Source organism: Heptranchias perlo, chromosome 18, assembly GCF_035084215.1.
Source record: "Heptranchias perlo isolate sHepPer1 chromosome 18, sHepPer1.hap1, whole genome shotgun sequence".
In the NCBI taxonomy this organism is placed as follows: Eukaryota; Metazoa; Chordata; class Chondrichthyes; order Hexanchiformes; family Hexanchidae; genus Heptranchias; species Heptranchias perlo.
In genome coordinates this window covers 41,950,494-42,022,582 of record NC_090342.1, presented here as the reverse complement: position 1 = coordinate 42,022,582, position 72,089 = coordinate 41,950,494, and the positions used below count along the sequence as shown (strand labels likewise).

The 72,089-nt window shown below is 43.3% G+C and overlaps 1 protein-coding gene across 2 annotated transcripts; it reads right to left on the bottom strand.

Annotated features, from left to right (window-relative positions):
• Nucleotides 1–25,680: 25,680 nt before the first annotated feature.
• Nucleotides 25,681–70,137, bottom strand: LOC137334808 (uncharacterized). 2 transcript variants are annotated; one of them, XR_010966250.1, is made up of 6 exons: nt 70,073–70,137; nt 49,711–54,249; nt 48,073–48,141; nt 45,582–45,665; nt 34,334–34,905; nt 26,511–26,590 (listed from the first exon to the last, which is right to left on the bottom strand). XR_010966250.1 is itself a non-coding variant. In XM_067999797.1 (5 exons), the coding sequence occupies exons 2-5, from the start codon at nt 54,140–54,142 to the stop codon at nt 26,439–26,441; spliced, it is 4,737 nt and encodes a 1,578-aa protein (XP_067855898.1). In that variant the 5' UTR covers nt 54,143–54,249; nt 70,073–70,134; the 3' UTR covers nt 25,681–26,438. The 2 variants fall into 2 exon arrangements, 1 of the variants encoding a protein (XP_067855898.1); XM_067999797.1 differs by lacking the exon at nt 34,334–34,905 and having other exon boundaries at nt 25,681–26,590; nt 70,073–70,134.
• Between the last annotated feature and the right edge of the window lie 1,952 nt (nt 70,138–72,089).

Sequence of the window (72,089 nt, the reverse complement as noted above, 5' to 3'; positions counted from 1 at the left end):
AAGGTAAAGGCAAACTTGTACTGATCCTCTCTCCTTAAAGGGATGGACCAAAACCCGTTGGAGATATCCAGCACCGTGAAAGTGGTCGCGGATGCTGGGATACTTCCTATCAGGTCGGCAACTGCTGCTACCATGGGTGCACAGGCTGGGATGTTACTGTTGAGCACCCGATAGTCCACTGTGGCCCTCCAGGAGTTGTCCGGTTTTCTAACCGGCCACAATGGAGAGTTCACGTGGGTGGCTATCGGTCTCAGGATGCCCTGTTGCACTAAAGACGACATGGCTGCTTCCATGTCTGGCTCCGCTTCCCTGGGGAAGTTATATTGCTTTTGTGGTCGGGCCATAGGGTCCCCATCTACACTGACCTCGAACCTGTTGACCCTCCCACAGTCGTGTTTGTGTGTGGCAAATGTGGCTAGGTGGGCTCACACAAATGCCTGGAACTCCCTTGGGGTATTGCTGGCCATGACTTCGAGGTTATAACCCACTTTAGGCTTCATGGTGCACAGGGTCCCCTTCCCCTGTTTCCCTGGGATGACGACTACTCCGCCTTCCTTTCCTGTATTAGCTCCCCACAGGCAGTGATTCCTCAAGTCCACTAGGATCCCGTGGCCTACAATAAAGTCGGCTCCCAGGATCCCTTTTCCACCCTCCACTTCCCACTTCATTAGGATACAGGTCCACTTACAGCGGAGTGTTCCTAAACGAATGTTCAGCGGGATGGAAAATGAGCCAGCCTGTTCTTTACCTGTGAATCCCGACAGACTGTATGGGACCCCGTTAGATAGAGGTGAGGTGGTGGGGTGAGCTGAATGGATCACGGTACATGATGCTCCCGTGTCCAACAGATAGGTCCCCTTTACCTCTTCTACCTCCATCTCAACGAGGGGTCTCTTCCATAAGTCGTAGGTAAGGGAACACAGGTAAACAGGCTGCGCTGGCTCTAGTCAGGGTTGTGGGTTAGATGGGGCTGATGGGGTCAGAGCGCCGGTGGTGGCTGCTACCTTCCCTGGGCCAGTCAATAGGGTTCTCATGGCGTCCAAAAATGACTCGACCGTGGCGGGAGGGATTCCTGTCTCTGCCTTTTGGGCTGGGGTTGAGGAATTCTTTCCCTTGTTATCTTTCCAAGGATTCTTACACTCCTTCCTCCAGTGTCCATCCTTCCCACACCCATAACAGTTGAGCTTTGTGCTGGAAGGGTTAGTCCCTTCCTGATGCCACTCCTTCCTACCCTGGCCAGGTTTCATTTCATGCACTTTCCCTTTAGGTGTGTGTGTATCGGTTCCTTTACTATTACGGTAAGCTATGGTCAATTGTCTGACCACTGTGAGTTCGGTAGTCATGGGAATCTTTGGGTCAAACCACATTCCTGCCGCGGCCCTGACCTGTGGCAAGCTGTTTGCCACCAGGCAACGGAGCAAGTGGGCCCGCTGATCCTGGTCCAGGTTAGCTCGGTTAGGCGTCCCACTGCATGCGCTCCTATACACCGGCCACAACCTGTCTGCAAAAGCCTGCAGGGTTTCTCCTACGAGCTGCACTGTTTTTTCCACCCGGGAGAAAGGACTTCCCTCATTCATCCCCATGGCCTCAAGAACTTCCTCCTTGAGCTCCCCATAATCACACTGTCCCATCTTACATTGGTCAGAGGGACTGGAAGAGCTTACTCTCCAGGGAGAATTGTAAGGAATCTTACAACACCAGGTTATAGTCCAACAAATTTATTTTAAAATCACAAGCTTTCGGAGATTATCCCCTTCGTCAGGTGAATGAGTGAAAGGTTCTCAAATCGCATATCTTATATTAGGCTGGTGTCGTTGGTGTTCAGACAGATTAGCCACGGAGAACAGTACGTCCCTGTACATTGAATATACATTGTGTCAAATTACACAGACAGAGAGAAAGAGACCCAAATGGCAGAGAGAGAGAGAGAGAATATTAAAAACTGATAACTTTTTTTTCCCCTTGCTGGTGGGGTTACGTGTAGTGTGACATGAACCCAAGATCCCGGTTGAGGCCGTCCTCATGGGTGCGGAACTTAGCTATCAATTTCTGCTCGACGATTTTGCGTTGTCGTGTGTCTCGAAGGCCGCCTTGGAGAACGCTTACCCGAAGATCGGTGGCTGAATGTCCTTGACTGCTGAAGTGTTCCCCGACTGGGAGGGAACCCTCCTGTCTGGCGATTGTTGCGCGGTGTCCGTTCATCCGTTGTCGCAGTGTCTGCATGGTCTCGCCAATGTACCATGCTCCGGGGCATCCTTTCCTGCAACGTATGAGGTAGACAACGTTGGCCGAGTCACAGGAGTATGAACCATGTACCTGGTGGGTGGTGTCCTCTTGTGTGATGGTGGTATCCGTGTCGATGATCTGGCATGTCTTGCAGAGGTTGCCGTGGCAGGGTTGTGTGGTGTCGTGGACGCTGTTCTCCTGAAAGATGGGTAATTTGCTGCGAACGATGGTCTGTTTGAGGTTGGGTGGCTGTTTGAAGTCGAGTAGTGGAGGCGTGGAGATGGCCTTAGCGAGGTGTTCGTCGTCATCGATGACATGTTGAAGGCTGCAGAGAACATGGCGTAGTTTCTCCGCTCCGGGGAAGTACTGGACGATGAAGGGTACTCTGTTGGATGCATCCCGTATTTGTCTTCTGAGGAGGTCTATGCGATTCTTCGCTGTGGCCCGTCGGAACTGTTGATCGACAAGTCGAGCGTCATATCCCGTTCTTACGAGGGCGTCTTTCAGCATCTGTAGGTGTCCATCGCGTTCCTCCTCGTCTGAGCAGATCCTGTGTATTCGTAGGGCCTGTCCATAGGGGATGGCCTCTTTGACGTGGTTGGGGTGGAAGCTGGAAAAGTGGAGCATCGTGAGGTTGTCCGTGGGCTTGCGGTAGAGTGAGGTGCTGAGGTGCCCGTCTTTGATGGAGATTTATGTGTCCAAGAAAGAAACCGATTCTGAGGAGTAGTCCATGGTGAGTTTGATGGTGGGATGGAACTTGTTGATGTTATCGTGTAGTCTCTTCAGTGATTCTTCGCCGTGGGTCCATAGGAAGAAAATGTCGTCGATGTATCTGGTGTATAGCGTTGGTTGGAGGTCCTGTGCAGTGAAGAAGTCGTGCTCGAACTTGTGCATGAAAATGTTGGCGTATTGGGGTGCGCATTTGGTCCCCATGGCTGTTCCATGTGTTTGGGTAAAGAACTGGTTATCGAAGGTGAAGACATTGTGATCCAGGATGATGCAGATGAGTTGTAGGATGGCGTCTGGAGATTGGCTGTTGTTGGTGTTGAGTACTGAGGCTGTTGCAGCGATGCCGTCATCGTGGGGGATCCACCGATCTTCGGGTAAGCGTTCTCCAAGGCGGCCTTCGAGACACCGAAGGGCCTGTTTCCATGTTGTAACACACGACAACGCAAAATCGTCGAGCAGAAATTGATAGCCAAGTTCCGCACCCATGAGGACAGCCTCAACCGGGATCTTGGGTTCATGTCACGCTACACGTAACCCCACCAGCAAGGGGAAAAAAAAGTTATCAGTTTTTAATATTCTCTCTCTCTCTCTGCCATTTGGGTCTCTTTCTCTCTGTCTGTGTAATTTGACACAATGTATATTCAGTGTACTGGGACGTACTGTTCTCCGTGGCTAATCTGTCTGAACTCCAACGACACCTTTTGATTGGTGTGATGGTGTCCCAGCCTAATATAAGATATGCGATTTGAGAACCTTTCACTCATTCACCTGACGAAGGGGATAATCTCCGAAAGCTTGTGATTTTAAAATAAATTTGTTGGACTATAACCTGGTGTTGTAAGATTCCTTACATTTGTCCACCCCAGTCCATCACTGGCATCTCCACATCCAGGGAGAATAGCAGCATTTTGGCCTGTTCAGCATCATTGCACTCGTTGATGCTTGCTGCTTGTTCCACTTCCCTGAAGTGGACCGAGGGATCCCCATTTGCAGCAAGTTTAGTTAAATGGCTTACCATGGCCCTAAGCTGTTGGGTGCCGTGGGGAACTACGAACTGGTTTTGGAGGGGTCCCTCATCCCCGTTATCAGCGGGCGGGCCGAACCTTTGCTGCCGGGCCGGGCACATCGGCCCCAGTCCCAGCCTCTCTTGCTGGGGGTTTTCCTCCTCAGCTTCTGCCCCTAATTCCACCCCCCTCTCCTGCCAGATTTCGCTAAAGCTTGGTGCTTCGGGTGGTGGTCGTGGGCCCTCCTGCTCCTCAACCGGCTCGTCCCTTGGCACTACCTGTGGTGTCTGAATCGTTCTCCCCAGGTTCCCTGTGAAGTCGACCTGGGCTGCACTAGGGCTTATAAGGCATATCATGCCTTTTGCCATCCTTAGAGCAAGGTTCAGACTCTCTATCTGCTTCTGGCAGGGGCCATGGTCTGCATCCTCAAACCCCTGTGCGCTCACTATCTTATAGGCTGCCTGTAAGCCTTTTACTTTTTCCTACTGCTCTCTTACTTGACTTGCCAGGCGGGCATTCTTTTCCCGCAACCTCAGCTCGTTGTTCTTGGCCTCAGTGACCTGACACTGTAAGTATTCCTGCTGGGTCTTATGCTCCCCCACTAACTGCACCCTTTCCTGGTTCAGAGCCTGCAATGCTAACAGTAACTTCTCCCCTGCTAGGGCCTTCGTTTGGACTTCAAGGGCTGACTGCCGAATCTCAGCTGCCTGTGCTTCAACGAGCCTGTCCAAAAGCTGGATCTGTTTCTTGAAGCACAACAGCCAGACTGCCTTTTCTATGGATTTCTTATGATCCTTCCCTTTTGTCCATTTAACTGCAGCATCTACCGGGCACCCAGCCTCTAACAGATTAGTGACCCATTTTTTTCCCATATCCACCTTACTGAACACATAATTTGAGATTCTCTCTTCCATTACAGTTCTCTCTTCCAAATCAGTGTCCACTGTGTCACATCCCTTTTGCCAAGGTCCCATCTGGGTCGCCATTCTGTAGGGGGTGTGGTGTGTGTCAGCTTCACCTCTGACTTCTGAGCGGTCCGAATCGCTCCCACTCCCTGGGTTCTAGACCTTGGACTTATTTGGGGGTTGTGACAAAGTGCAGCAGACAACTGGTTTTGGTACTAGAAAAGAAACTGGGTTTATTGAAGTCACAAATGAACTTATAACATTATGATAACACTGAGATTATACAGACATACAAAGTACACTTAGTTAAGAATGGGGAACACACGGCATAATGAGGGAAAATCACCCTACTAATCCCCTTACCCTTGTCCCACCCCCAAAACCTAACTAAATTGAACTAGGAGAGGTCAGGGATCATGCTCACCAAACCAGGGTTCCTTGACAGTTCGAAATCCAGCCAGGTAAGCCGGTTGCAGTTTTGGGGTACGCTCTTTGTGTCCTCTGGGCCCTGCCGTCCCCACGTGGTCCTTGTCTGTGGAATCTGCGAAGGTTCTTCAGTTGGATAGAGTCTGTTGGTGCGGTAAGGCGCAGTTGTGGGTGGGCGATCTTCGTGGAGGGCTGCAGTTGCCTTGTTGCTGCTCCAAAACTGCTGTTTAAAACTGAACTGCTTAGAACCTGCTCCAAAACGAATCCCCCCCTAGATTCGTAACTGGTGGCCCAGTTATACTGTTTTTCGAATTTCTTATCTGAATCCAAAACAAGGTTAGTTCTTTGGTTAGTTCTTTGTCTGATTATGGTGGGCTTCTTCAGGTGATTGTTGGCTTCCTGTCCCCGTAACTAGTCTTGAACTGAAAGCCATTGTATTGTTGGGTTTGCATAATTGCATTGATTGCTACCTTCCTGCTTTTAGTAGTTAGTAGCGATAATTTATGCAAGGTTTTGATGGGCTTTAGTTTCGTGTAAGCTGAAGTCTTTCTCTGGGTTGATTGTTTTAAAGGGAAGAATGCGTATTCTGTCTCCTCTCGTTGTCTGGTTTCAGGCTACAATACACACTGCACCCAACAAGCCCGGGCATGTCCAGTCCCAGGCCCTCATGGGCCTAACCTCTTGTCTGCAGGGATCCACATTTAACCCAGCAGTTGGGTCCTCTGCCATAAAAGTCCAAAAGTCATATCCTCGTTGATGATATGATGATATGAAAAAATGTGGGAATTTTGAGAACCCTTCAGTCTGGCCTACACATGACTCCAGTCCCACAGTCAGGCCATTGAGGTTGACTCTTAATACCATTTGAAGTTGCAAGCCACTCAGTTGCAAAACAATCACCATGATGAAGGCGGCCCATCAACTTGCCAATATCATTGACATCCCAAGAACAAATAAAAAATATAAAGAGCTGAAGGTCCCAGGTTAAATTCTTGGCCTATGTGGAGTTAGCTCATCTCAGCTGGGATTGGCAGGAAGGCCAGTATAACTGGCCTCAGCACTATCCACAGACCTTTCCCGTGACCCGTGATGGAAAGTGCATGCACGTGGACACGAAGCAAGAACAGAACTGGCTTCAGGTGTGATACTCCCTATAGTCTAATAGCCTGCCAACACTCATGAAAAAGAAGGGCACTTGGGTGAAGTCTGTACTACAGCAGGAGTCAACGTTTTCAGGTGAGGAGGATGGGAGAAAATTGTTGGGGGGAGGATTTATTGAAATAATGAACAGTTTTAAGACGTTCCAAGAAATAAACTCTCTTCATAGAAAGTGCTATGACCCAAACTCAGGCCAAAGTATTTCAATTTGTACTGAATCTGTGTGTTCATTTAAGTGTAGGAATATTGGAAATAGAGACAAATTGACACTTTTCTTAATGCTACTAACCATCATGCTTTGCAGGCTGTGCTGCGTATTTTGCTGAGTGTGCAGCCTATTTTCTTGAATTGTATACAGTTAATCTTTGACTAGTGACTGACCCTTGCTACCCTCATTGTGAGGCAAGGCAGCTATGTGGTAAAAGAGGAACAATGACCCAAAAAGCAGAACAATAATCCAAAGATAGTGATAAGACCAGGACAACGACAAGGGAGCTAGATCAGTGCGGTCAAACAAACTGGCCACCTTGAAAAACAACCTTGTATAGGGTCTTGTGGTTAGATGAGTAATGTTAAAACAAGCTGACCAACTTGAATTCTTTAAAAAACAACTTTGTTAATCTATAAGGGTCTCATGAATAACAACTCCATATATGGAGTGAAGTTGCTGCCAGGACCGGGTGGTTCTTAAAAACCCAACGTCTTTTGAACTCAGGGCAGAGGACTCTGCGAAGCCCACATCACATTTAAAAAGTACTTGGATATGCACTTGAAGTGCCATAACCGACAGGGCTACTGACCAGGAGCTGGAAAGTGGGATTAGGCTGGATGGCTCTTTTTTGGCCAGCACAGACCCGATGCGCCAAATGGCCTCCTTCTGTGCCGTAAATTTTTACAATTTCTAAGAGTACCTCACTGCCGGAAAACTTGAAACAACCACATCGCCAACTTAAATTACGAACTCTGCCCAGAGATCAAACGGGGTAATATTGTTTTGATCTTTGTTGTCTAATATTTGATACTTTTACATGTTTGATTTAACTATTAATAAATGAGACATTGATTACCATTTGGTATCACGTCCAAATCTGTTACATAAGTCCCTCAATAAATGCGAAAACCATTCATTCAGTTTATCTTGTGTACATTCTTCAGGCACAGTACTATTAACCTTGAGGTAAGATTAAAACACATGTTCCAGATTTTTATCAGCCTAGTAAAAATAAATATGCCAGTTAAAATTAATGACCCTTTGATCAAATGCTGCCAGTATGAAGGACTGAATCACAGTGCACAGCCAGTTATCCTAAATTATGTATCATTCCCAATGTCTTTTTTACAATAGGAATACATGAAATGGTTCAAACCTGGGGTTAAAAGTAACTGATTTGCAGCAGATCGAATCAGGACATCAGGATACAAATGTCAATTATATAAACGTGCTTCGTCAGATGCAGGCTTTGAATTGAATAAGATGTGATGAAGATTTACACAGTCTCCCATATACACAGAACATGGAGATCAGTTTGTTTTAATTTCAAAAATGTTGAATATTTTGAACTGTATTGGGTGGGAGGGGTCACATTGGGGATAACACAGTACTTACTAATGTAAGGAATCTTACAACACCAGGTTATAGTCCAACAGTTTTATTTGAAAATCACAAGCTTTCGGAGACTTTCTCCTTCGTCAGGTGACGAAGGAGAAAGCCTCCGAAAGCTTGTGATTTTCAAATAAAACTGTTGGACTATAACCTGGTGTTGTAAGATTCCTTACATTTGTCCACCCCAGTCCATCACCGGCATCTCCACATCACAGTACTTACTGGCACTGTATCTTTTAGTGTCAGCACCACCCATTGCTGTGCTAATTACATCATTAGCCAGGTGAAGAACATGCCTGGCCACCAAGAGGTCTACTTGTCCGGTGAGAGAGCAGCAAAGTAGGATTGAAACAGACCAAACAAATAGTCTTTTACTGTTGAACAATTTATATTTTTATGTTCCAAATAGGCCTCAGGTTCAGGAAAGTAAACCTAAACATGGCAAGGTTGCTAGATCGCCGTCCTTAAGTATTGAAGATAGCCAAATGATGACCAGCAACCAATGCCCAAAAGAAACATCCAAAACATTTCACAAAGTCCCATTAGTCAGAAAAAATCCTAGTCCATTTATTATGGAATGAACTTGAGCCCACATCAAAAAGCATGTTCAAATCTACAGTTCTATCTAGTCCCCAGAAATTTCAATTCTATGCAACAACCTCATGTTATGAGAAATCAAACATGTACCCGATCCGTGCAGTGACTGGAAGGCAGCAGCAACAGGTGTCTCAACGGGTCTTGTGGAGAACGTCAATAAAGGCACAGAGGATAGCTGTGTTCTTATTCTGGGTGGGCGATTCAACATAAACGGCAGTACAGCAGTAGGAGACAGAGGAGTGGTGATGGGCTGGGGTAGGAATTGTTGTGGGGGGGTGCATAGTACTCAAGTGGGGAGATGTGCAATGAAAGGAGGCATGACTGGGTGAGAAGAAGCAGTGAAGATAGGAGAACGAGGGCCCAAGAGTGGGGGCAACAGAGAAAGAAAGGAAGATAGAAGTAATGGGTTCGGGTCCTGAATGGCACCCTCCTAGCCAGAAGAACTGCGGAGATCCCGGTAAGACTGTATGGGGAAAGGGGGGTGCCAAAGTGGCGCAAGAAGTGGTGAAGGGACATTGTAACTGCTTTGATATCAAAGTTAAAAATGTTAAACCTGATAAGCTGTTAAGGTGTCATCGTTGTGATGGGTTAGGGCATATTACAAGATGATGTCCTAACACTGGGGAACCTATGGACTGTAATCTGGGAACCCAGAATCCAGCTCCTAGGGAGCATTATTTGATTGGCAAGTACAAACCATGAGCCATGTGGAGGCCACTTGTGTTGTTTTAAAGCCCATAAAGATAAAACGGTAAAAAGGTCACTGAGCTGACTAATTCCTGTAACGCCGTAACCTTGGTAGCTGCCAATCTGGTCTGACCTTTCCAATTACTTCATGGGTCCAAAATGGGTATGGTGTGTGCATTGGGATGTGTGGTATTACTCCACTACTACAGTTACTTTAGAGTATGACGGGAAAAGTCAAGAGATTACCGCAGGGATAGTCCCAGGCCTCCCTCAACCAGTGATCCTGGGAAGGGATCTTCTGGAGTTCCTCCGCTGCCAGATATTGCTCTGCCACAGCCGCCAACTCCTGGGCGTCCGCCGGCTCTCCTTGTCCAACCCATCTGATGTTCAGGGGTAGAGCTCGGATGAACTACTTCATGACAGCCAGCTCCACGATCTTTACCGGGTGATTTGTCTCAGGCTTCAGCACCTCTTAGGTCCAGGCTTGAAACCATCGAGCTCTCAGCATGGGGGTTACTCCAGTACGGGCCAGAATTTCCTCCTTCAGTGTCCGGTAATCAGCTGCATCCGTCCGTTCCAAGTCCAAGTATGCCTTTTAGGCGCCTCCTACCAAAAAAGGAGCCACAATCCCGGCCACTTTCCTCGCTCTACACATCATTCAAGGGCCAGAAGATGTGTCTCTACATTGTCGTCTGGAGTCATCTTTTGCAATACCAAGCTAGGCCGGATAGGCTGCGGATCTGTCACCTTGGATCCTCCTGATACCAATCTCTGCATCAAATTCTGGATCTCAGCCTCAGTTCCTTCCGCTTTCACCTTCATGATCCGATTAGTTTCTTGTTGGAGTTCCAGTTGTGCCAATGTGGCCTGTATGAATGCTCTCGCCATTTCCTCCAAGATGGTGGGTCTTGGCCTTTCTCAGAGTGCCAAGATCCCACATCTGACACCACGTGTAAAAAGCTGAAGCAGGCCCAGGACCCAGTAGTCAGTTAGACATGCAGACTAGAGCTTAATGTTCAAAACAAGTGAGGTTTATTCACCCACGGCAGTTGTGTCTTCAAGTGCAGAGATGAACAAAACAGTAATAGGGATTACCTTCCACCATACAGAATCTCACTCTTAGTTCCTTCCTCTCCTCAATTGAACCACTGCCCTGCCCATTATCCTTCCAGGCTGGAAGCCATTCCTGGTTGACCTTAATTGTTTTTAAAGATTTCCTAAAGCTATACTGCCTCGCCATAGTCATTGACATTTTATACAATTTCTTAAAGCTGTACCCCTATAACAAATACAGAGCTCTCAAAAGCCCATGGCTCACATATCATCCCTCTCTCACTCTGTTACATTTGAAAAAAGCACGAGGCCAGTAGAATGATCATAACCAATTGCTGGAATGCTAACTGTCAGCTCTCTGAAGACATATGCCACTAAACCCACAGCAATGTGGTTGATTCTTAATTGCCCTCTGAAATGGCCCAGCAAGCCACTCAGTTGTAAAGTCTCGCTAAAAAAGTCATAATAAGAATAAAACCGGATGGACCACCCGGCATCGGACCACCAGGCACCGGACATGACAAAGGCAAACCAAGCCCAGTCGACCCTGCAAAGACCTCCTTACTAACATCTGGGGACTTGTGCCAAAATTGGGAGAGCTGCCCCACAGACTAGTCAAGCAACAGCCTGACATAGCCATACTCACAGAATCATACCATTCACCCAACGTCCCAGACTCTTCCATCACCATCCCTGGGTATGTCCTGTCCCACCGGCAGAACACACCCACCAGAGGTGGCGGTATAGTGATATACAGTCAGGAAGGAGTGGCCCAGGGAGTCCTCAACATTGGTGACTCTGGACCCCATGAAATCTCATGGCATCAGGTCAAACATGGGCAAGGAAACCGCCTGCTGATTACCACCTACCACCCTCCCTCAGCTGATGAATCAGTACTCCTCCATGTTGAACACCACTTGGAGGAAGCACTGAGGGTAGCAAGGGCACAGAATGTACTCTGGGTGGGGGACTTCAATGTCCATCACCAAGAGTGGCTCGGTAGCACCACTACTGACCGAGCTGGCCGAGTCCTGAAGGACATAGCTGCCAGACTGGGCCTACGGCAGGTGGTGAGCAAACCAACACGAGGGGAAAACTTACTTGACCTCGTCCTCACCAACCTACCTGTCGCAAATGCATCTGTCCGTGACAGTATTGGTAGGAGTGAACACCGCACAGTCCTCGTGGAGACGAAATCCCATCTTCGCACTGAGGACACCATCCAACGTGTTGTGTGGCACTATCATCATGCTAAATGGGATAGATTCAGAACAGATCTAGTAGCTTAAAACTGGGCATCCATGAGGTGCTGTGGGCCATCAGCAGCAGCAGAATTGTATTCCAGCACAATCTGTAACCTCATGGCCCGGCATATTCCTCACTCTATCATTACCAACAAGCCAGGGGATCAACCCTGGTTCAATGAGGAGTGTAGAAGAGCTTGCAAGGAGCAGCAGCAGGTGTACCTAAAAATGAGGTGCCAACCTGGTGAAGCTACAACTCAGGACTACATGCATGCTAAACAGTGAAAGCAACATGCTATAGACAGAGCTAAGTGATTCCACAATAAACAGATCAGATCAAATCTCTGCAGTCCTGCCACATCCAGTCGTGAATGCTGGTGGACAATTAAACAACTAACGGGAGGAGGAGGCTCTGTAAACATCCCCATCCTCAATGATGGCGGAGTCCAGCACATGAGTGCAAAAGACAAGGCTGAAGCGTTTGCAACCATCTTCAGCCAGTAGTGCCGAGTGGATGATCCATCTCGGCCTCCTCCCGATATCCCCACCATCACAGAAGCCAGTCTTCAGCCAATTCGATTCACTCCACGTAATATCAAGAAATGGCTGAGTGCACTGGATAGAGCAAAGGCTATGGGCCCCGACAACATCCCGGCTGTAGTGCTGAAGACTTGTGCCCCAGAACTAGCTTCACCTCTAGCCAAGCTGTTCCAGTACAGCTACAACATTGGCATCTACCCGACAATGTGGAAAATTGCCCAGGTATGTCCTGTCCACAAAAAGCAGGACAAATCCAATCCGGCCAATTACCGCCCCATCAGTCTACTCTCGATCATCAGCAAAGTGATGGAAGGTGTCATCGACAGTGCTATCAAGCGGCACTTACTCACCAATAACCTGCTCGCCGATGCTCAGTTTGGGTTCTGCCAGGACCACTCGGCTCCAGACCTCATTACAGCCTTGGTCCAAACATGGACAAAAGAGCTGAATTCCAGAGGTGAGGTGAGAGTGACTGTCCTTGACATCAAGGCAGCATTTGACCGAGTGTGGCACCAAGGAGCCCTAGTAAAATTGAAGTCAATGGGAATCAGGGGGAAAACTCTCCAGTGGCTGGAGTCATACCTAGCACAAAGGAAGATGGTAGTGGTTGTTGGAGGCCAGGACATTGCTGCAGGAGTTCCTCAGGGCAGTGTCCTAGGCCCAACCATCTTCAGCTGCTTCATCAATGACCTTCCCTCCATCATAAGGTCAGAAATGGGGATGTTCGCTGATGATTGCACAGTGTTCAGTTCCATTCACAACCCCTCAAATAATGAAGCAGTCTGAGCACGCATGCAGCAAGACCTGGACAACATCCAGGCTTGGGCTCATAAGTGGCAAGTAACATTTGCGCCAGACAAGTGCCAGGCAATGACCATCTCCAACAAGAGAGAATCTAACCACCTCCCCTTGACAATCAACAGCATTACCATCACCGAATCCCCCACCATCAACATCCTGGGGTCACCATTGACCAGAAAATTAACTGGACCAGCCATATAAATTCTGTGGCTACAAGAGCAGGTCAGAGGCTGGGTATTCTGTGGCGAGTGACTCACCTCCTCACTCCCCAGAGACTTTCCACCATCTACAAGGCACAAGTCAGGAGCGTGATGAAATACTCTCCATTTGCCTGGATGAGTGCAGCTCCAACAACACTCAAGAAGCTCGACACCATCCAGGACAAAGCAGCCCGCTTGATTGGCACCCCAAACACCACCGTAAACATTCATTCCTTTCACCACTGGCGCACAGTGGCTGCAGTGTGTACCGTCCACAGGATGCACTGCAGCAACTCGCCAAGACTTCTTTGACAGCACCTCCCAAACCCACGACCTCTATCACCTAGAAGGACAAGAGCAGCAGGCACATGGTAACAACACCAGCTACACGTTCCCCTCCAAGTCACACACCATCCCGACTTGGAAATATATCACCGTTCCTTCATCGTCGCTGGGTCAAAATCCTGGAACTCCCTTCCTAACATCACTGTGGGAGAACCTTCACCACACGGACTGCAGCGGTTCAAGGCGGCGGCTCACCACCACCTTCTCAAGGGCAATTAGGGATGGGCAATAAATGCCGGCCTCGCCAGCGACGTTGAATTAAAAAAAAACTCCAGTGGAGACCATGACAGATCTTCCTGTTCAATTGGGTTAGAGGCCTTCCCTCTATGGGATCTATGCATAGAATCAGAAGGTCCGAGAACTAAGACCACTTCTGATGTAGCTAAATGCTGCAAACCATCATCTCCTCTTCTTGAACCCTGCAAATGAGTCATAGAAATTACAGTGCAGAAGTAGTCCATTGCACAAATGCCAGAGTCGAGCTACAGATGGGAACTGAACGAAGGCATACCCTTCTAGAGGATCAACAGTCTGTCCATGGCCAGTGTTCTGAGATCCTCTAAATTAGAGCAGAACACTAGGATCCAATCCTACTTGTGGAAGATGACCTGGACTGCCTCCTGCTGCACAGTGCACTACTACAAATGTACCTAGGCTATTGTCTCCGCATCTCCACTTGGAAATGCATCAGCAAGTCCACTGGCTGCTGCCTGCAGTAGTGCCAGATTTGCAACATACCTACACAGAGTGATCAATATATTAAACCATTGATATGCTGTAAGTTGATACTTTTGCATGTGGTATCACATACCCTGTTCTAGAAATAATTGAGAGCCAAGCAAATCATTGATTTATGGGCAGTGATGATAGGAAAGTTTCTCTGCCCAAGGTCTTCCGACAACAAAGGTACAACAAAGATAGCTCCAACTAACATCCACAGTATATGCAGATATGGCTGTGTTTGGATCTTGCGCCTGGACAACCCTGAACTTTCCACTGGCACAAATAATATAGAACTTGATTTCTAAGGAAGGCAGGTCCTGCAAAGTTTGCAGCTTGAATTTCTCCCAAATCAATAATGAATCCCAAGTGTTCGAGAATAGACAATACAACCTGACCCATTTCTCTCAAGGGCTCCACTAACAACACGCTGACCATGTCGGTTTTCCTGACTCAGATATATACTACACAGGAGCACTTGGTGATGAAGGATCTGGTGGTGAGCATTAGACTGAGCAGCAGTGCCTAGTGCCGGTAATTCACTCCACCATCCTCACTACTGAACCAAAGGTTCCTCCTATGGCAATCCTAAATCCCTGAAGATGAACTGCTTGGATTATTTGTGGTATTGACTATCCTGAACTTCTTTTGGGTGAAGATTTTCATACTCCAGGAGGAGCTGGTAAGCATCTATTTTGTGGAACAGACATCAATTGTATTCCTTCCAGTGGCAGAAACTGCAGGTTTTTACCCCTTTTTGGGTTCTTGCTGCTCTCCCAACAGGAACCTTTCACTCCATGACTGACACCTTGTTGCGATGCCAGATGTCCACCTCTCGAGTCTGGCTAGGTTGTGGTGAAAATACTTTGCTGGCATTTTCTTCGCCATAGTTTCCAACTCACTTTCAATTTGTTTTTGGCTAAGAATGGGAGTGAATCAAATGGTGCTAAAGTTTCCTTTCATTAGCCAATACTAATATTGCACCACAGTTGATGAATGCTGGAAGGGGCATATTGGTGCCCAGATCAGTGCTAAAATTTGTTGCCTAAGTAACTCAGTGACAAAAGATGTATTTAATTTAGTCACTTATTCAATTCCTTGCCTCTGGTCCTGGATCCATGCAGGTGCAAACAAATTGGTGGACAGGGGCTCAATGTACACAGGTATAGGGCATGGATGCCTTTGTCAAGGCACTTGCCTTGGTATAATATCAAGAGCCCCACTAGTGCAGGCAAAGAAATTGCTTAGATTCTGATCAGTGTCTAATGGTGGCATCAGCCAGTACTGCTGCGGGCCAGCATGGGAGTTCGGTTTGCAGCTCAGATACCAATGTTAATCGCCTGGCTTGTGCCAACAGCCAGTCAGAATTGATCCAGAGATTGTGCAACACCCAGTGACTGATGCTGGAGAGGGTTAGGTGACACCCCAAGGTCTGTTTTCTCCTCAGTCATATGAAGTCCAGTACAATGCTTTGCAACTTCTACTCCTGAAGTGGCAATCAGGTGAGTGCTTCAATCTTGTAATCAGTTCTCTCTTTCTCTGGCCAGGTGTTGAAGTGCATTGCATTGAACTCGATCATGGGGTCTCCTTGCATTGGCATGAATCAAGTTCACACATTCAGGAGGTCAGGATTCCTTTCTGCAATTTTAATAATCTCTGCGAGCCTCACCGTATTCAGACCACGCTGGACACAAGGAAATTGTCACCAAATGCGGGCACTGGGGATAAAAGTTCTGAATGTCCCACACCAGAAAATCCCCACACAGCAGCGTGAACACATTTTAAAACCAGAAGTTAGCATCAATCAAAAGCCTAACTTGTTCGATAAAAAATAAAATTCATCCTGGCCTCCTCCATTTCAGTAGGTCCAAAAAAATCAGAACTGGTACCTTCAGAGTTTAAACCCCACAAAAAAAGTCACAAAACAAGTGGGTTGTTGTACACAACCTATTGTGTTCAATTCAGGTATTCAGAGTGATTTGATTTGGGGGAGGGGGGACATAAAGAACTGAGGATGTGGCAAAATCATAGAATGGTTACATCACAGAAGGAGGCCATTCAGCCCATCGAGCCAGTGCTGCCTCTTTGTAAGAGCAATCCAGTTAGTCCCATTCCACTGCTCTTTCCCTGCAAATTTGTTCCCTTCAAGTATTTATCCAATTTCTTTTTGAAAGCCACGATTGAATCTGCTTCCACAACCCTTTCAGGCAGCACATTCCAGATCATAACTACTCACTGCGTAAAAAAGTTTTTCCTCATGTTGCCTTTGGTTCTTTTGCCAATCACTTTAAATCTGTGTCCTCTGGTTCTCAACCCTTCTGCAATGGGAACAGTCTTTATTTACTTTATCTGAACCCTTCATGATTTTGAACACTTTTACCAAATCTCCTTTTAATCTTCTCTGCTCTAAGGAAAACAACCCCAGCTTCTCCAGTCTATCCACGTAACTGAAGTCCCTCATCCCTGGAACCATTCCAGTCAATCTTTTCTGCACCCTCTCTAAAGCCTTATATCCTTCCCAAAGGGCGGTGCCCAGAATTGGACACAATACTCCAGTTGTGGCCGAGCCAATATTTTATAAAGGTTTAACATAACTTCCTTGCTTTTGTACTCTATGCCTCTATTTATAAAGCCCAGGATCCTGTATGCTTTTTTAAACACTTTCTCAACCTGTTCTGCCACCTTCAAAGATTTGTGCACATATAGCCCCAGGTCTGTTCCTGCACCCCTTTAGAATTGTACCATTTAGTTTATATTGCCTCTCCTCATTCTTCCTGCCAAAACATATCATGTCACACTTCTCTGCGTTAAATTTCATCTGCCATGTGTCCGCCCATTCCACCAGCTTGTCTGTGTCCTCTTGAAGTCTATCACTATCCTCCTCACTGTTTACTATATTTGCAAGTTTTGTGTCATCAGCAAATTTTGACATTGTGCCCTGCACACTGTAAGATGGCCACTGTATTGTCAAGCTGCAAAGGCGGTAGCTTGCCCGGTGCACGGGAATTTCCTCCTAATACAAGTACAGGAGGGACTACAAGACCTAGAAAAGGGGAGGATCCCCTTGTGGGTGTCTGATGACCAACTCCGCAGGTGGATCTCTCCAATGTACCCTGGAATTGACTCCTCTCCTCTGTGTAAGATACGTAGATGCGGGAGGGCAATGATGGCCCGAGTACCGTGCCCTAGTAGTAATCACACGGATAACAGTCCCGGACTCTTCGTTGAGGCAGCCATCCGGTTGCCCAAATTGGAGAAGTCACAGGAATGGGAACTATTTAAGGTGTCCTCAGTGGGAGTATTAGTGGGCGAGGTACATTCAGAGTATATTAAACCAGCTCTGACCTTGATAAGGAGAGGCGTAACTTGGAAGGCACCTAACACTGAATGTTGCCACCCAATTGGAGGAGTATTGGTTTGCTCCTGTGATGTAACTGAACCAGGGGATCCGGAATGTGGATTCACCTTAAATGTGATTCCCTGGTCCGTTCCATGAATGTTGAAAAATGGGGCCACCCGAATCATAGGGTGGTATATGTCCCCAATGGCACGATCTGTGGAGTAACCAATCGAAAAATGTATAAACATGGATTAAAGACATGCGCGTTCACAACCTCTAACTTCTGCTTCCATCCCACTGAGAAGGATCAGTACTATCCGACGCACCAACACAATTCCACTGCCCTCCGAGTAAAAATCAAAGGAATCGCTGCAGCCGTTGAGGCAGCGCACTCCTTCGGGCACCCGATTCCTCCACTCTCTCTAAATCTGAAGCAAATCTTGCAACGCACCGCGACCTCCCAGAACCATCTGGTAACCATGCAACAGAGGGTTAAGGAAAGAGCTCGTCAGAGGAAGAGGAACTAGGAGCAGGACCCTGGTATGAGACAACACACAACTTGACCCAAAATCCCTGGCTATGTCTAACACCAGTGATATTATTTGTACAGCCTTGTTTTGTCCTTATAATGCTTATGTATTGCCGTTACGTTCGGTGCCTGGTGAGAAGCCTGCGGGCTACCCAGGGCCGGATGGAAATGGTGCAATTAGTATACTCTGCGAGAGAAAATAAATTGTAACGCGAGAGGGGGACTTTGTTTATGCTGCCCAGTTGCCAATGTACATGCGTTCTCTGACTTTCAGTGAAGGCATGTGAGAAGGGACATGTAAGATGGCCACTGTGTTGGACTGACACATGGAATGGCCACTATATTAAATTGGGAAACTGTTGCTAGGCTGACTGTTAATGAGAAGATGGGTCATGAGGTCCACTGACTAAACTGATCAAGTGAGATTAGCACACAATTGATCATCATGTTGCAGCCACGACGATTCAGGACATAAATATGAGGATAGTGAGAGATCTGAGCACTGCAGCCAAGAATGAGTCCTTGGTTTGGTCACCAAGTTGAGGGACCCCAGGGTAAGGTAAGCCTGACCAGCAGTTGAGTCTGGGTAGCATAAACAGGGACGCTTAACAGGGGTGCTAAATTGTGTTTATCTAACTCGAGTTAGATAAATAAAAGACTTGTGCTCCAGAACTAGCTGCGCCTCTAGCCAAGCTGTTCCAGTACAGCTACAACACTGGCATCTACCCGACAATGTGGAAAATTGCCCAGGTATGTGCTGTCCACAAAAAGCAGGACAACTCCAATCCGGCCAATTACCGCCCCATCAGTCTACTCTCAATCATCAGCAAAGTGATGGAAGGTGTCGTCGACAGTGCTATCAAGCGGCACTTACTCACTAATAACCTGCTCACCGATGCTCAGTTTGGGTTCCGCCAGGACCACTCGGCTCCAGACCTCATTACAGCTTTGGTCCAAACATGGACAAAAGAGCTGAATTCCAGAGGTGAGGTAAGAGTGACTGCCCTTGACATCAAGGCAGCATTTGACGGAGTGTGGCACCAAGGAGCCCTAGTAAAATTGAAATCAATGGGAATCAGGGGGAAAACTCTCCAGTGGCTGGAGTCATACCTAGCACAAAGGAAGATGGTAGTGGTTGTTGGAGGCCAATCATCTCAGCCCCAGGACATTGCTGCAGGAGTTCCTCAGGGCAGTGTCCTAGGCCCAACCATCTTCAGCTGCTTCATCAATGACCTTCCCTCCATCATAAGGTCAGAAATGGGGATGTTCGCTGATGACTGCACAGTGTTCAGTTCCATTCGCAACCCCTCAAATAATGAAGCAGTCTGAGCCCGCATGCAGCAAGACCTGGACAACATCCAGGCTTGGGCTCACAAGTGGCAAGTAACATTCGCGCCAGATAAGTGCCAGGCAATGACCATCTCCAACAAGAGAGAATCTAACCACCTCCCCCTGACATTCAATGGCATTACCATCGCCGAATCCCCCACCATCAACATCCTGGGGGTCACCATTGACCAGAAACTTAACTGGACCAGCCATATAAATACTGTGGCTATGAGAGCAGGTCAGAGGCTGGGTATTCTGCGGCGAGTGACTCACCTCCTGACTCCCCAAAGCCTTTCCACCATCTACAAGGCACAAGTCAGGAGTGTGATGGAATACTCTCCACTTGCCTGGATGAGTGCAGCTCCAACAACACTCAAGAAGCTCGACACCATCCAAGATAAAGCAGCCCGCTTGATTGGCACCCCATCCACCACCCTGAACATTCACTCCCTTCACCACCGGCGCACCGTGGCTGCAGTGTGCACTATCCACAGGATGCACTGCAGCAACTCGCCAAGGCTTCTTCGACAGCACCTCCCAAACCCGCGACCTCTACCACCTAGAAGGACAAGAGCAGCAGGCACATGGGAACAACACCACCTGCACGTTCCCCTCCAAGTCACACACCATCCCGACTTGGAAATATATCGCCGTTCCTTCATTGTCGCTGGGTCAAAATCCTGGAACTCCCTTCCTAACAGCACTGTGGGAGAACCGTCACCACACGGACTGCAGCGGTTCAAGAAGGCGACTCACCACCACCTTCTCAAGGGCAATTAGGGATGGGCAATAAATGCTGGCCTCGCCAGCGACGCCCACGTCCAGTGAACGAATAAAAAAAAAATCCGACACTGTGTGTACGTGTCTGTAATTCCCGGAGTCCCGATCATTGTAACGTAGACTAAAGGCACATTCCTTTTTGCCTACAACATCCAAGTCCAAGTCATTAATATATATCAAAAAACCAATGGTCCTAGTACCAACCTCTGGGGTACACCACTGTATACCTTCCCCCAGTCCAAAAAAAACCCATTCACCACTACTATTTGTTTCCTGTCACTTAGCCAATTTTGTATCTATGCTGCCACTGCCCCTTTTATTCCATGCGCTTCAATTTTGCTGCCAAGCCTATTGTATGGCACTTTATCAAACACTTTTTGAAAGTCCATATACACAGCATCAGCTGCATTGTCCTTATCAACTCTCTCTGTTACTTCATCAAAAAACTCAATCAGGTTAGTTAAACACGATTTGCCTTTAACAAATCCGTGCTGACTTTCCTTTATTAATCCACACTTGTCCAAGTGACTATTAATGTTGTCCCGGATTATCGTTTCTAAAAGCTTCCCCACCACCGAGGTTAAACTAACTGGTCTGTAGTTGCCGGGTTTATCCTTATGAGAATCCCTACGTGGTCAGTTTTTAGTAAAATATTAAAATGCCTATGTGGCAAAGAAGCAGAATGCAAAATGGTTAGAAAGGGTTAATTAGTTAGTAACTGAGATTGATACAAGTGGCCTGGCCCTCCTGCTGGGCCATATGGTTGCTTAGTCAGCAGGCCTGCATTGTCTTATCAATGATAGGTCTTTGATGTGAGTCAAGGACTGGTCTGAATGTCTCCATGTTTATGGCAGATCAATATAGGGAACGAGCTTAGCCAAAGTTGAAAGACATTCCAGGTTGGGAGATAAGGAATAGAAGGAACAGGGAAGAACCTTCCAAGTTGGAAAGTGAGGAAGTAACCCCTTTGATGTCTAATAGCAACATGGTCAGCACATGGATTGTCTATGATTGGCCGGAAATAATGTAACCCCGCATGGCAGCCTGTGCCCGGCTTATGATTGGTGTTGACTTTTGTGTTAATGATGTTCCAACCTCTATCGATCTGTATAAAGGTATGAGTTTTTGTCTTTGTCTTTGTCTCTCCTTATTCTGTTAGAATCGTTCGGATTCTCTCAGGAATCTGAATTGAAGCTACAGACTAAGATCTGCTATTAAAGTTGTTTGAACTTTACGGTGTACTCGAATCAGTTCTTGCTGAACCAGACTGAGGGGAAAGAATCCGGTTTGTCACTTACAACCTTTTTTGAACAAGGGTGTAACATTTGCAATTCTCCAGTCCTCTGGCACCACCCCCATATCTAAGGAGGATTGGAAGATTATGGTCAGCACCTCTGCAATTTCCCTTACTTCCCTCAGCAACCTAGGATGCATCCCATCCAGACCTGATGACTTATCTACTTTAAGTACAGCCAGCCTTTCTGGTACCTCCCCTTTATCAATTTTTAGCCCATTCAGTATCTCAACTACCTTTTTTATTGTGACTTTGGCAGCATCTTCTCCCTTGGTAAAGACAGATACAAAGTACTCATTTAGTACCTCAGCTATGCTCTCTGCCTCCATGCATAGGTCTCTTTTTTGGCACCTAATCAGCCCACCCCTCCTCTTACTACCCATCTATGCTCATACTCTCTCTTTACCTCTTTTATTTCCTTTTTCACTTCTCCTCTGTACTTTCTATATTCAACCTGGTTCTCACTTATATTATTAACCTGACATGTCATGTGCCCCCTTTATCTGCTTCATCTTACCCTCTATCTCTTTCATCATCCAGGGAGCTCTAGCTTTGATTGCCCTACTTTTCCCCATCCTTGGACTGTATCAAGGCTGTACCCAAACCATCTCCTCTTTAAAGGCCATCCATTGTTCGATTACAGTTTTGCCTACCAATCTGATTCCAATTTATCCGGGCCAGATCCGTTCTCAACGCACTGAAATTGGCCCTCCGTCAATTAAGTATTTTTACTCTAGTTATGGAAAAGGACAAGAAGCAATCTAATCTAAACCTTATACTATAATCACTGTTTTCCCTAATTATTTCCCCACTGACACTTGCTCCACTTAACCCACCTCATTCCCCAGAACCAGAAGCAGCAATGCCTTCCTCATTGGGTCGGAAACATACTGACGATGAAAGTTCTCCTGAAAACACTTCAGAAATTCTTCCCCTCTTTGCCCATTACACTATTAAGATAGTTGAAGTCCCCCATTATCAATACTCTATAGTTCGTGCACCTCTAATTTCCCTGCAACTTTGCTCCTCTATATCCTTCCCACTAATTGGTGGTCTATAGAATATACCTAGTGTAATGGCACCTCTATTGTTTCTTAACCCTCAAGGACATCCCCTCTCTCCAACACTGCAATATTCTCCTTAATCAATACTGCCATTCCCCCCACCCCATTTTCTCCTTCCCTATCTTTCCTGAACACCTTGTATTCAGGAATAGTCAATACCCAATCCTGCTCTTTATTGAGCCAGGTTTCCGTTACTGCCATTAAATCATATTCTCATGTGGCTATTTGCGCCAGCAGCTCACCAACCTTATTTACCACACTTTGTACGTTTACACACATGCGTGCTAAACCTATCTTAGGCCTTCTCCTATTCTCTTAGTCTGATCCCACCTAATACTGTACTATTTCTTACTCCAGTTCTGTCTCTCCCAATCCTTTGTGCACCTTGTTTCTTCTTTCTAATGCTACATCCTGGTGCCTATGCCCCTGCCAAATTAGTTTGAACCCTCCATCACAGCACTAGTGAGCCTCCCCGCAAGGATAATGGTCCCAGCTCTGTTAAGGTGCAACCCGTCCATCTTGAACAGGTCCCTCCTGCCCCAGAACTGGTCCCAATGCCCCAAGAATCTGAAGCCCTCCCTCTTGCACCATGTCTCTAGCCATTCATTAACCTGCCTTACCTTCCTATTTCTGTACTCACTAGTGCATGGCACTGGGAGTAATCCAGAGATTACTACCTTCAAGGTCCTGCTTTTTAACTTCCTCCCGAGCTCCTGAAACTCTGACCACAGGGCCTCATCCCTTTTCTTTCCTATGTCGTTGGTACCCACATGAACCACGAATCTGGCTGGTCCCCTTCTCCCTACAGAATGTTCTGCACCCTCTCCGTGATGTCCTTTACTGTGGCACCAGGGAGGCAATATACCAGGCGGGACTCACATTGACGGTCACAAACGCTTGTCTGTTCCCCTATCGAATCCCCTATGACTCTGTATTTCTACACTTCACTTAGCCCCTGTGTAGTCCTTTGCCCCATCGTGCTATGCTCAGGGCTGCACTCTTTCGAGGTGTCGTCACCCTCACTGGTATTCAATGCTGAATACCAGTTTGAGAGTACCACACCCCCAGGAGATTCCTGCCTCTTCCTACCCTTTCGGATGGCCACCAACTTGCTATCCTGAACTCTGTGGCTGCGAGATGACCACCTCCTGGAATGTATAATCCAGGAAACATTCAACCTCCCCTAATGAGGAAACCCTCAGCTTGAGTTTGAGCAACTGGAGGCATTTCCTGCACGGGGCCCTGCAGGACACATGAAGCGTCCTGAAGTTCCCACATGGTGCAGGAATTACAGCAATGAGTCCTCAGCTGCCTGTTCATTATATTTAGAAACCTTTTTTTTCTAAACTCCCTTTGGATACTCTATTATTAATTACTTACCCGACTAACCTACTCTTTTATTCTGGGTCTCTAAGAGCTCCTCCTCTCTGTTCATTGTCCTTCACCACCTACACCTAATTTTGTCCCCCCCACTCCCCACTCAGTTCACAATCCACTCCCGTTCACAATGCGCTCTGTGCTTCAGCAGATAACCTTCTACTTTATACACCTTTTTGGCACAGCAGTTACAACTGCTCAATCAGCTTCCAGCTCACAGAAATTACCCTCTATTCAGGCAATCACTTACAGCTGATTGACTTAACTGCCACTGATTTGCAGTTTCTGTTAACTGTTGCCTAACTTGTAGTTTCTTTTAACGTAGAATTTTAAACTTTAAATTTTAAACTAAATTTAATTTCAATTCAATAAATGAGTCAGCAGAGTTAATCTCATCTAAAGTGTGAAAATTAACCATCTGGCTCAGATTCTAAAGAACTCTAATACTCAATTATCAGTGCTCAAAGAGAACCTTTAACAAAAGTTTGCCTGGCTGACATGTGGTTGGAGTAATGCTGCGAAGCATTGTAACAAAGGATTTAATTCATGAAGAGTTTCTAGTGACCTCATTTTAAAAAAAATCAAACATGTTAGCACCAAATCAGTGTCTTGAAGCTATGGCTACTAGAAGAGTTTTTTAAAAATTCAAATAAACCTATTATGTAACTTCAAAACAAACATATTAACACTGAGCCCTGCTGCTTTGAAACCTTAGTGCTTGGAAGTTACACTATAATTACAACATTTTTTAGAAAAGGTGGGATCGGGAGTTGTGAGGAGGATGCAAAGCAGCTTCAAGACCATTTAGACAAGTTGAGAGAGTGGGCAAATACATGGCAGATGCAGTATAATGTAGAGTTATCCACTTCAGAAGGAAAAACAGAAAGGCAGAGTATTATTTAAAAGGTGATAGATTGGGAAATGTTGATGTACAAAGGCACCTGGGTGTCCTTGTACACCAATCATTGAAAGCAAACATGCAGGTGCAACAAGCAGTTAGGAAGGCAAATGGCATGTTGGCCTTCATTGCAAGAGAATTTGAGTACAGGAATAAAGATCAGTTATACAGGGCCTTGGTGAGATCACACCTGGAGTATTGTGTGCAGTTTTGGTCTCCTCAACTAAGAAAGGATTTACTTGCCATAGAGGGAGTGCAGCGAAGGTTCACCAGACTGGTTCCTGGGATGGCAGGACTGTCGTATGAGGAGAGATTGGGTCGACGCAGCCTGTATTCACTCGAGTTTAGAAGAATGAGAGGGGATCTCATTGAAACATAAAATTCTGACAGGGCTAGACAGTCTGGATATTTCCCCTGGCTTGGGGGGGGGGGGGGGGGTCTAGAACAAGGGGTCACAGTCTCAGGATATGGGGTAGGACATTTAGGACTGAGATGAGGAGAAATTTCTTCACTCAGAGGGTGGTAAACTTGTGGAATTCTCTACCACCGAAAGCTGTAGAGGCCAAGTCACTGAATATATTTAAGAAGGAGCTAGATAGATTTCTAGACACAAAAAAGGTGTGGGAAGAGAGCAGGAATATGGTATTGAGGTAGAGAATCAGCCATGATCATATTGAATGGCGGAACAGGCTCAAAGGGCCGAATGGCCTACTCCTGCTCCTATTTTCTATGCTTATAAAATAGAAGAACTTTACAGGACCATAAAAATGAATCTGCAAAATGCTACAGTTCTTTAAAATGACAACAATAACACTCAAAATTTGAAACAGATTTAGACGTAGTCAACATTCTTTAATAATAAAACGTACAATTTTGACATCTAATCAGAGCAAATAATTTCACACGGTAACAAAAACATTGGTTAGTAATTTCTATTTTATGCAAACATTCTGCAAATTGTAACAGTTACACAGAAGTATAAAAAGTAGTGTCAAAAACAATTACAAAGTCACAGCCCTTCAATATAAAATAAAATTGGCTGATTAAACAATAGTGAAGCCAATTTACCAGTGTTTTTGATTATCATCATACATTCTGAAAAAAACAATGCACTTACTTAGCACAGCACCAAGAAATTCTCATCCAGCCACTTGTTTCCTTATCCACAGTAGCCACTGGCATATTGTTCAATACTTTGTTTTAAACAAAACTAATTCAGTTTGATTTATATGCTGGAATCAAGCACAATTTAATGGAGGTACTCGTCAAGTCAAATGAGGCAACTGTCTCAGCTTTTGACCAAATGTGATAGAAACAACAGCCCCAAAGTGGAAAATCCCCATCAACTTATACTCACTAGATAACCTCTCTCAATAAAGCATATTATCTGACCACAATTATCAACTAAACCGTTTTCACTCCTGCCATCATTAGCATATTAGTAATGACACCATGGCAAAATTTTATTTAAATGCTTAATGCAGTAACAAAAACATCATTGCACTCCACAGAAGTAACGGGATTATTTTTTTTTTAAAAATGGCTCAATATTAAAGGTTGCCAGGAACCAGACGGACTCCATCGTACAATTATTGAGGTTTGGCTCTGACTTTCTCCCTTGCCCTGCAGGGCTGTCCAGAAATAGGCAGCAGACTGACGAGAACAGCACGTTCTCCTGATGATGAGTAGGTTTTATCCCGGATCATAACACGACAGTTATAGTTGGGTAGAAGTTTGGCACCTGTCACAGAAACAAAAAAAAAATTGATTGGCGCTGAATCAATTGTTTTTCTAATTTTTCATTCCCTTTTCTTGAAGATGGTGATTCAATTGGTTCCATGGATGCCAACTTGTCTTTGATAGCATGCCCAAGTGACCATTTTTCAAGTAAAGAAAGAACTTGCATTTATATAGCACCTTCGGCATCCTCAGGATATCTAACACACTTCACAAGTATGCGCCTAATCAGTGATTGTGGGCAGGTTATTCGATCATGATGGATTGGGATAATCACAGTTGAGCCTAATCCTTTCCTTTCCTTGCCCAACACCCACAATATTTTTCACTCCAACTTCTCATCAGGAATGAGGATTTTAGCTGTGCTTTCCTGACCTTCCCTGCAGAAACTGGGGCAAATTTTGATTCTCACTGCTACTACAGATAATTCATCATAGACAGGGAATCAAACTCAGGATCTTCTTGATCAGTATAATTTAGTATCACACCTTATAGTATATTTACCCATTGAGCCTTTAGGACAGCCTTTTTTCCCCTTCAATTTTCTCCTGAAGATGGCGATTCATGCTGGGGTACACAGCTCAGTCAGCCCTGACATTTCATCGAAATGGCTATTCATGTGTGATCAGAGTACTAACAAGCAATTTGATACAGGGTGGAGAGGGGAGTGGAGTGAAAAGAAATCAAAGCTGGGACCTCTGTATAAACAATCAGGAATGGGAACCTGGAAGTTTTTCTTCTGCTTTCTTGGCCTCAGTGTCACTTGATATCAAGATATGTATCCTAATTATACCTTCTGTGTTTCACCTTTACATGCAGATTTTGAAGAGGTACTTATTTATTGTTGATAATCATGAGAAAGCAGTTTTCAAAGATAATTGGTTCACTTGGCTAAATGGTCATCAGTGTACTTACCCCAAATATATCCTGATAAATGCCAGCGGAAGAGGCAACTTTGTAGTGTAAATGACCATGTGCCAACCCTCCTTGATATGCTGCCAACAAGACCAAACACTTCCTCACCAGCAACACTTACACTATCTTACATCTGGCCTCAGGCTGGGAGGGGCTGACTTCTTAACCATCTGTACAGGTCAATGAGTTTATCACTGCTGGCCTGTACAGTCCTTCTGCTGGTATCAGGGAATGGCCTAGCCAGACTGAAAATCACTAATATCACTTGTACCAACTGCACTTACACAATATTAGTTTTAAAATCGCATTGTGAAGAACTGCACATATGCAGCTTTCCCATCATTATTGAAAACATTCTGCAGTACAAATAGGGTGATAACAGGAACTGATTCAATTAGGCAACTGTTTCCATAATATAAGTGACAGCATCCGTGCATATAATGCAAGCAGGCAAACAGCAATTGACCGAACTGGGGAAGACATGATAAGGTTACAAATATACAGCACATTAGAAAGTTAGCGCTAGAAAACAGTGTGGCATTTCAACAGTTCTTAAAAGGGGCTGGGTTCCAGCTTCTCCCATCTGGAATGGACACATGGGATAAATTAACAAAGCACTGATATCTAAGTGCCAACTTTTCATCTCAACTCTAGTCCAAACTACACTCACTGACATGATTAGAGGCAGTTCAGCGAGATAGATACAGGATGGGAAACAGAAATGAAGTCACAATGTTGGAGGAATGGAGCAAAATCTGATAGGCGTGCACTGGGTCGAATGAGAAGGAACACAGAGAAATTGCATCTATTGACATTAGCAGACATGAAGATGAGAATTTTGGTAGATAAGATTTATAATGTTGAATCTCATCTTGTGGTGTGACGAAGAGAGATTTTTTAGTTAAAGATCATAGGAATCTCATGTATTTAACTAGACTAATGCTTTGTTTTTTTTTTAAAATGCTCAGCAATTCCCATGGGGAAACTAGTGTCTCTATAACTTGGTATATAAAGCCATGGTCGTTTGGGTTTGATACTGCACTGCAGGGAGTGGGGGTGCCTTTTGTATACTTACTGATCATTTACTGAGACACCTCACACTAATGCAATAGTGTGAGGTGTCTCATGCCACTGTGAGATCGACCAAGCTTCCCCTGGTACCACGGTTGCAACCACAGGGAAGTCTATTGTCAATTTGTCCGACCACACCCTTCAACCAGACGAAATCGAAGTTCTCAGCCGAGGGCTCAATTTCTGCCCCACTACCAAAATGGACCCCACTAGTCTCACGGCGGACACAGAGGAATTCATCAGGAGAATGAGGCTCCGGGAATTCTACCACAAACCCCAAGATTTCAGCAGCGAACCCAATGAGACAATCGACGATCCGGAACAGCAGACAGAGGGATCCGCGGTACAGCAACCGAAGAGGAAAGAGTCAAACTGGACTCCTCCGGAGGGTCGCTGCCCTCAGCTTGACATGTACGCTCAAGCTATCAGGAAATGCGTCAATGCCAGATTCATCAGCCGCACTCAGAAGACAGTCCAGAATGTCACCCGAGCACAACGCAACGCCATCAACGCTCTCAAGACCAACCGCAACATCGTCATCAAACCAGCGGACAAAGGAGGAGCCATTGTCATACAGAACAGAACGGACTATTGCAAAGAAGCATACCGACAACTGGACAACCAGGAACACTACAGACGGTTACCCGCAGACCCGACCAAAGAACACACCCACCAGCTCAACAAACTGATCAAGACCTTCGATCCAGACCTTCAAAACATCCTACGCACTCTCATCCCACGTACTCCCCGCGTGGGAGACTTCTACTGCCTCCCAAAGATACACAAAGCCAACACACCCGGACGTCCTATCGTATCAGGCAACGGAACCCTGTGTGAGAACCTCTCTGGATACATCGAGGGCATCCTGAAACCCATCGTACAGGGAACCCCCAGCTTCTGTCGCGACACTACAGACTTCCTACAAAAACTCAGTACCCACGGACCAGTTGAACCAGGAACACTTCTCACCACGATGGACGTCTCGGCACTCTACACCAGTATCCCCCACGATGACGGCATCGCTGCAACAGCATCAATACTCAACACCAACAACAGCCAATCTCCAGACGCCATCCTACAACTCATCCGTTTCATCCTGGATCACAATGTCTTCACCTTCAATAACCAGTTCTTTACCCAAACACACGGAACAGCCATGGGGACCAAATTCACACCCCAATACGCCAACATTTTCATGCACAAGTTCGAGCAGGACTTCTTCACTGCACAAGACCTCCAACCAACACTATACACCAGATACATCGACGACATTTTCTTTCTATGGACCCACGGTGAGGAATCACTAAAGAGACTACACGATAACATCAACAAGTTCCATCCCACCATCAAGCTCACCATGGACTACTCCTCAGAATCAGTTTCTTTCTTGGACACACGAATCTCCATCAAAGACGGGCACCTCAGCACCTCACTCTACCGCAAGCCCACGGACAACCTCACGATGCTCCACTTTTCCAGCTTCCACCCTAACCACGTCAAAGAGGCCATCCCCTATGGACAGGCCCTGCGAATACACAGGGTCTGCTCAGACGAGGAGGAACGCGATGGACACCTACAGACGCTGAAAGACGCCCTGGTAAGAACGGGATATGACGCTCGACTCATCGATCGACAGTTCCGACGGGCCACAGCAAAAAATCGCATAGACCTCCTCAGGAGACTAACACGGGATGCAACCAACAGAGTACCCTTTGTCGTCCAGTACTTCCCCGGAGCGGAGAAACTACGCCATGTTCTCCGCAGCCTTCAACATGTCATCAATGAGGACAAACACCTCGCTATGGCCATCCCCACACCTCCACTACTCGCCTTTAAACAGCCACCTAACCTCAAACAGACCATCGTTCGCAGCAAATTACCTAGCTTTCAAGAGAACAGCGTCCACGACACCACACAACCCTGCCACGGTAACCTCTGCAAGACATGCCAGATCATCGACACAGATACCACCATCACACGAGAGGACACCACCCACCAGGTGCATGGTTCATACTCCTGTGACTCGGCCAACGTTGTCTACCTCATACGTTGCAGGAAAGGATGCCCCAGAGCATGGTACATTGGCGAGACCATGCAGACGCTGCGACAACGGATGAACGGACACCGCGCAACAATCGCCAAACAGGAGGGTTCCCTCCCAGTCGGGGAACACTTCAGCAGTCATGGACATTCATCCACCGACCTTCGGGTAAGCGTTCTCCAAGGCGGCCTTCGAGACACACGACAACGCAAAATCGTCGAGCAGAAATTGATAGCCAAGTTCCGCACCCATGAGGACGGCCTCAACCGGGATCTTGGGTTCATGTCACGCTACACGTTACCCCACCAGCGAACAAATGTTATCTGTTTTTAATATAACGGGTCAGTTGCTGTCTTTTCTATGTTTCTACCTCTCTATCTCTGTTTTTTTTTGTTTGTTCTTTTTTTTTTTGGTGATTTGTATATTCTGTGAGACCTGGCAGGTAACACCTGTCTGTCTGCACACTGATTGCCTTGGCAACGGGCAGTTGAAAAAACTGTCTGTTATCACCAAGCATTGTTCTGTGAATTATAAATGCGATTTCATTTCGAGGATTTCATTTCACATCGTTCACCTGACGAAGGGGGAAGCCTCCGAAAGCTTGTGAATTTAAAATAAAATTGCTGGACTATAACTTGGTGTTGTAAAATTGTTTACAACTGTGAGATGACAACAATAAGTTGTTATCTTTATAGCTATACAAATCAACATGTTTCAAAATTGTGACATTGGGTCTTTGAAACCTACTTATGATTGACTGTTTTATTTAAGTGTGAAGGTCTTTTTTTTAAATCTTTGCTTTGATCCAGGCTGTGACAAAGAAGAGAGAAGCATATAACCCAGGCTAGTATACTAGATTATTCAGTGCTTTCACACTTCACTGATTGGGTACACTTGACGAATGGGCTAGTAGAGGCCTTCGTGGGAGTTCAGGTTAATGCAAAACTTTCATGGATGCCTGGTCCAAAGATAAAAGGGCTACTACAGAGAATTGCTAGAGGCAAGTGACAATTATTGTTTAAAAAACCATGAAGTTTTCTGAACTAGCCTATCTTTATTCTTATTTCTGTTAATCTTAAAGTAAGAAATTTGTTTTTACTTTTGCAGCCCAGGTTATATGGTCCACTAGTGCAGTACTTACTGTCAGATAGTGGGCAGAGGTAGGTTGGCAGAGGTAGGTTGGCAGAGGTAGGTTGGCAGAGGTAGGTTGGCAGAGGTAGGTTGGCAGAGGTAGGTTGGCAGAGGTAGGTTCGGCAGCATGCTGTACCATTTCCAGTGCAGGCCTCATTGGTAAAAGGGATTCATCGCTTACCCTGTAGCACTATATCCCAGTTCTTTAATAACAGCAAAAGAGCGCAGAGGGACTTTGGACCATTTATCAATAGCAGTGGGGACTATGTCTGAGGACAGGGATGTGGCAGAATTACTAAATTATTTTGTAAACAATTTTACAACACCAAGTTATAGTCCAGCAGTTTTATTTTAAATTCACAAGCTTTCGGAGGCTTCCTCCTTCGTCAGGTGAACGATTTTTCACATCGTTCACCTGACGAAGGAGGAAGCCTCCGAAAGCTTGTGAATTTAAAATAAAACTGCTGGACTATAACTTGGTGTTGTAAAATTGTTTACAATTGTCAACCCCAGTCCATCACCGGCATCTCCACATCATAAATTATTTTGATCATTGAAAAAGAGGGGAATAGGGAAGATTCTAGTGTGGAGAGGTGTACAACACACTGGAAATCCTTTGTACTACAAAAGGAAGTCATATTAAAGAAACTAAAGTTGAACAAGACTCTAGTTTCTCACAATTCACATCCTAGGGTGCTAGTGGAGATTACAGATTCCTTCACCAATACTCAATTTAATCAGTTAACTTCCCAACAGATTGGAAGTTAGCAAAAGTCAACCCTGTTTTTAGAAGTAGGGCAAGAGATGAACCCTCAAATTACCGACATGCAAGCCTTATCTTGATTTAAAGTCTGCAGATGATATCAAACTAGATAGGTCAGTGGAATCAGAGAAGGCAACTCAAACTACAAAACATGTTGGACAAATTATATAAGTGGAGAAATAGCAGATGAAATTTAATATGTACATAGAAAGGAAAAATGGATGTAACTCATTTTCCACAGTGTTGAAATACCTATGAATGAAATTGAAAGATGTGGAGATGCCGGTGATGGACTGGGGTGGACTAATGTAAGGAGTCTTACACACCAGGTTATAGTCCAACAGCTTTATTTAAAATCACAAGCTTTCGGAGGCTTCCTCCTTCATCAGGTGAAATAAAGCTGTTGGACTATAACCTGGTGTTTTAAGACTCCTTACATTTGAAATTGAAAGAGACCTCGGAGTCTTAGTAAATTCAATGTTCAAAATGTCCAACCAATGCAGAATAGCAATCGTAATGGTATCCTTAATCAGGTCACCGTATTCTATGATGAAAGAGCAGCCTGTCTTGCAACCCCTTAGCTGCATTCCATTCACCATGACTAGGTGAGGGTAAGGAGTCAATCTATCTGCATTGGAAAGAAGGAAGGAAGAAAAACTTGCATTCATATAGCGCTTTATATGACCTCAGGCTGTCCCAAAGCGCTTTTACAGCCAATGAAGTACTTTTTTGCAGTATACTGTTGTAATGTAGAAAACGTGACAGCCAATTTGTGCACAGCAAGCTCCCACAAACAGCAATGGGATAATGACCAGATAATCTGTTTTAGTTGTGTTGGTTGAGAGATAAATGTTGGCCAGGACACCGGGGAGAATTCCCCTGCTCTTCGAAATAGTGCAATGAGATCTTTTACATCCACCCGAGGGGGCAGACAGGGCCTTTTAACATCTCATCCAAAATCCTCTGACAGTGCAGCACTCCCTCAAATACTGTATTGGAGTATCAGCCTGGATTTTGTGCCTGGAGTGGGACTTGAACCCACAACCTTCTGGCTCAGGAGGTGAGAGTGCTACCCACTGAGCCACATCTGGCAAGGCTTCAGTATACCTTTTAAGCTCAAATGGCCTCCTAGTTTGTGCTGTAGGATTGCTGAGAGCCCAGTAGTGGTTCACCTTCTGGCCGACTTGGCCATTTAAAACACTTAACCTCGTTACCTCCAGATGTGACTTCTGCTTAACTGATCCTCTTGGGCTTCACCTGGAGTAAGCTGAGCAGCTCATCCATAGGATGGCGTGATGCAGCTAGCACCCCACCCGTGCGATGGCTTATCTGTGCTCACAAGCCCAGAAATGATTAGTATATACGCTTAGCTGCTCAAGAGGTTTATACTCCTGATCAAGTAATTAGATTCTAAAATAATCTGGAAGATTTGCAGAAATCAGCCCCCTAACATTAAGTGGCAATGACTTCAATAGTCTACTCCACTGTCTCTTTCCAGCCATATCTGCCAAGCTGTATAACCATTTCTCTATTTGTACTGTTTGGATTCTCTCAGTTTTTAAAATTTCTATTTGTACACTTCAGGTATTAAATCATAAGCTCCAAGGATAGCACACCTTACATTATCACAGTCCATATTATCAGCAGGGTTAACACAAGAAAATCATTAAGCATTTTTACATATAGTGACATCACAAGTTGGTTGGCCTATTTATTTTGTGGTGACCGTCTAACAATTCAAATATCCAAATAAAATCTTCAATGTCATTTCCCACAAGATTTGATTTAATGAAATGACAGGCGCTGAGTTTCATGATCCCACTTACCAGACTCGCTGCAAATGCGTGTTTCTCTGCCACTTCAAGAGCACATTGATGCTCTATCAGCCTCATGCTAGTGCGGTTTCTCCTTTTGCTGGCATTTACTCCGCCTCAGCCTCAATTTCACATTGTTCCTGCTCTTCCTGCGATCTGCATTGCTCTTGTTCTCGCAATTCTTCTCCTCACTCAAGCACTTTTGGCTGAAAAAATTTTCTCCTTCGCTTGTTTGTCACTGCCAACCTTTCCAACTCAAGCTTGACCTCTTGATTTGGACATTTTCTGATATTGCTGTTCCTGTTCCAATCACCTTTTAACCATTTCAAATTGCCTTCATCATCAGTATAACTCAATCCTGACGGCAGCTGCCACCAAGTTAGAAATATGAGTCTGCCATAGATTCCTTCTTGGGTTCAGAAGAGTCAGTTGCTCTCTTAAGTGGTCTGAGCATCTTTCCATTACAGAATTGACTCATTGATAAAAGGCAATGAGTGGAACGTCAACATATCTTTCACTATCTCCAGAATGCTAGTCCAGATCTCCTGTCTGAATCCTCATCAATATCTCACAGCCTTGGCACCCTGTGAATTTATGCCATCAAGAGGTAAGTTTAGCATTTTTGATACACATTGCATCAAGGTCCACCCATAGCAGCATAGTCTGAAATCTCCAAACATGACAATAAGATATGCAGATCTAAACAAACAATTGCCTTTTGCAGAATTGTAGTGGAATTGTTTGGAAAAAAAATGACTTTTCATGCTTAATTTTGAAGTACAGGATGTTGTCACAGTGGATAGGGTCTGGACCCAAGAACTTCTGGTGGACCAGACAGCAGATCACTAGCCTCGGAGGGGGGAGTGGTGCCTTAGGCTAGAGTACGGTAAACCACACCAATATGTAGGTTGGTTTAAAAAAATTAATTGTTTATTTAGCATCAAATTTCTCTACATACACAAATCTCATTTCAGGTGACTTAGTTCAGCAAAGACAGGCACATAACAGAACAGTTTACTTCCAACAGCAATATAGCCAAAAATATATCAGCTCACCAACAACCAATCTATTTTCCACCAAGCAGTCAATGACTCATCAGCTATGGGTCAACAACCATGACTGCCTAAGATATTTGGTTTAGATCAGATTCTCATTCGCAGCTTTGTCCTAGTGCATCGTAAAGAGCAACTTCATTGCTCAATAATCTCGAAGTAAGCTGCAGTTTGCTTGCTCATTGGCTTAGCAATGTGTTCTCCATTGCAAGTTTACTTCCTCTACCATCATTCAAAACCACACTGTGGTTAACCAACTAACTATCAGCTTCTATAATCTAAACAGTTTAGGATTGGAGAGCATCTGCGTTGGTCATTTGTATTTTTGTCAACTTCAGGAGGAAATGGGGCATTCAGACTACAGGCTCTAAGTTCATTCTACTATTAATTATATTATGAACGGTTCATTTATTCATGACATCCCCTCCAGTTGGGAACAGGACAGCAGTTTTGTGGACCAACTGATCATCTGTGCTACTTTTATATAGCTTTCTGCTTGATTGTAACCCGCCATTTTAATGACATTCATTTTGGCTTGTCTGGAAAAAGTTCAACCACATCTGACAGACCTTTAATTAGTGTGTTCAGCACAAGCGGTTTAGATTGAAGGGATAAGATCCTTACCTATGATGCATTAATTAGAAGTTGGTTTTAACATAATCCAATTCTTTCTCCAATCCCAACACAGCCTCCCAGATTATAATAACAGCCAAGTTAAACAGAGAAATAACAATACAAATCAAGCTTTATTCTGAACTGAAGTTTTACTTGTCTTGGGTGTTTTATATGTAGCCGATCCCTCAGGTCTTTGTGCCAAGCACTCCATATGGTCAGCTTAAAGGATGAATTCAGTAGCGGGTGGTCAAGGGAACAGTGGCACTCTATATCAAACTCTCTTATGCGACAATTATAACTTGCACATAAATTTGCTCAACACAGACCCTAGTCTTCCATTCCAGTCGTACATCCGTTCCTTCCTTTCATGCTCAAACAAGAGAAAGGATGGAATTTTTTTAAAATCACTATTTCAACAACCTCCCTGCCTGGCTGATTGCATGGGGGTTCCAGTCCTTCTAATTCAATTAATTCCACTTTTTGCTTAGGGGCCTGACTTCCCCATAAGGATTCGAGAGTCCTTGAAAGTCATCTTATTTTTTCCTGACAAAAAACAGTCTCTAATTCTAGGATGTCCATCCAGTCATAAATTTATACAAGTAAAGGATCAAGAGGCAGACCCATACTTTTGGAATGCCATTTCTAGATTCCTTTTACTAAACTGTCCTACCAATAACCCAAGGTAAGAATGATATTACAACAGGCAGTTCAGTTAATAGCTGGGCAAAGATTCTTCTCATCATCTTTCGGCATGCTCGTGTTTGTTCACTATTTTCCCCAGGATAAGCCATAGATATTATCTTTTAATACAATAACCAGTTTATTAGCATATACCCTATGATGATAGCTATATAGTGTCCTATTACTCTAAAATAACAATCGTTTTTTTCTTAACTGATTTAAAATGTTAGTTAGACATACTTCAACTGTTATTCCACATAAGATTGTCCCCTTTATTCATTTAAATATGGTGATTCGATTTCTCCAACTAAGTTGGATGATAAGATTCACTATCACAATTATTCTAATTATTACAATCACAATTAAGGTTATTCCCAATTCTAAAATACAGACCCGAAATAATCCATGCCAGGCTTCTCAATCCAGACTCAGTTTGCCTCGTTATATCTCCTCTCATGCATATCCAGGAACATACAGGAGCTACCCAGATCATCTCCAAGGCTTTGGCTAAGATCAATTTAATTTGACCCTTAGGATGCATCCATTTCCTAGCTCTCTCCATCAAACACAGAATTAGTACCAGGGATGTCATTGCCACAGTAATCCAAGGGGCCACTGTACGCAGTGAATAATCCTCGACACTTACGGTTACATTCTCACGCACCTTGTCAATGTAAAGCAACATGGTAGTTACCAGGGATAATGGACTCCTGTTCAGATACAATTGAAGGGCTGTGTTCATCTACAGTCTCTCAGGACTGGACACACCACTGGTTGATGTTTCGGTAATATTCTCCTGGGCATCCGATAAGTTGTTATTGGACATTTTAGGCACTTTCGTCTCAAATGATCGTACAAGGCATTACACATAGCACCTCTGCTATCGCTCTCAAAGTCTTACATCAGACCTACAAGCCCTGCACATAAAGGTCAGCGAAGCAACAGACAGTGGTGATATAAATGAGATCAAGTATTGATCAATTAAGTAGGTTTTTCTGGCTCCGGGGTTGAAGTACCGGATGAACAGTTCCACGGGATCTGAGGGTATAGTATTTGCTCCCCTTGGGAGCTCAACCTCGTTCCGGCTCACAGGATTTTGACCAGTCCCTTCATCATTTAGCGGCTGATGCTTAGTAGCTGGCACCGGCAATCCAGAGTGGCCTTCAGGCTGGTCATCTAAAAGAAACTTAAATCAAATTCAAAATCACCATGTTCAACTGGTTCACGCACTGCTACAGAATTATTCCCCCCTTGCTATTTCAAGTTCGCTCAAAAAAATCATGTTCAGGCTATATCTAGGAAGTCATGGTAACTTTATTTGTTTCTCTGCCTTATTTTCCCCTCTTGTTTTTTTTCTATTAAAAAAAATCTAACACTTAATCAGCTGGTAGTTGAATCAGCTGTCACAGGATGTGGCCACAGCTACAAGCAGCTTTCTATAGTTTAGTCTTTATTATTCAACTATACGACATATTTATCACACCTCTAACTTTTATTCTCATTGGATTAACTGTTACTGTCCACCTTCTACATCAATTTGGGATGATCAGTTTAGTATACCCCTTCTTCAGCTGATAGTTTCACAAAGAATGGAGCAAGCGCTTCAATTTTATGGCCGCTCCGATTCGGATTAAGACCAGAATATTCCAAAATACCCATTTCATAATCATAATAAACTTTTCTGATCAGATGGACAATCCAGGACAATAACCACCACAGTCCATCCCACAACTGACCTATCTCCTCCTTCCCCAGGCATCTCCTTAATTCTGTGTGTCCTTTTTGATTTCCTGCTTGTTTATTTTTATCCTCTGAGTTTTCCTGTATTTTCTGCTGGTTTATTCGGATTAAGAATCTGTTAGCCCAAATTTCTTATGCATTCTTCAAAATCAATTAGGAAATTGCGTCCAAAATAGCACTGGTTAGGTTACAGTTCAAGTTTCCAATAAAATTAATTTCCATAATCACAAATGTAAAATCTTCCATGAATCAGCGCAAACGGACAGTGCAACAGAATGTAATCTTTTTTCTATTAAAAAGTATTGCTTTATGTATGAGAATGGTAACCTGGTGCAATTTTATTAATACAGCTGAAAATAGGTTTAATCACTAAAAATAAGCATTTTTAATAAGTGTCCAGTCCTCCAACTGAGTTACCAGATTTAAAAATCACTGAAAATGACTTGGAAAAAACTATACTGAACCATTTAATAGTTTCATTGATGTACACTAGTCAGTTTCATGGCAAATTAAATATTTTTTGATATGAAAATTTTTTAAAAACGTGTCTACTAGTGCCTGTGCGCCAAAGAAAATAAGCGTGATTTGAAGAACCTTCCCTAATTGACGGAAACTCACAATGTCAACCTGGGAGCGTGGCCGCTTTTGTGGGTGGGGCCTGGTCCGGGCAAATTGAATCTTAAACCAGCGTAAAAGATCATGGAAAACACGAACAAGAGTGGTTTGGAGGCGTAACTCATTTACATTTAAAATTCCCCGAACTTTTGAGCTGGTTTGGCCGATTCTGCCCGGATTTCCTGATATTACTGGCGTAAACTCTACCCAGATATCTTGCGCACGTTCAATGACCTCTCACTTGATTTGGTTTAGACAGTTTTCATGTTCATCAATCCTTTTCTCATGAAAGCCGCCCACCTTTCTTGGCTCATAGTCAGGACTACTATAGCTGGTCTTACTTCTTCCTCAGAATGTACATCGTTCAATACCTATTTAGTTCCTCAGAGTTCTAGTGAGTTATCGTTGGTATAGGTGATAATAGCCATCTCTGATATTGATTCTCTACTGCCTGGAATGGGCAAGACACGTTTGCCCTCGTTCCGATTTATGCTTCGGGGCCTTGCGGCTCCATCTGTTTGTCTCCGACCTTTCCCTGACATTCATAAGTTCCTCGTAATCCTGGAAAGCACCAGTGCTCATTATCACTAGATGAGCGCCATTGGCCAGAATTTGGTATTCTAGCAGATTGTCTCTGTTCAACATCACTTCACATTTCTGAGAGTCACAGTCTCTTTTTTTTCTGCTTTAGGCGGACTTTATCTATTTGTTGCGATCATTCTTGGAGAACATACAGGGCCGTTTTATTAGCCTTTTTCGTTAAAAGTGGTATAAGGAGCTTTATAGGCATCCCCCTGTCCTTCGTAATGGTCCCAAGATTTCTTAGTTCCCAAAATATGAGATCTTCTTACTATAGGAATTCGGGTTACCAAAGGCAGGGTGACATCGAACTGTCCTTCATTTCCCTTCTACCATTTGAGAATTCCTGTTATAAGCCGTAGAATGCTCTTGTCCGCAAAACTGGTATTGCCATGTGTCAACTGCTTTAGAAGCCAATTTATAGAATCTTACAGCACAGGAGGCCATTTAGCCCATCATGGCTGCGCTGGATCTCTCAAAGAGCTCTCCAATTAGTCCCACTCCTCTGCTCTTTCCCCATAACCATGTAAATTTTTCCTTTTCAAGTATATATCCAATTCCCTTTTGAAAGTTATTATTGAATCCACTTCCACTACCCTTTCAGGCAGTGAATTGCAGATCATAACTTGCCACGTAAAAAAATCTCATCTCCCCTGATTCTTTTGCTAATTATCTTCAATCAGTGTCCTTTGGTTACCAATCCACCAGTGGAAACAGTTTCTCCCTATCTACGCTATCAAAACCTCTCAATTTTGATCTCCTCTTAAATCTCCCCTTAGCCTTCTCTGCTCAAAAGAGAACAGTCCCAGCTTCTCTAGTTTCTTCACACAACTGAAGGCTCATTCCTGGTATCTAGTAAATCTCCTCTGCACCCTCTCCAAGACTTTGACATCCTTCCTAATGTGTGGTGCCCAGAATTGAACACAATTCTCCAGCTGAGGCCTAACCAGTAATTTAAAAAGGTTTAGCATAACTTTGTTGCTTTTGTACTCTTATGCCTCTATTGATAAGCTCAGAATGTTAAGGCTGTTTTTTTTTTAAAAACCTATTAACTTGTCCTGCCACATTCAAAGATTTGTGTATGTGAACCCCCAGGTCTCTGTTCCTGCACCCCTTTTAAAATTTCACTCTTTCCAGACCCAGTTCACTCACTCGATCTTTGGTTGGGAAAATCTCCATATAGCCACCAAAGTGGTCTATTCAAACAAAATTGTACTTATTTTCCTTCTTAGTGGCAGGTAGTGATACAATAAGATCCATGTACACACTGTACCATGGTCCTCTTACCTCGCTATGGAGCCTGGATTAACCCGAAGGCATCTCAAACAGGATCCAACATACCTCTTCATCTGGTTCGTTATTTCGGGCCACCAGAAGTCTGTGATCCAGAGTACCATGAATACCGATGTGATGGCTTCCCCATCCTCCATGAGCTTGCTCAATTATAACTTCCCATGAGGATTCAGGAGGAATTTTTTTTAACCACGGGGGCCATCCCAGTAACGCATATTTCTGTCCAAGAGTTGCTGCTTTCTGCCCCATGGGTTGTGAAATTTAACCCCTTGTTGCCAGAGTAAAACTGTAGTGATTCCCGGTAAGCCGTCTGGCCTGACTGCTGTTTGGTTTTAGCCCTGATCACTACCAGAATCTTGATTGATTCAGTGACATGGGTGCCTTATTTAGGCACTACACCTGCCCTGTCATTGCGCTTGCTGAATGCACCTTCTTTCAAGTTCCCTTTAGTATGGATCACATAATTTTTCAGCAATCTTTTTCCAATGATTCTCATATTTTAGGACTTCGCTCCTATGATTGCTGAAACTTCCATTTGCATATTGGGTGACTTCATTACAAATCTGGATGCAATAGTTGGAGTCTCGTTACCAAGTTAGTTCACTGTGGATCATCATAGTCCAAGGCCAATTCCAAGGGTCTAGACTCTGCAAATTGGGCCGTCTTCTGTCCAATTGAGATACTAATCCCCTGTTCTCGGTATACTCTCCATTTTCTTCAGTGACTCACTGATACACCTATTCCCATGAGTTTGCCCATGATTTTTTGACAGGATCAGTCAGTGATGATTACTTTATGGAAGCTGGTAATTCGGCAGTAAGGAGACGTCTGGGAAACTCTTCTCCGCTATTCTGGGATATCCCATTCAAAGTTCTCCCGATTGGGGAGAGTTGCGAATATCAAGATTGGGTCACTCGTTAGGGCGGACCAGGCAATCCATCTTCAAGACCTTGTCACTTGGTATGCTTGCTTTGGTGACTACTTCTAACCGTGATACCCTAGTCCTGATTACTATGTCTTGTCCCCCTAATAAATCTCGGAGCTTAGTCACTAAGAACTTAGTAATAGTATTCAACACCTCTTTAAAAGCAAAGTGCCATTCCATGCTGAAGAAGATGAAACCTAAGTCTGCAACCTCCTATCCTCATGTTTCGGAAGGTAGTTGTAGACATTAGCGAATGCAGCCCTTTGTCTTATTCTGATCTCAACTACTAAAGGTAGAGTGTTACATCTCATTTCAAATACTGCAGCTTTCTCTACCATATCTTCAATTTTCTTTCATTTTTCTTGATCTGCATCTTCCTAGAAAAAGTGGTTCCTTACTGATCTGTCAGAATTGAAAATCCCAGGATATGATCCCTTGCAAACTTCAAAATACCCAAGACCCCCTGTAACCGTTTGGGAGCATTTGAGAAGGTAATGCTGGGCACTTTGTTTGAATTGTGAGCCAAGACCATTGCCTTCCTCTTTCACAGAATACCCTAGGAAATACACTTCAGATTTTCCGATATGAAACTTAATATTAACAAAGCGATGATCTATTAGAGTCTGTGAAAGTACATCCAGCTTTCATAATTGATCTTCGAGATCATTATCTGTAAAGTAAATGTCGGCCATAACATGTTAACCCCCTAATTCCTGACACGGTACTGCTTCATTAAATACTGTTGGGGAATTCAACAATCCTTGTGGGAAACACATCCATTGGTACTGCCGACCCTCAAAATGAAGGCAGTTTAATGGTGAACCTCCGGTTTCTGAGGCACGCTCCAAAAACCATTTGCTAGATCAAGTGTGGTCTTATATTTGTATCTAGGCAAATTCTCAATCATCCCTCTCACATAGGTCAATTGTGCCTCATGCAGTCTAGTTCCTTTATTGAGTTCTCTAAAGTCTACCACAACCGCCATCTGGCTTCCTTACTGGGAAGATGGGGTGTTTGTTTCACTTCTGCCTGGTTCAATTACTTTTTGTTCAAGATGATCTTGTAGGATACACTTTTTATGGCATCCTTTGCATAGTTCAAAATAGGATATTGTCTCGCTGCAGGGTGTATGTCATCTATATCCGCCATTAAACGACTCATTCTTCCAGCATAAGTCTTAAAATTAGAAAATCCTGCTTGGTGTTTTGAGTAGTATTTCTCAATAAACGACAGTCTAATTTGGTCTCTTCAATCCTTGCTTCAATCACCTCGGGAATATTTACAGTCTGGGCTATTCTGACCCTAATTATCCTCGTTTTGTTCAGATCGTCTCTGCCAATTATCATACCTTCATCCACTGACCCATCGGTCATGACAATCACCGGAAGTTCATACAAAATCGTGTTCATACTCCAGATAAAGGATCAGACATTTAGGACCGAGATGAGGAAAACTTTCTTCACTCAGGAGGGTTGCGAATCTTTGGAATTCTCTTCCCCAAAGAGCTGTGGATGCTCAGTCGTGGAGTATATTCAAGACTGACAGCACTAGATTTCTGGACACTAAGGGAATCAAGGGAATTAAGGGATATGGTGGGAAAGTGGAGTTGAGGTATATGATCAGCCATGATCTTACTGAATGGCGGAGTAGGCTCGAGAGGCCATATGGCTTAATCCTACTCTTATTTCTTATGTTCTTATTGCCTAGATTTACATCCATCCAACTTATTTTTGCAAGAGTATTCTACAGATCCTTCGATAGCTCGGACCTTGATGGCATCAATAGGGTGATATTTTAGTAGCTCTTCCCATTCCCTGATGATTTGTTCCTTTACCAGAGACATCTCTGCCCCGTACCTACTAGAGCAAAATATTCTTTTCCATTTATCATATAGGGATCTGAGGAGCGTCAGATGCTGGATTTTCATTGTCCTCCTTCATGCATTCTAGCATAGCCCTGCTGAGCTATGGGTCTCAGATTATAGTGTATTCCTCTTGGGGGGGTCCTGCTATATCTAGCATGAGCTTAGGGTGTACCTCCCTAGCACTATCGCTATCGTCATATCGTTTATCCGAGAGTTTACTTCTCTGCCTTTCTTTCCTCCCATTTCCTTTAATGGGGGAATTTTCCTCTTTACTTACCTCGTGCTATTTTTCAAACTGGTGGCAGTTATGGGCAAGCATCTCCTCAGGGGATAGTTTATCTGGAAGTGGCCCAAGAATCTGGTATTTTAGATCCACCAGGATGCAACTTTTTTCCAATTTTGTACAAATGTTCCTTTCCCCACTTCCTACAGATGAATGAAGTACCAGAGGATCCTCATTTCCCATGACGAAAGACAGTGCTTCAATTTGTTTCAACCAGGCTGTAGTATCCTCTTTGGGTTGATTCCTCAAGAGTCCATTAAGACTTTCAATGATTTGGACAGTTCTGTGGGTGTTCCTCTCTGCCCCCAGGGTATGGGCACTATTGGACCCGACCTATGAGGTGAGTCCCATGGGTCCCAGGCCTTGACCTTTTGCTGGGGGACAGGGAGCTTTGTGCCTGAGAATATTCCCTAATTCTCATGTCTTTGTTTGCTCTCCCAGGTCACTTTTTCATATATTCTATTGGCAGAGGTTCGCCCCCTTCGGGACGTTTCCTTCGCCAAGTCTGATTTGGACTATGACGAGTATTAATTATCCTACTGAGATCATCATCTCAGTAATCCTCTCCTATGGTGCAATCAGATCTTTCATCTCCCCTCTTTAAAAGGGGAAATGTGTCATTTTTGGAGTTTTTATTCCTCTGGGTGAGGATCCCTCGTTTCTGAAGGTTAGGACACGAGCCTCTTCGCGTCTAGATAACAGATGGGGGGGGCGCGCAGGCAGATCCTGTCAATCCTTCAACCAACCTCTGGAGTGATCTACACATCAACTGGTATTTTTCCAAAATTCTAGTTTGTTGTGTCACCAGAGTCCTCAACTGTTTCCTTTGTCCAGAGCACTGTACATAGCGAGCTGGTGCCTGGTTCTGGAATTGTTGGGAAATAAAATGTTGAGCCATGCACTTGGTGTTGGATTTGGCCTTGTTTAGGAATTCTTTTAGCTGTTGTCAGAGTTCAGGTGGGTGTAAAAAGATCCCATGGCACTATTCGAAGAACACAAGAGTTCCCCCAGTGTCCTGACCAACATTTATTGTTCAATCAACACCACTAAAATCAGTTTAATTGACCATTTATCTTATTGTTGTTAGTGAGAACCTGCTGTGTGTAAATTGGCTGCCACAGTTCCCTAAATTACAAAAAAGTGACCACATTTCAAAGTACTCCATTGGCTGTGAAGCGTCTTGGGACATCTTGAGGTTGTGAAAGACGCTATATAAATGCAAGTTCTTTCTTGCTAAATACAAAAAGGGAAACAGTATCCTAAACCAGATAATAACTGGTGTGCAGTGCAACTGAGTTCCGGCTGCAAATGCCACGGGTTTGATCGGGCAATTATGCAAAGTTACTCGGTTCTTGACATTGTGTAAACTCAATGTTCAATGTGGAAAATTTCACTGGTAACAGTCACTGTACCCATTTACTAGTAATTCTAACAAAAATTCTAAGGAAGTCTAGCGTTAAACAGAACACAGTGACATAACAGGCAAGAAAAGTTAGAGCAGTGACTTTGTTGCACTATTCATGCTTTACCATTACACGCTTTTTTTTGTTTTACCAAATTACGGGAAATGTAGCCATAGATTCCAGGACGGAAACAAACTACAAAATCCTCACCCTCAACGTCACACCTCATTTTCTTCTGTGGACTACGGCTGTTCTTCTCCAGACTATGGCTCTTGCCAGATTTTCTTTTCTTTCCTAAAAGAGCAGTGAGTAACAAAGTTTTATCAATTTAAAAAAAAGGTTCTCTTACTACTTATCACTATATCACTTACCAAGGCTGGCATTTTGATTTACTGAAACCATCAATCAACTTCCAGCAAGACCCATGGCCTTTCAATGGAAACCCATACAATAGCAAGACATTCCAACTTTTTGAAACTAGATCATGTATACATAACACCCAAAAATAAAGAAGGATAAGCACTAGGTAGGCAGCAACTGGATCCTAACACATACTGCCAGGCAAGGGGACAAGCCAGTGACCAGCTAATGCTGCTCTGTAACCAGTTACTAGAAGTTGTGAAAATATTCAGGGTAACCAAGGTTATCGAAGTGTGAACAATAATTATGGATAAGGGCGGCCATTCAGCCCACCTTAATTTATCCATCTAGAAAGTGCCTACAGTTTCAAAAGTAATTCCAGATTTTCGCCTCCACTGCTCTATCCGAAGGTCTATTCCACATGTTGATCACTGGGAAAGAGATCGTCCCGAAATCAATCTTAAAGTTACATTTTCCAAGTTTAAACCGTGTCCTCTTGCAATTTAAAGTAATATTTATCCTTTCCATTCCCTTAATTATCTTATATACCTCTATAAAGGTATAGGCATCTCCTTTCCAACCTGAAAAGCCCAAGTTTCTTCCATCTTTACTCATAACTCACCATCCTGGCACTAGGGATCAACCCCACAACTCTCTGCAGTGCCTCCTGTGCCTCAATATCACCTTGTTTCTCGGTGACCGGAACTAGTTTGATCTGAACATTGTGTAGGTTGATCACAATGTCCTCTGACTTCTAATCTATTATTCTGGCTAAGACATTCAGCATTCTATTTGCTTTGTTGATTGCTGCTCTGAATTGGTTGGACATGTTTTGAGTATCGAATCTACGGTGGCTCCCAATTCTCTTTCAGCTTCTTTATCCATTTCAATACCATCTATATTGTACGCTGGTCACCCATTTTCTCCTTCCTACAAGCGGCACTTCTAACTTGTCAGCATTAAATTTCAGTTGCGGCTGTTTTGCCCTCATGCATATTTTGTCCAACTCCTGTAATTTCTGAGCTGCCTCCTTCCATTCCATTACCCATCCTAGTTTGGTACCATAAGTAATTGCCTTCTGTTTGATTCTTCCCCAACATTGCAATGAGTATTCATTCACATTACTCCTCCTTACCATGAATTGACACCTTCAAACACATTTTTATAGACTGATACAAAAATGTATAATAGAACTTACATTTCCTGCATTCAAAAAAAACTATACTACAATGAGCTAAGAGACAATAGACTGATTCAATTATTTTCAACTACACATCATTTTCATAATACAGTTATTGAAAGCCAAGCAGTTGTTTAAATAAAATGCAAATTGTAGCAAGTCCTGTAATATAGCACAAAATGCAGAATGAAACAAACTGGGAGCCATGATCAAGTCAACGTAAACAAACTGTATAACAGCAAGCCTTATGAAAGGCCAGTGCATTGACAGAGCCTTGCATTTTCAAAACATCCCAGCACGGTTGACTTTAGTGGTGACTGGCAGGAGAGCCAGCCATGGCCGAATGACTGATCCCGGAGGTAAATGAGGGAGAAAAAAAGGTTTCAATTCCCCTCCCCAACCCCCACCCTCTATTTCTGAACAACCCCCAGTGCGTTGTAACCCATGTACTGATCTCCCAGAGGATTTAATAGAACAAGCAACGGCCTGACATACAAGATGCGGCTTCACTCCATGGTGAGCTCCTGATCTCGGGCGTGCCTTAAAAGGTCACCACGGAAGAATCAGAGGTCACAGAAAATACTGACTGATTGTCAACTGTGGCAATGTGAAGAACAGTGAATCAAATCAATGTGAAATCAGAGCTCTGGCGTGGAACTCTAGAAATTCATACTGGGACCATCACAAGTGATCTCTAAAATAAGTACTGACAAGGGTATCCACGTTATCAATTATACAGGTTTTATTTTTCTCATGCTAATCCAAGTTCTTCCCACAAGATTCTAGGCTGGGCAAATGGTGGCAAGCAGCTGTAGATGTTTCAAGATAAGTCAGTTTGTTCTCAAAATGATGCAGTGCAGATCTGATGCTTTTGGAATCAAACTTGAAAATTGCATCTTAAGTGGCCGTTTTCAGTAGTAACAGTTTATGTTATGTTAGCAGCAAGAAAAACAAATGAAGCAAATGAAACTTAAAGCCAGATAAACACAAATCAGCAGGGAAGAACCACAGCATTGACTCTACTGAACTCATTTACAATTGGTCAAACTTTCCACTGGAACATCCTTTTTGTTTCACTACATTTAATAAACTTACTTTTGCATTCTCAATAAATTAAATTTTAAAAATAGGAAAAGAAGATAGAGACTACAAAATCCTCACCCTGAATATCACACTTCCTTTTTTTCTGTGGACTCCGGCAATTAGAACAGTCAGGTTTCCTTTTCATTACTAAAAACAAAAATCAATGAATCACTGTCAGGTTTGAAATATTACGTTTTTTTGCTTTTAATTTTTAACTTCACGTAGAAGAAACTTTTTTTTGCCTCTTCCAGATTACATGGCTGCAGGGGTGGGCAGGAGGGAAGAAGTGTTCAGTCATGATGCTCCGGCCATCATGGTGTGGGGTAGGCTTGATGGACCAGCTGGTCTTTTCCTGCCCTTCAATTTCATATGTTTGTATTTCTTCAACAATTTTGGGGTTGGTATACAGGTCCTCTGGAAGCTGTTTGGTGCTGTAGCTGAATCAGTCAAACCTTCAACTTCTATTACAATGCAAGTTGGTGCCCCTAGAAAAGACCAGATGGGGCACCCATATAATTTGAAAGCTGATTTAGCTTCCTCTCCCACATCTGATAGGTCACCAAAACTGCTTTCTTTCAACATTGCAAAATCACCTGCTTCTGCCCCTACCTCCACTGCTTTCTTTAATCACCTCATAGCTGGACTTTTCCAACATTCTCTTTACCTTCCTTCCCGCTTCTACCATTCACAAACGACTAGTCTTTCAGAATGCCCCAGCCCATTGTCCTGGCCAGCATTCCCATCACGCTTGTCCTCACCAAGCTCTACTTGCTTCTTGCATCTCAGAGAATCAACGTTTATTCTGGTCCACACCTTCAAATCCCTCCATGACCTCGCCCTATCTCTGACAAATTCCTCTAGCCTTATATACACCCTCTGGTCTTCCAACACCGATCTACTTCTTGTTCGTTGCTTCCCTACATCCATTCCATCATTGGTAGCTGCTCCTTCAACTATTGTGCTCCCACCTTTTGGAACTCCCTCCCTCAGCATTTCCAACTTGCCACCTCCTTCCCTAAAATAAACTAATACCTAGTTGTCAGACCATTTTTATTTATATTTACTATAGAAGGAAACTAAGGACAAGTACACTTTACCCAGCTGCTTTCTCCTTCACTTCCAACCCACCTCCTGCAGCCATGAGACCAGTGCTCCTGGGCTGCAAACAGATATCTCATCTGTTTTTGCCTTGCTCTAGCAAGGAAATGCTTAGCCTCTGCTCAGCATATCGCCACACAGCACAGCTGTTATTGGGAATTTAGTCAAGTGGGGTCCAAACTTACATCTCTCCATTCTGCAATGCGTTCAGGAATAAAAAAAAGTATCATTTTTTTTCAATCTTTTCATGTTTGAAATTAAGACATGTTAAGAGAATTACAAGGAAAGTTTTCTTAAGGGATTAGATGCTGTTAAATGCAAGAGGAAGAAACAAACAAAGTCAGGTGGTACATTAGGTCAGACATGAGATTAGGCGTGAAATCACTCCTACATATGTCTTAATAAAAAAAGTGCAGTATCCAAAAATGGTTTTTGATGAGGTGCGGGGAAAGAAGGTGAGAAAGCTGTCAGCAATCTGTGTTATGAAAGACATATGTTTGAATACCAACTATGTAGAATATCTAAGAATAACTAGTGATATACAGTCATTGCAACTTTATCAACTAATAGTCCCAAGTCATTATTGTATTAAACTGAAGAGTAGTCAGTTTCTCATACCCTTAAATCCCAGTTTAACTCCAAGATGCCGTTTAACCTTCTGCGAATCAGTTTGGTCACTGGCCTCCTCATTTATCACATTCTGAGAAGGATCTCTGCTCACATTCTTCGTTTTATCTTCATTAAGTTCCTTCTCCAGAACAACGGTGTAAGTTTCTTTATCTGGTTCAATTTCAACTACATCTTGAGAATTTTCCTTGGTTTTCTTTTGATCAAATTGTCTCTCAAGAGTAACTTTGCAAGTTAATTTATCCGATTTCAATTCTTCAGACATATTAAGTTGATTTAAGTTTGCATTGTCTGGCTTACATGGGCCTTCCATCTCATTTTCTTTTACTACTCCAGTACTGCCTTCACTAGACTGCTGTATTGCTTCAACAACAACATGCACTTCTTCCATTACTTTTTCCTGATTACAGTCAGGGACAATATTGGAACAGCTCCCAGGCATAAGATTCCAGTTTTCAGATACTTCCAAGACGTGCTTCCCATCAGTAGCAATTGGCACACTGTCTAAAATGGTCTCTATTTCCATCTGATTTGGAATACAATTTGGATTACTAGTCTCATTGCTATTTTGGGTCTCATGTACTGCATTTGGCAAATCTGCCTGGTTTTCAGCTTTATTGCCCTGTGATAATTTACAATGGCAGTATATGCCAAGCACACCAGAAGCAACCAGCCAGGCATTAATACAACAATACTCTTTCTTTTCCTGTTGCCTTCCCTTCTTAACAGTGCTGCTCTTATTGCAGTGAGATCGTGGTGGTGCAGGATTTTGATGATCTCCATGTCCACCTGATGGCTTTATCTCCATTTCCTTAAAACTGCTATCCTTGAATCCATCATTGCTGGTAGTCTGTGAAGCTTTATTTTGCGTTTTCTCACTCAACCTCACAACCGAGCGATTGAATGCTTCAGACCCTGCACCTTCTGTGGGCAGCCTCTCACTTGGCATCGACTTTGATATCTCATCAAGTAGATTCAGAATTTCAGTGTGTCCAAGTACCTTTATGTTATCAGACGAGTTACAATCTGAATCTTCAAGCAGGCTAGCTTTATCACTTTCATCTGGCACACGTACTTCTTCAAAAGAACTCAGCGCAGTGTTTTTAGCAATGTTTGGCAGTTTACACTCACAAGTTTCTCCTTGTAGATTATAGTGCTTGCAAGTCAACTTTCCAGTGTTGCCAAGTGCAAATGTGGGAGGATAAGGATTCCAGAAATTTAGCAAAGATTCAATTGCTGTGTCAACTGAGTGCAACAGACCATCAAGATCCTGAGTTTCCTTTTCTGAAGACTTTAAAGGAGATGGGCCATTAATTTCAACGGGCACAACACTTCTATCAGAAACCAGATTTTCTTCCTGCTCTTTGAAATCAGATGGCAATACAGAATCAGTCTGCGGAGGTTCAGTAAAATCATCTTTGTCTCCAGTTAGATCTATTAAAATGTCAGCTGGGCGTTTATCAGATTCACACGGCAGCTGGTCAATGTTTTTTTCAAGTGAGCTTTCCAATACTGATCGTGCATGTACCAATTTAGGGGATTCAGTTCTTGAGGAGCATTGTCTGCTTTCTAAATTAGATGGAGATACACACACCGTTTGTACAATGTCCTGGATGACAAGCGTGTTACAATCTTCTACGTGACTTACTTTGTCTTTCAAACTGGATTCTCCAGCTATTGATCCTTTTGCTGCAGATGAACTGTTCACCTCCTCTGTAGAGGTGCTAGTTAGATCAACCAAAGAACAAGGCGAGCTCTGTCGAGCAGGTCCCCACAATTCAGTACTGTCTCCAAGTGAAAAAACGCCAGTGATGTAGATCTCCGGCTCAACTGCACCGTCTCTTGCAACACTTTGATCAGCAATTGTAGCCTCATTTTTAGCTGGGCTTTCGCTGCGTGTTATCAGCTCTTCCAACCCTTTATTACTGGCTGTGTGGAAACAGTTGCTTCTCAAGGAAGAGGGACATGGAGCAATGTCCAATCCTGCAGTGGCGCATTCGGGAGAGTTCATTGCTTTCTTATTGACACATGGAAGTGCGTTTTTACAACCATTTGCATCTCTTGAAGTATCTTCCACGTCAGAAGCCAGAAACCTTTTTTGAGGCGGACTCTCAATCATGGTCAAGTTTTCTTGACCATCACAAGACATCAGATCATGTTGGCTACTGGAATCTTTAGACAATGTTCCTGTATCCAAAATTAGGTTCCTCTTTTTTCCATTTAACTCAGCGGAGGAAGACAACAGTCCAGTTGGAGACTTCTCATTGGGTACCAGTGGTGGATTCACACAATGTGTCTGCTGCTCACTAAATCCTCTTACAGGTGGTGCACTGATACCTAACATTTCTTCACATTGCTGCCGAGTTGAGCTTGATGGATTAGCAACTGATAACGATGTGTTTTTAGATTTCTCAGATACTGAAGCAGTCACTTGCATAACTGAATCAGAGGTTTCACCTTGGTCTTCAGTTAGCTTTACTGGCATATTCTTTTCATGAGTCGACATTGTAGAGGGGCTATAAACAGAAGGACCTTCCATATTCTGGCAATTATGCACAACCACTGCAGGTGGGATAACAAGTACAAAGCCTGCAGTACCCGGCTTCCCATAGCCTCCTCTGGATGAAAGATGAATAGGGGAGGGTACAGAACTGTCATTGCTGAGTCTTGCAGATGGAGGATTGGAACCTGAAGGAATAAACTGAATTGTTTGTTTACCTACATCTTTAGGTGCTAGACTGATTGTTGAGTACAGCACATTCATAGAATGCGGAAGATCTGAAGGTGGCAGAGTACTCTGATGTTCACCACTGTTATACAAAGACCCCACTCCAACTGCAGATGTAGTCACAGTCTGTTGGGTGATCGAATTTGAACTGCTTATTGCTGAAACCCCAAAGTTACAATATCCAACAGACGAAGGGGCTAACTGGGAGGCCACAGAAACTGTAGTCTGTGAACTTGCTTTAATAGTTGAAATGTGATTTTCTGGGGCAGTTACATTGTGTTGGGCATTTAAATCTGAAGGCGCTATCGGAGAAGGTCTAAGACTACGTTCATTGATAGTTGGTGTATAAAAGAAGTGAATATTGTGTACATTTTGTTGCCTGTATAAACTTGGCTTAAATGTGACAGGAAGCCCAACTGGTGCAATGGGAATGTTTCTCTGCGTGTTTATTCCTGCAGTGGATGATATAGTTGCATTATTCTTCTTTTCGACTGACTTTTCCAAAGTTGAACTGGCCTCTTCTGATATTCTAGTCTGTTGGCCACTTCCTCCCTTATGATGTAACTGGGTGTTTTCAACATGCAAGCTCTTCAGTTTATATATGTCTGCAGATGGAAAAGTTTGTGGGTTTTGCTGCAAATTTCTCCAGTCATGAGACATTGGAGTAACTCGTGCAAGCACCATTCTCTTTTGCCCACTTGAATTTGTTGGTGAAAACCAAGAATTAGTAGTATTGTGCTGTCCGTTTTGCTGGGAACTCAACCAAGCCAATGATCCTGTCCGTTCAGAAGCTTGCAAAATACCCGAAGAGTCAACTCTAGTTTGTGTTCCATAGGTGAGGGCAGGTCGAGATACACAATTTGTAAGGGCTGGCCAGTTTCTTTGGCAAAGCTGGGCAGATGTGTTGCTAGCTGCATTTGAAGGTGCTTTGTACTGATCTTGATCTACACCCACCTTTCCATAAGCAGCTTGAATTTGTATCTGGTCATTACATTTCACATAATCATTTGCTATTACACTCATTGGTGCTGAGCTACGATTTCCTTCGGATTCAGAAACATTTACATGTCCTTGACTCATTGAAATTTGAGGTACACTTTCATTCGCAGAGGTTACTGAAATTAGCGTTTTAGAAGAATGGCCTACATTTTGATTCTGATAAGCTACCACTGGATTAAAAGCTTGCATCATCCTAGCAGAATGAATATTGTGTACATTATTAGCAGTCTGAACTGTTTGGCCAGTGGTAGTCATCCATACAAGTCCATTTAGAGCAAGCTGTTGGACTCCTTTATTGGTTACTATAGGGTCTTTGGTATGTATTGTAGCTTGCCTCCTCCCTGGAGCAGCATTGGTATGGCATGTTGGCTGTGAAACAGCTTCATAGACTAAAGTGTTTTGTGCTTGAGAGTTGGCTTTAATACTGGAAAGAACTTGTTGAGACTTGTACACCTGTGCCTGCGCCATTGGCTGAACTGTTCCAATCATTTGGCTGAAGGCTTGCAACGCATTCTCAACAGGTTTACTACTGATGTTGTGCTGAGAGTATGAATGCCCTGGATGTACAAATGTTCTATTTGCAGCACATGTGGAATCATCAAGATTTGACTTAGATGTTGGATATGGTGGTGGCGGTCCCCTTGAGCAATCATAAGTTACTCTTTCATCATTGCGGTCCTGGGCAAGAGGATTCATATCTTCTCACATTTGAGTCATAATCAGCCAGAAGCTATTTCAAGTCCTTGGTGCAAAACTCAACCCAAATATACGAGTAGTCCCTACGCCAACTGAGTACAGGAATTCTGCAAAGAAAGACAGATGAAATTATCAAGAGTTTGAAAATATACCCACATGACTCCCCCAAAAAAAATGTAATCGGAAGACTTTAGCAATTTTTCTTTTTCTGCAAAAGGGGGCAGGTGCGAGGTTGCAGTGAAGGGAATACCAGAAGCAAAGATGACGGACAAATCAAAAGCACATGGTTCACCTTCAGACCAACATTTTTACATAACAGTAGCTAAATTAATGGCTGTAAAATTGTGCGCAGTGCATGCTCAGGTTTCGGCTATGTGCTCCCAGAGAGTGATGCACCGCCAGATGCTGGACAGCAAATTACCATTAATATACCAATAGTTTTCAGAAGCCATTTGTTAAAACTCTAGAGATGATGAATGTGACTGAAATCAAACAGCAAATTAGCTGGCAGGATTAAAAACTGACTTGGCAATAAAAAAGTGTGAAAGACTGAACAAACTTGCATAGTTCTAGATGAGTCAAGCATACGTATGGTGGAACTTAGGCTAAGTTAGAGAAATTAAGTCAAAAAGTATCACTGACATGGATGAGGATTTTGGCTGCGGTGGGATTGAGGTAGTGATGTAGGAAAATGATATCATAAAGAGGGAACTGGCTGCTTCAGTGATCGATTGGATGTGGGATTTGAAGTTTGCTCAGGATTAGACTTATATTGTGCATTTACACATCCTCAGAACATCCCAAAAAAGTACCTCACAGCCAATTAATAACAGTACTTGCATGTCAAAAGTTACGTCAAACACAACAGCCAATTACACACGAATGAATGAGAGTCAGGATTTCTTTGGGTGTGGGCAAGGAACGACGGCCAGAACACCAGGAGAACTCCCTACACTACTTCATATACATGGTAGATCTTATGATCAACTCAACAGAACTCATTTTTGGTAACCAATTAACCAAACGTTACCATGGGATCTCGTTAACCAAACTAGTTTGTGACAACTCATTAACTGCATTTTGTCCAAGGCCCACACGCAGCCTCCGCCATAGTTTTAACATCTCACTCTAAAAGGTGGCACCTCCAAAAACGCAGAACTCCTTCAGTAGTGCATTGACGGGTTAGCAAATAGCAAGCGTTAGCATACACTGTAAATGGCCACTTTAGTTGTCTGTGATTTAAAAAAAATCCTGATATGTTTTTCCATTCACCCCCCTCCTCTCCAGCTCCAAAACATGGTGCTCTTTAGACTCAAAAATAAGGTACTCCAGCTGCATTTGGAGAGTTCTGCTCAGGATGCTCACTTATAGTGACAGGCTTGGAACTTGTAGTCAACTGCCTGGCTGAGTGTCTTCATTAAGGGTAGCTGATGGAACATGAACAAGACCCAGGTGCATCAAATAACAGAAGTCCAGAGGGAAATGATATTGAGGAAACAAAAGGAACTGTATTGGTAATACAAAACAAAATCATTAAATTATGTAATTTTTTTTATATATAGGTTATTTTTACTACTATGTTCTCTGGGCAATGACAAAACAATAGGATTTTCAAAAAGTATTTGAGTAATTGCTTTAGCTCCCCTTTCCATTTTGCTTTATTGCCAGCAGTTCACCCACTGCTGATTCTCAATTGGTATTTTTCACATCTCCTTGGTACCTCTGGATTGGTAATTTTCATTTCTACTTGCCATTTGTTAATCAGCAAGTTCCTAACACCTTGTGTTCAGCTGTGATTTGTTGCTGTTTTATAAAAGACATTTGAGCCAATCAGATGCCAAAAGGACATGAGCTATGTACCATTTCACTTTAGCAGAATAGCACTAAAGCCAAAATACTTCAGCATTGTGTGATATGCTCAAGTGGTCCTCTTAATTCATTAGTCGACTCAAATTGCTCCTCCACCACTCCCCTTCACCAGTGTCGGACCTATAATCATACTTTATCTCACTACAACATACGCAAATACTCTTTCCACACGCAACCCAAGACCTATACTAGTACCTGAGTATTTTTCACAATACAAGTGGACAAAGGATGCAAATCGCACATATCCATTAAGTTTCATCTTTATTAAGATTTGAAATGTTAGTTTCTGTGTTCCCCTTCAATGCTACACAGTCCCAATTAAATTAACCTATTTTTGTTTATAGAATAGTAAGGGTTTGCATCTAATATCACTAAGATTATATTCTGTTAGATATAGAGATAGAGAGATTAATGTGAACATATACCTCATCTGTTAACAGTTAATGAGCTGAATTTCTACAGTTGAGCTAATGCAATCAGTACAATTCCTTATTCTTGTTATCTTATCACACAGTACTTTCTTCCTGCAGTTAATTGTTGTTCAACCATCTGAATCTGCAGCCTAAAGTTTCTTTTTACTTCTGTATTTTAGTACATCGGTTCCAATCTAAAGTAGTCAATTAGTATACACAGATACATCCTGGTTCCTACATCACTCAGGAAAAATCTTAATAAGTTGATCAGCTAATTCAAGCAACCCAATTAAAGTGACCATTGCCACAGGGGTCAGTTTCAGTTCAAAAGTTCATTGCAAAAGTTAACTGACCTCCATCTTAGGCAGGTACAACAGTACATTATACTTGTCCAGTTACTAAAATCTCATCTACTTACAGTTCAACCCCCACCCCCCCAAACCCTTTCACGCAATTGCAAAACAGTAACTAGAGACTCATTAGTTCCAAAACAAAAAATTAAATGTTTACACCACTACCATATGCTTGGTAACATATAAAATCAAAGTATAGCAGTATTGGACTAGGAAATTCCATCAATATATACCTGGAGCCAAGAGTAACTAAGTTTTTTTTTAAAAAAGCACAGGGGGAATCTTCATCCTCCTTAACTCAGCTTCTCTCCTGCTCCCAGTTGGAATTTGCTGTTGGTGATCTGAAGATGATTTCTGGGCTTCTCAATTGTTAATATTTCTTTATGGGCATTTTGTCTGGGGTCTACTGTAGTCACTTTAAATTGGCTACTGTATGGCTGTGTAAATAGCGTAACTTTGAGCTTCTTTTCTTCTGAGGAATGGAATGTTCATGGAGCTTAATTCTTAGTTACTTAATTGTCCACCATCACTGAATGTGGCAGGACTGCAGAGTTTTGACCTGTTCTGTTGGTTGTGGGATCACTTAGCTCTGTGTATAACATGCTGCTTCCACTGTTTACCATGCATGTAGTCCTGTGTTGTAGCTTCACCAGGTTGGCACCACACTTTCAAGTATGCCTGGTGCTGCTCCTGGGATGCTCTTCTACACTCCTCATTGAACCAGGGTTGGTCATCTCACTTGATGGTGATGGAGGAATGAGGGACATGCCAGGCCCAGAGCTTACAGATTGTGATGGAATACAATTCTGCTGCTGCTGACGGCCCAAAGCGCCTCATGGATGCCCAGTTCTGAGCTGCTAGACCTGTTCTTAATCTGTCACACATTGCGCAGTGGTAGTGCCACACGATGGAGGGTGTCCTCAGTGACATGGCTTGGTCTCCACAAGGACTGTGCAGTGGTCACTCCTACCAGTGCTCTCATGGACAGATGCATCTGCAACAGGTAGATTAGTGAGGACAAGGTCAAGTAAGTTATTCCCTCATGTTGGTTCTCTCCAGCATCTGCTGCACGCCCATCTGGCAGCTATGTCCTTCAAGACTCGGCCAACTCAGTCAGTGGTGGTACTACCACGCTAATATGGTGATGGACATTGAAACCCCCAAAGAGTACATTTGGTGCTCTTGTTACCCTCAGTGCTTCCTCCAAGTGGTGTTCAACATGGAAGAATACAGATTCATCAGCTGAGGGAGGGCAGTAGGTGGTAATCAGCAGGAGGTTTTCATTCCAATGTTTGAACTGAAGCTTTTGACTTCATGGGGTCCAACGTTGAGAACTCCCAAAGCTACTCTCACCCACCGTGCCCCCACCTCTGGAGCATCTGTCCTGCCATACCCAGAGATAGTAATGAGGAGTCTGGAACATTGGCTGCCAGGTATAATTCTGTAAGTATGACTATGTCAGGCTGCTGCTTGATTAGTCTGTGAGACAGCTCCCTCTACTTTGGCACCAGTCCCCAGTTATTAGTGTGGAGGACTTTGCAGGGTTGACTGGGCTGAATGTGCTTTTGTCATGTCCTGATTAAATGCCTTGGTTGCAGCCGGGTGGTCCAGTTTTATTCTTTCCTAGCAGTTTGATACAACTGAGTGGCTTGCTCGGCCACTTCAGAGGACAGTTAAGAGTCAACCACGTTGGTGTGAGACTGGAGTTACATATAGGCCAGACCAGGTAAGAATGGCAGGTTTCCTTCCAGTGAGCCAGTTGGGTTTTTACGACAATCCGACAGATTCATGGTCACTCTTGCTGGTAACAGCATTTTTTTTTAAAATGGAAATCAAATTCTCAAATTGCCATGGTGGGAGTTCTCTGGATTACTAGCCCAGTAACACAACCACGTTGCCGTACAGTCACCCCAATTTCTACACATTGGCACCTGCACTGGAACAGTGTAACCACATGGCCACCACCCCCGACATAGCGCAAGCTCTGCAGCCAGCTGGGACGACACAACCATACAATGGATGTGTACATATATTTTTATATTATGTTGTACTAGATGTATTTTTCTGATAATTGACAAGTTATTTTGCTGTTGTAAGATGGAATGTTAGAAAAGTAAATCCACAATGTCTGGATATGAATATTATAATAACCCAATGACCTTGCTCATGTCTGTAGCAAATGCGTAGAAAACAAGGAAGTGGCTTGTGTGCGTGATAACCAGGCAACCTTGTAGTTTTTTTAAAAAAATAATTTGTTGTGGTGAGGTTGATTATCTGAAACCATAAGGCTCAATTATTAGCGTCAACATCCTGTCATCCAATTCCCTCCCAGCTCGAGTCCACAGTCCACAGATTCTGGGCAGCTTCTCCACGCCACCAACTTAATACATCTTGCATACCATATTGCTTTATATTTACTTTAAAAAAAGGCAAACGATAAAAATGGAGTACATATGTAGAGGAATGTATAATGAAAGTAATCAAGGCCAATGATTTACAGTTTTCAGAGCAAAATGGATCCAGCATGGAACTAAATCCTCAAAACACAATGTCATGTAATTAAAAAAATGACTTATTAAAATCACTAAGTCAGTGGCCCTGATGATACATTACTCATATGGTGCAGCATGACAAATGAAAATATGTATCTTCAGACTCAACACAAGATGAGATAGGGGAAAGTAAAATCTTATATCTGTGCACATTTCTCATACCTGTGCAAAACCTTACTTCTGTTTCATTCAATTTTCCTGTCAACTTTCACAGTCATGGTTTCTTGATGAACCAATTGCATAACTCAAATTGCGTTTTCAAAAAAAATTCTTCTGCCAATTTTTTCAGTAATGAAAATTTATAATAATTTTCATAAGGTTCTAAACAAAAAAAATTAAATTGTGACATTTCAAAATATGATTAAATTTACTTACCAAATTGTCTTACTTCAAGACATTGGTGTATCTCAAAAGTCTAGGCTTGTATGTTATTTTTCCCCTACAGCTGTTACTCTTTGCTGAAGGCAGATAGTGCATTCTGAGCATGTACAGTAAACAGAGTTTCCTAGGATATATCAGTAGCATTTGGCTAGCTAAACAATAGCATGCTCTCAATCTAACAAAATCTATGTTAGATTTTTCAAAAAGTATATTAAGCTGAGACTGAGAGCGTGATGCAGACAGAAAAGAGATACATAGAAATACACTTCCAGGAACTAATCACAAAATATCAAATTTATTATTTTTGGGCATCTCTTAGAAAGTTACAAACCAGGACCATGCCCATTCCTCCAATCACAGAGACTGCAGGAATCTATATATGAGTCAAACTCCATGTTTCTCTGCCCCCACCCCCCAAATTTCTGCCAGGACTCCGGTTCCTCCTCCATACAGTTATACTAAATCCCATATTCCTGCTCTACAGTGATGCCAAACCAAAGGATTGCTCCCCCACCTCCACCATACTGTCAAACCTCTGCAGTCCCACAGCAGTGTTGTATAAGGTAACATGAATAGATGGTACCATGCATCCCATGGGTATCCAAATATACTCAGAACTTCCAATATTTGGTCTGAATAAATCAGAAGATGAGACTCATCTTTGTTGAATTTCTGACTTAGGATAAATTGATTTCTCCTTTTATACCGTAAATTTACCAGTAAACCCATTTTCCTGATTAAAAGTTAATGTCCTGTTAAAAAGCATTAACTAGGTCATGCAAGTCCCTTCCAAATGTGCAAAATTTAAAAGATATTTTGAAAATGTACATACATTCTGATGAAGATAAGGACTTCCTGGCTCTGTATGTTTCTTTGACATGCATGACACTTAAGCCACAGACCTGAACCATAATGCAGCTTTCATGTTGCCTTAATCAACCATCCCTGAAATCACCTGTCTGGTTTCACAAACAAAGTGGCCATCCTTTAGCTTCCAGGCTGACCATGAAGACAGTTTTACGATACCTGTGGTGCCACTGCTCTTGGTCATTTAGTGGCTGGCTGTGAGAAACTTCTGCGCTTTGCATTTCCAGGTTCCTCACAAATCAGCTTGACAGGGTTCACTGCTATGGTTCGAGTACCCACTATGCTAAAGCAGCCAAACTCTAGGACCTGCATTCAGATCTGCCAAGGTCCAGGGCCTCCCCCCAATTCTGCCAAAGCCCAGGGCCACCCCCCTATTCTGCCAAAGCTGGACCACTCCCCCAGTGCAGCAAAACCCCACCCACCTACTCAGCGCTGGTAAATACCAAATATCTAACTCCAACGGTACATATTACTTACCAGTTTACTGTGTTTTCTCAAGATGTATGTCAATGTTAATTTTACAACTCGCCTGTCACAGTACCTGCTGCATTATCTTTTTCCCACAAAATTACTCAAACTGCTTCCTGAAAAAAAATTTCAGTAACTGAAATTTCTGAGGCCTAAATTTAAGTTTTAAACAAAATTTAAAAATTAATTTTATAATAACAATATGATTAAATGTATCCATTAATTTTTGTGTGTCTTTTAATACAATCTCAAGTCCAGAGTTCTCCCCAAAAGCACGGACTTGGACTTAATACTTTTGCCCAGAGCTATGACACTTAATGGATAGCAGGTTCTGCAGTCTGAGCATTCTCAGTATACGCTGAGGATGCATCAGTGCCATTCAGCAGTTGAATGGATGAAAGATTTTTCTTTAGTTTCTAGCAGTTTATACGCAGTTATTTTTCCAAAATTATTTGAAGGGTGAGCAGGCTAAAGGGGGAGGGGGCCACACTTTTTAATGTCAACAATTACAATGGGTAAACCATACATCAATACAGGGTTGAATAGGGGGTCTCAAAATGGATCAGACTGCTGGTCCTGATGGTCTTCACCTGAGGATGCTCAAAGAAAGGGGAGCTGTGCTCTGAGCCCCGTTCTCTATATTTAACAGTTCACCAGGGGTAGTGATCTGTTCTGACGAAAGGTCATCGACCTGAAACGTTAACTCTGTTTCTTTGTCCACAGATGCTGCCTGACTTGCTGAGTGTTTTCTGTTTTTATCATTAGAGTAGGAGATTGTTCCCATGGACTGAAGCAAGGTCTATGTGGTGCAATATTCAAAAAGGGTAGGAAGTCAGAACTGGGGAATTACAGGCCCATTAGCTTAACTTCAGTGACAGGCAGGCTGCTAGAAAGGATCATTAGAAATACACTTTTTAAGATAGGTAGGTCAGGGAGAAAGAGCCTAATAGATCTAATAAGCATTTCATAAGACAAAGCACTCATACATAAAACTACTTGCTCTGCAGAATTAGTTTAAAGAGGTCACACACAAGATGAGGTCTAAACCTGGTAACAAACATTGCTCACTAACAGTTTGTGGGAACAGGCAAGAAATATACTAGGCACAAGACCAGTATGAAATACAAAGAATGGCAATGTACCAAAAGCAGATAAGGAAGCGAAGGCCATGCCATGCTTTCCCATGCAACGGGAACAATGAACGGATAGATGGCACTGCATAGACACATTGAAGGGATAAACGAAAGAAATGTCACTTGCCGTAATAAGTTAGCGTACTCGCATATTAACTAAATGTAGGTAGGACATGTTGACATAATAGCATCACGTTAGGAGGACGTAATTAACCCTATAAAAAGATACAACATACCGGAGCCCCTCAGAGACTTCAACCTAGTCTCGCTTAGGCTAGTAAGAGTGGTCAAGACAAAATGCTTACAACACTCGACGAGTCCATTGCACACGAGTTACTGTTGGTACCAGTCACATGGGCACTGCATATAATGATCGGCATCATTGGTTTGATAAATAAAAGATATTAACCAGATGTCTCAGTATTTCCTAGTCCTCAAACGTGTATTAAGGGTAAGGATATATGACAATATCCTGTCAAAACACAACACATTACGACCACCTTGACAGAGAAGGAGTTATTGGAGACTCTCAACATGGCTTCTGGAAAGGGTCATGTCTCACCAACCTGGCTGAATTGTTTTGAGGAAGTTACTAGTTGGTGGATGTAGGTAGCCATGCAAGGTTGTAAGCTTAAGGCTGTTGAGCAGGAGACCGTGGGGTCATAGTACATGAATCTCAATGGTCACGACCAGTGCTTCAAGGCTATTACAAAAGCAAATAGTGTGCTCAGATATATTGCCAGGACAAACAAAAAAATACTATGCTGTCCTTGTACAAGATCTTGGTTAGGCCTTATCTAAAATAGTGTTCAGTTTTAATCTCCTTGCATGATGAGAAATTATAGGGACCACAGAAAAGGATCAGAGGAGATCCACTATATTGATACCCCTAGTTACCACAATAGGCTTTGAGAGCACTGGGACTCTTCCTCTAAAAAAGCAGACTTCAATGAGATTTGATTTAAATCTTAAAAATAATGAAAGGATTAAATTCTGTCCAGGTGGATAAGCTATTTGAGTGAGATAGGTTAGTGAGGACCGGGGGCATGAGCAAAAGTTACATAAGTGTAGAACTAAGTTAGATGTCAGGAGATTTTTCTTCTCAGAGTGCTGTTGACCTGTGAAGCAAGTTGCCGCCCTGTGTAGCAAGTTGGATTCGCTGGATGAGACCCTAACTTTGTATAAATGGTAAACGGGGTATTGGGGGATGTGTCTCCAAGTCACTGTGGTCTCCTGGAACTTATCTAATCACCTATGGAGGCCAGAGAGAAATTTCCAAGGGTTTTACTTCCCCCCCCCCCAATATTAGCCTAGGTTTTTTACCTCTCCCAGGAGATTGTGTAGCTGGCTGCAGGGCAGATGAGAGTCAGTATGTGCACATTGACAGAATGGGACAGACATGAGGGACCAGCTTTTCCTGTTCATAACATTCTTCTGTAATGTGAAAAATCCTCTATTAACATTATGTCAATGTTGATGAACCAAATCACTCAAAACTCTTTGGGGAAAAAAAAACTGATTCCCTCCCCCCCTTAGTAACAGAAATTTCCAAAATAAGGTTTCAAATAAAAATTCATAGAATTAAAATGTGATACCATATGTAATCACCATACCATGATGAAATTTATCCATTGAATTATCTAGGTCTTTTAATGCCTTCCTTAAAGCTTTTACTTCAAGTCCTCAGTCTAGCTCAAAAGCTTGGTCTTCAACCAGACACTTATCCCCAGTACAGCTGGAGAGGGTTTGCAACCACATCTGGGCTTTCTGATCAGGTGCAGCTAGCTGAATTTCCCAGCTTGCATTTTTAAGTTTTTGACTTCAAAGTGGCACGTCCCCTCATTCTATGAACATTGAGTTTGCTTTCCAAGACAACTGGAGATTAAAATTTCCAGAGCTTCATTTCAAATATTAACAATTACTCCTTTTCTATTAAGAACTGCTTTCTTTGCACAAGGATGTCCCAAAGTACTTCACAGTTAATGAAGTATTTTTGAAATGTAATCACTGTGTAATGTAAAAAGCGAAACAAAAATTATTTTATCAAGAATGTATTTCTTTTTCTCAGTCAAAAAGGGTGAAAATTCAGATTCTCTTCAGAATCATTTTTGGGGCCCAAGGTTTTTTAAAAAAATATAAAAACTGGAAAGCTGCATAAATTAATTTGAGCATTCTTTGAGGTCATTTGTTTATGGAAGTTCATATTTCCAGAACACTATTAGTCAGCAAGCTTACTTGTAGTGCACTAAGTGCTTTAAGGCAATAGCCAACTGACAACAGGGAAAGCAATAAGAGTACCTAATGGTGCAAAATGGGCTGCGACCACTCATTTATTCATTTACTGCAGGCTGACAGGTTGGAGTGTGGTACATCCTAGTTTAAATGGCGACAAGAGCAGTTCAGATTCCATTCTTCTGGGGCCAATCCCACACAAAGACTACTACAACAGCCTGCATTTATCTAGCGCCTTTAATGTAGAAGAATGTCCCACGGCACTTCACAGAAGTGCAAGCAAACAAACATGAATGCAGAACCAAAGAAGATAGAAGGGGTGACTGTGGGAGAACCTTCACCACACGGACTGCAGCAGTTCAAGGCGGCGGCTCACCACCACCCTCTCAAGGGCAATTAGAGATGGGCAATAAATGCTGGCCTCGCCAGCGACGCCCACATCCCATGAACGAATAATTTTTTAAAACTACAAGCTTGGGCAAAAGCGATGGGTTTTAAGGGTCTTAAACAAGGAGGGAAAGGCAGAAAGCTTTAGTGAGGGAATTCCAAAATACAGCTGAAGCCCCCCCTAATATCGACAGACTCTGGCTCTGCAATGCTCCCAATCCTACACACCAGTCCTGCTGGAGCCCAGAACTTCCTCCATCATTTGCAAATCCCTGGACTCCCTCCCAATGCTCATAAATCCCTAATGCCCCCAAACCCCATGACCTTCCTCCACAATGCAACCAGGTCCCATGACCCCTCCCCCAGTGGTCTGTAAACCTACTTCAGTGTTCACAGAACCCTCCTCTAAACTGTCAGGGACCCTCCTACATATCTGACTTCCAGTCCTGATCTTCCACTTTCTCAAAAAATTAACAATTAAGCAACTCCAAGGTAGGTGTAAATGTTGGAAAGTATAAACTTTTTAAATGATTTTATAATTAAGACAACTTACACCTTCTAGCTCCTTGGCTCTCTTTCACACAGATGCAAAACAATCTTGAAATGCTGTGTGATTCAGTTCTCCTTCTTCACTACATCTCCCAAATTCTTAACTAGTCTATCAATCAAAGCAGGGTTTTGATCTGCAGCCTGACCCCAGCAGCCAATTCAAGAATCTATAGTAATTTCACCTTCTAGGTCTTAAAAAAGAACACAACTAGTTTTGGGGGTTTAATTCCACTATTTTTCTTGGGTTCGGCATCAGCAAGCCAACCACAAACCTGCCCAACATATAGGCAATTTGTTGTGAGCCCAGGAGTCGAACAGACAACCGACATTACTGTATTTCAAACTACTGGTTACAGCATGCACCTTCACATCATCTTAGACTTTGGAAAGAGGTAGAATAAAACTCCACCAGACCATGGTTTAGTGTATAAACTGCCAGAGTTTGTTTGTTTTTTTTGGTACAGCACAGGAGGAGGCCATTCAACCCATCGTGACCGTGTCAGCTCTTTGAAAGAGCTATACAATTAGTCCCATTTCCCCGCTCTTTCCCCCGTAGCCCTATCATTTTTTTCCTTTCAAGTATTTATTCAATTCCCTTTTGAAAGTTACCATTGAATCTGCTTCCACCATCCCCTCAGGCAGTCTGTTCCAGATCATTACATACCTCATAGCGCCTCTGGCTCTTTTTTGCCGATTACCTTAAATCTGTCCCCTCTAGTTACTGCAAACAGTTTCTCCTTATTTACTCTATCAAAACCATTCATGATTTTGAACACCTCTATCAAATCTCCCCTTAACATTCTCTGTTTTAAGGAGAAAAACCCCAGCTTCTCCAGTCTCTCCACATAACTGAAGTCCCTCATTCCCAGTACCAGTCTAGTAAATATCTTCTGCACCCTCTCGAGGCCTTGACGTCTTTCCCAAAGTGGGGTGCCAGAATTGAACACAATGCTCCAGCTGAGGCCTAACCAGTGTCTTATAAAGATTTGATGTGGAGATGCCGGTGATGGTCTGGGGTGGACAAATGTAAGGAATTGTACACCAGGTTATCGTCCAACAAATGTATTTTAACATCACCAGCTTTCGGAGATTATCCCCTTCGTCAGGTGAATGAGTGCAAGGGTCTCAAATCGCATAGCTTATATTAGGCTGGGACAGCATCACACCGATCAAACGGTGTTGTTGTGCCATCAGGCCAGTCACGGCGAACAGTACGTCCCAGTACACAGAATATACATACATACATCGATAGATAGACACAGACAGACAATTAAAAACCAATAACTTTTTTTTCCCCTTTTGCTGGTGTTACATGTAGCGTGACATGAACCCAAGATCCCGGTTGAGGCCGTCCTCAGGGGAAAAAAAAGTTATCGGTTTTTAATATTCTCTCTCTCTCTCTCTCTCTCTCTCTGCCATTTGGGTCTCTTTCTCTCTGTCTGTGTAATTGACAACGTATATTCAGTGTACTGGGACGTACTGTTCTCCGTGACTAGCCTGTTTGAACAACGACACCTTTTGATTGGTATGATGCTGTCCCAGCCTAATATAAGATATGCGATTTGAGAACCTTTCACTCATTCACCTGACGAAGGGGATAATCTCCGAAAGCTTGTGATTTTAAAATAAATTTGTTGGACTATAACCTGGTGTTGTAAGATTCCTTACATCTATTAACAAAGCCCAGGATCTCATGTTTTTTTTTTAAAAAACAGCCTTCTCAACTTATCCTGCCACCTTCAAAGATGTGTTAAGGTGCACCCCCAGGTCTCTGTTCCTGCACCCTCTTTAAAATTGTACCATTTAATTTATGTTGCCTCTCCTCATTCTTCCTACCAAAATACATCACTTCACACATCGCTTCATTAAATTTCATCTGCCATGTGTCTGCCCATTTCACCAGTCTGTATGTCCTCCTGAAGTCTGTTACTATCATCCACGTTGTTTACTACATTTCCAAGTTTTGTGTCATCGGCAAACTTTGAAATTATACCCTCTATATCCAAGTCCAGGTCATTAATATATATCAAAAAGAGCAGTGGTCCTAATGCTGACCCTGGGGAACACCACGATATACTTCCCTCCAGTCTGGAAAAACAACCGTTCACCACCACTCTGCCCCCTAGCCAATTTTGTATCCAAGCTGGATGGGCTTTAATTTTGCTAACAAGTCTATTATGTGACTTTTATAAAATGCCTTTTGAAAGTCCATATAGACATCATCTGCACTACCCTCATCAACCTTCTCTGTTACTTCATCAAAAAACGCAAGCAAGTTAGTCAAATGCAATTTTCCTTTAACAAATTAATCAACAAGTGAACAAAAGCTTTACAGTGGTTACAGATGTAACTATCTCCCTGTAGACTTACAATAGCCACAGGTGTAACTATCTCCTTGGAAGACAGAAAGTAATAATCGTATCGGCTATGTTAAACTTCAGTGCAAACTGGACCTGGTACAAGGTCCTTCAACATTATCCTTGAATGGCAGTTTACCAATCACTTTCCATAAGTCTCTCTAATGGCCTCAGAAGGACAACTCAGAACAACAGGCTGAAATATATACACTTTGGACAATTTGACCAGGACAACAGAAATTTAAATGTGCATCTCAAACTCAAACAGAGTTGCCAATCAAAAATATATTCAAACAAAAGCCACAGGAGGCTTATATTTGAAATTAAAGGCTTGGCCCCTCATTCTGGTACCCTTTGCATACAAAGTTTGTTCTGGGTCTATTGTGCATCAAAACAATGGACTATTTTCTCAGTCTTGGTATGGTGACAAAAATAAACTATTAATGGGTTACAGACAAAAACGCTTCATTTGGTATGCTAAATGCCACAGTAACTGACCTCAGGACATGCCTACTTACAGCAATTAGTCCTCATATTGATCGCACTATGTACCTATTTCACAGCAATGACACTTTTTGACTTTAAAAAAGACAAGTCTGCATTAAACACAGTTAACAACAACTTGCATTTACAAAGCACCTTTAACGTAGTAAAAAACGTCCCAAGGTGCTTCACAGGAGTGATTATCAAACAATATTTGACACTGAGCCACAAAAGGAGATATTAGGTCAGGTGTCAGAGGTAGGTTTTAAGGAGTGTCTTAAAGGAGAGATGTGGAGATGCCGGTGATGGACTGGGGTTGACAATTGTAAACAATTTTACAACACCAAGTTATAGTCCAGCAATTTTATTTTAAATTCACAAGCTTTCGGAGGCTTCCTCCTTCGTCAGGTAAATGTTTGATATATATATTTACCTGACGAAGGAGGAAGCCTCCGAAAGCTTGTGAATTTAAAATAAAATTGCTGGACTATAACTTGGTGTTGTAAAATTGTTTACAATTAAAGGAGAGAGAGAGAGAGAGAGAGGTAGAGGGGTTTAGGGAGGGAATTACAGAACTTAGGACCTAGGCAGCTGAAGGCACAGCCACTAACGGTAGAGCGATTAAAATCGGGGATGCGCAACAGGCAAGAATTGGAGGTGCATAAAGATCTTGGAGGGTTGTAGAGCTGGAGAAGGTTACAGAGATAGGGAGGGGCGATGCCATGGAAGGATTTGAAAACAAGGATGAGAATTTTAAAATCAAGGCATGCCCGGACCGGGAGCCAACGTAGGTCAGCGAGCACACAGGTGATGGGTGAACGGGACTTGGAGAGTTGGGATATGGGCAGCAGAGTTTTGGATGAGCTCAAGCTTATGAAGGATGGAAGATGGGAGAGCATTGGAATAGTCAAGTCTAGAGATAACAAAGGCATGGATAAGGATTTCAGCAGATGAGCTGAGGCGGGGCGGAGACGTACAATGTTACACCACCTTAGCAGTAGAATAAATACACTGTGCGTTACATGGTGCTGTCCTCCTGTCATTGTAAAACTACCGATCTTCCAACTTATCACCACTAGCTTTTTCAAAGAACTATGATATCAATAAACACTAGGTATAAATGGTTGAAACCCAAAATAACAGATCACACCGTAAACCCAACAAGTGCACCAATTTCGATAAAATCATATACAAGGGAGGTACTGACTGACCTGCTTATGTAATTCCAGCATTTTCTGTTTTTATTTTGGAATTTCCATCATTTGCACACCCCAACCCCCATCTCCCATTATAAAAACGATGTGCGCCTGGAACACTATCGCTTCAAATTCATCCCAAGCCAATAAACTCCCACCGTCGGTTACTTCAGATAATTAAAGTATACTTTCCAACAAACTCATATATATTTTCTGGTGCAGTTAAATGTTAATCTGATGCAAACAACCTCGCTTTTAATAAAGTACACACTACCTTACGGATTACTGTACTCCCAGCAATACCTAAATTTCTCCCCTTTTTATACTGCTTTCAAATCAAATTGGAAATTAACAGCTTGTGCCGTGCACATTGGATTAAAAATTAAGAACACTAAAAAGCGTAAGAGTTTAAAGAAAGCAAAAGGCAAGACCACCTCCTGGGGACGGGAACCAGGCAAATTCCGTTCCCGCAACTGCAACGTGTTAACCAATTGTTGAAAATCTCACCGAGAAGAGCGATTAGAATGTTCTTTTTTTCCCCCCCCCACACAAAAAAAACCCAAAGGAACTGCAAGTTTACCTCAATTCTGCCCGTTCTCTTTGTTACAACAAACCAAAGACTTTTTAAGGCTGCAAAAAAACTACTCACGTAAAATGCTGCAAAACAAAATAAATAAATAAATAACATACCCACGCACCAAACCCACTGGCTCCAATTCCGCGACTCATCGACACAAAGTAACACTGAACCCGCCCGGCCAGAGGCTGCGCTCGCGCGCACCAGGAACGCCCAGCCATTGTGACGTGACAATCCAATCATGGCAACCGATTATCGCATCTGGTCCGCACGGCGTCCATTCACCACCACCACCACCAGCAGGGGTTGCCAACACCTCCAGGAGTGCCCTGGAGTCTGGAGTAAACAATTTTACAACACCAAGTTATAGTCCAGCAATTTTATTTTAAATTCACAAGCTTTCGGAAGCTTGTGAATTTAAAATAAAATTGCTGGACTATAACTTGGTGTTGTAAAATTGTTTACAATTGTCAACCCCAGTCCATCACCGGCATCTCCACATCTGGAGTCTGTAGGAATTGAAGATTAATCTCCAAGACACTGCTGCCAACAACCCAGGAGAAAAATCATAGGGGTCTTAAAACAAAATGGTGTTTTTTTTTAAAACTTTTTCGCTTATTAGTTATAAAAATATTGGAAATGGCAGGGTTGGGGGCAGGGACGGCTGTTTGATTGAGAGTCAAGAATCACCCAGTCGGGTAACGAAGAGTCTGCTTGCTTTCCATTTGGTTTGGAAAGATGGTGCGCCATGAGGATGGACGTGTCAGGCGACCCATGGCGGAAGCGTGGGGACAGGGTGGTTGGAGGGTCATGTGATGAATCCTCCAGGAGTATGTCCAACCCGGAGTTGGCATCCCTACTCCACCCCCTCCAATTTATTTTCTCCCTTTTTTCCCCCAATTTTTTTTTCTTTCAACAATGGGAAAGTAGGGTTGAGGTCACAATCAGATCAGCCATGATCTTATCAAATGGCAGAGCAGGCTCAAGGGGCCAAATGGCCTACTCCTGTTCTTAATTCGTATGTACGTTTACGTTAAATTTTCTTCATTCCTCTCCCAAAGGTACTGTTCCGCGAGGTTGTCCTCTCGTACCTTAGATGTGAGTAGGGTTGCCAACTCTGGATGGAGGTATTCCTGGAGATTTGGTCACATGACAGCTGCCCATAGTTTACAAATGTTATGGCATTTTCCCTTATAAAGGTTGCAATCCCTGTAGTTGAGTTCCTTTGCTCACAGTTTCACACCAGCAGCTGATGTGTGAGAAGTTCCGAGAACCAGGAGGCCACTAGTGCGCAGGCGAAGAAAGTACAGGCACAAACTGCGAATGCGGAGTCTGAGCCCAACTTGCTAGCCGAATTGCTAGCAGCAGTGTTTGGGAGATTAATCTTCTGTTTCTGGAGACTCCCAGACAATCCCGGAGGATTAGCAACTTGACCCTAACAATAACAACTTGAATTTATATAGAGCCTTTGATGTAGTAAAACATCCCAAGGCGCTTCACAGGAGCGTTATCAGACAAAATGTAACACCGAGCAGCATAAGATAGTAGGACAAGTGGCCAAAAGCTTGGTTTAAAGGACCGTCTCAAAGGAGGAGAGAGAGAGAGAGAAAGAAAAGTTTAGGAAGCGAATTCCAAGCTTAGGGCCTAAGCGGCTGAAAGCACGGCCGCCAATGGTGGAGCGATGGAAATCGGGGATACGCAAAAGGCCAGAATTGGAGGAGCATAAAGATCTCGTAGGGCTGGAGGAGGTTACAGAAATAGGGAGGGGTGAACCCAACCCACTAACCTGAGATAGAGGGAACATCAGCCAGGGTGCCTGCTCCTGATCAACAACCAGCGACCTTGGGAAAGAGAGAAGGAACATCAGCCACGGATCCTGCTCCTGATGTCTACCCACTGACCCTCAGCGAGGAATTCTATTCATAATCAATAACCAGTGACCCAGGAATAGAGAGCAGGAAGCTAAGGTTCCTGCTCCTGATCAATAACCAGTGACTTCTGATGGAAACCATCAGTAGATATTGGGCAAGGACAGAATTTGAGTCAGCTGTGACATCTGAAAAGGTGAAAAACCTCACACATGAATAATGAGCACCTCAGGGGCTGGAGTGCATCCTGAACGAGGATAAT

What these genes read in the sequence shown, in the direction of transcription:
- LOC137334808 (XM_067999797.1), bottom strand. Translation starts at nt 54,142, where the DNA reads ATGAATCCTCTTGCCCAGGACCGCAATGATGAAAGAGTAACTTATGAT. An exon ending in AGTTAAACTGGGATTTAAGG is followed by an intron (nt 48,142 to 49,710) that starts GTATGAGAAACT and finishes TTTTGTTTTTAG; the next exon opens with TAATGAAAAGGAAACCTGAC. An exon ending in AATGAGGTGTGACGTTGAGG is followed by an intron (nt 26,591 to 45,581) that starts GTGAGGATTTTG and finishes TTTCTGTGACAG; the next exon opens with GTGCCAAACTTCTACCCAAC.